The 54,943-nt window shown below is 37.1% G+C and overlaps 3 protein-coding genes across 5 annotated transcripts; all 3 read right to left on the bottom strand.

Moving 5' to 3' along the window:
* Nucleotides 1–961: 961 nt before the first annotated feature.
* Nucleotides 962–3,070, bottom strand: LOC104228640 (uncharacterized). The gene is made up of 3 exons (XM_070173802.1): nt 2,441–3,070; nt 1,807–2,240; nt 962–1,430 (listed from the first exon to the last, which is right to left on the bottom strand). The coding sequence occupies exons 1-3, from the start codon at nt 3,068–3,070 to the stop codon at nt 962–964; spliced, it is 1,533 nt and encodes a 510-aa protein (XP_070029903.1).
* A 1,541-nt stretch (nt 3,071–4,611) lies between these two features.
* On the bottom strand, nt 4,612–16,637 carry LOC104228638 (uncharacterized). Of its 2 annotated transcripts, none has more exons than XM_009781121.2 (5): nt 16,466–16,637; nt 15,873–16,350; nt 13,001–13,196; nt 11,050–11,181; nt 4,612–5,038 (listed from the first exon to the last, which is right to left on the bottom strand). In XM_009781121.2, exons 2-5 carry the CDS (start codon nt 16,193–16,195, stop codon nt 4,916–4,918), a joined length of 774 nt encoding a protein of 257 aa, XP_009779423.1. In that variant the 5' UTR covers nt 16,196–16,350; nt 16,466–16,637; the 3' UTR covers nt 4,612–4,915. The 2 variants fall into 2 exon arrangements, with proteins under 2 accessions (XP_009779423.1, XP_009779424.1); XM_009781122.2 differs by having other exon boundaries at nt 16,439–16,552.
* A 15,465-nt stretch (nt 16,638–32,102) lies between these two features.
* On the bottom strand, nt 32,103–34,854 carry LOC104225873 (cold-regulated protein 27). Of its 2 annotated transcripts, none has more exons than XM_009777754.2 (5): nt 34,584–34,854; nt 33,402–33,590; nt 33,048–33,285; nt 32,863–32,961; nt 32,103–32,748 (listed from the first exon to the last, which is right to left on the bottom strand). In XM_009777754.2, exons 1-5 carry the CDS (start codon nt 34,659–34,661, stop codon nt 32,717–32,719), a joined length of 636 nt encoding a protein of 211 aa, XP_009776056.1. In that variant the 5' UTR covers nt 34,662–34,854; the 3' UTR covers nt 32,103–32,716. The 2 variants fall into 2 exon arrangements, with proteins under 2 accessions (XP_009776056.1, XP_009776055.1); XM_009777753.2 differs by having other exon boundaries at nt 32,846–32,961; nt 34,584–34,845.
* Nucleotides 34,855–54,943: the final 20,089 nt, after the last annotated feature.

Genomic DNA, 54,943 nt, shown 5'->3' with positions numbered 1-54,943 from the left:
CTTTGAACTATAAGTTAAGGACTGCCTCTCCTTAACTTTTGAACTTTGAACACAAAGTTAAGGACTGCATGTCCTGAACTTTTGAACGTGTAATTCAAACTTAAGGACTTCATGTCCTTGACTCTTGAACCTGCATGTCAAACTTACGGACTTTTATCCTTAACTTTAAATCTTTGAACTCAAAAGAAACAAAAAGAAAGTAAGCAGAAAGAAATTTTGAAAATTCAGACATCTGCTCAAATGAGAATAATCTAAATGAATCCAATTTATAGCAAAAAATTAAAAGAGTCGATAAACATAAGTGGATATATCTACTATTCTCTATGCTTTCTTGAAAATGGATGGACTGCCGGAGAATATATACAAGTTGTTCTATTATGACCAAATCTTCTACAACGACCACATTTGAATGTTATTTTTGATGACTCGGTAGCTGGAATATGTCTTTTCTTCTGCCTTCTACCTGGTGGCACTTTGAAATTTGGAGGTTTAACAATTTGTGACTTAACACTCTCTGGTACAATCCAAGAATCAGTATGTCCTACTGGTAATTCATCGAATTGAAACTGAAAACAATCAACATGTTCTTTGGTTCAAGTCTACCAAGAAAGTTATTCCTTCTTCTTCAACTCTAGAACGCCATGAATCAACAGGGAAGACCTTCAATGTTGAAAAATTATAAGTTAGTACATTATGTTAAATTATATTAAAATCATAAGGTAAACATAGAACATAATACTTACATTCAAAGTAATGCTAAATCTATTTTTTTCTTCAATTCCTCCTCTACCCAACAAGAAACATCATAAAAAGTTCCTTCTGCTTCATTTCTTCTTTCATAAAACCAACGTTGTAGCTTCACTTGATTGAAATCCATCATTCTTAATATAGGCATCTCCCTTGCTTCTAATAGGACAGAATTCATTGACTCAACTATGTTTGTTGTGAGCATGTCATATCTTCATCGTAGACTACAAGAACGTGCCCACCTTTCCGGTGGTTCTTCCATCAAGTAGTCATAAGTCTTCTTATCCACTTTTGCTATATCTGACATGTATAGATCAAATTCTTTGCGCCTGTATACTCTTGCAGCACTTTGGAAAAGTTTTATGACCTCACTTTTCACCTTCCTTCGCTTTAGGTTCTGCTCCAAATGATAGATGCAAATCTCATGATGGCTTTCAGGATATACCTTTGCATTGCCATATGCAATAGCTTGATGCCTGTTTGATAAAAAAATTAAATTCTCACGGCTCCCAATTGCATTGCGAAGCTGACTAAAGTACCACTCATAGGAATTATTATTTTCAGATTCTGCTATTCGAAAGGCTAGTGGGAAAATTTGGTTATTTGTATCCTTTGAAACTGAAATCACTAAAACACCACGAAATTTTGACTTCAAAAAAGTTGCATCAACAGCAATCACTAGTCTATAATGTTTCCAACCAGATATTGATGATCAATATGCATAAAACATATAAAGAAACCTGAAAATACAATATAAAACAAGGTTAACAGAAGTTAAGGACAGGTAGTCCTGAACTTCAGATTACAAGGTTAAAAGTTAAGGGCAGTCAGTCTTTAACTTAGAGTTTCAAGTTATAAAGTTAAGGACATGCAGTCCTTAAATTTGAGTACAAAGTTCAAAACTTAATGACAGACAATCTTTAACTTTGAATTACAAGTTCAAAAGATAAGGACAGCCAGTCCTGAACTTCTGGTTACAACTCAAAAGTTAACTGGTTAAAGACAGCATGTCCCAAATTTTATAAAACGTACTAATAAACTTTTTTTTTGACTGTTTACATGTTGTTGTCGTCTATCTTTATGTTAGTATAAGTTCCCGGGTTTTTACTTGTCATCATATACAAGTATGAAGACAATAATTCACAATTCTCTTCGGGAGTTCCTCTTATTAAAACGGAAGCAAGTTGAATAGCACGCCACTCCTTGTGATACCCAATGTCTAGTCCATGCAATTTTTGCATCTCTAAGATGACAAAAGCTGGTGTAACTTCAAACCTTGGGTCTCGAAGATTGTCGATAATGTAACCACTAATCAACTTTGAAGTTGCATGCCTTTGATCAGCTTTCACAGTGTTAACAGAGCAATCATGCTTTTTATCAATCTTTACTATCTTGAAAAGTGTTGAATCTTTAATTCTGAAAGCACGCACAAACCAATCACACCTATCATCATTGCATTTCAACGAATATCTTGTTGAGCTTGATCTAACAACCTTGAATTCAAAATGTCCTTTAATTGCTATATTCAAAAAATAGTTAATTATACTCTTCTTTTTGTCAAATACTGATCCCACTTTTATTTCATCCAACGAAGCATTTTCTCTTAATATCGTAGTTGGGGATTCTTTTTGTTTCAAATTTGATCTTCATCTAGTTAGTTGAGTAGAGGTTTTTCAGCAACTTCTTCGATTACCGGTGCACTCTCTAAGACTTGAATACCCAAAGCTTGTTCGTTGTCAATCTCTATAATGATTTGTTCTTCTACTTGAATAGAATCAAATGTTTGAAGCACCTCTTCAGTTATTGGTTGAGCTTCAACCATATCTATTTTCATTATCTGTTGGCATTTGTTTTGATTGTCATGTTGAGTTTCTCTGTTGACATGTGTTTGAAGCACCTCTTCAGTTATTGCTTGAGCTTCAACCATATCTATTTCCATTATTTGTTGGCATTTGTTTTGATTGTCATGTTGAGTTTCTGTGTTGACATGTTCGTTGCTTGTTGATCCAAAAACTCTCTCCGAAATATCAACAATGAAACGACAGCCCTTGAAGAGTGAATGAGTTTTTAGTAACTCTATACATGTGTGAAGATCTAAATCTTTGGATACAAGAATTCCCTTGCTTGTTCCAAGGTTGATATCAAACCATATCACTGCTTCAAACTTATGTCTATCCAATTCAATAACTTCAAAGATCAGTTTAATGAAATCTTCAAACCGAATTGCCTCAGGTACTAGAACAAGCTTTGTTTGATGATCAAGATATTTATAGTCTTCAGTCCATCTACCATTAAAAGCAACTATAATGCATATTGTTTCCATCCTGCAAGTCAAGAGAATGAGAAACTCAGGACATATTTTATAATGCAATCCTTGTATAATTAAGAACAGGTACTGTAAGTTCAAGACCAAGTTAAGGACCAAGTGTCCTTAACATTTGAACTTGGAATTCAAACTTAAGAACTGCCCGTCCTTAACTTTTGAACCTGTAATTCAAACTTAAGGACTATCTGTCCTTAACTTTTGGACCTACAAGTCAAACTTAAGGACTCCCGTCCTTAATTTTTGAACTTGAAACCCAAAGTTAAGGACTACCCGTCCTTAACTTTTTAACTTATAACTGTAAGTTAAGGACCAACTCTCCTTAAATATTGAACATGTAAGTCAAAGTTCTGGACCAAGTGTCCTGAACTTTTCAACTTGAAACTCAAACTTCAGGAACTAGTGTCCTTAACTTTTTCAAAACAATTTGCAAAACTATGACAGTATGTACTTAATATACAGAATAACAACAACAAAGTTTAGGACATTGTCTCCTTAACTTTTTCAATTCAATTTTCAAAGTTAAGGACAGGTAGTCCTTAATATTATGTGCTCAATTTTTATAGAATTAACCTGTAATTCAAACTTAAGGACTTCTTGTCCTTAACTTTTGAACCTGCAAGTCAAACTTAAAGACTCTTGTCCTTAACTTTTGAACTTGAAACTTGAAGTTAAGGACTACCTGTCCTTAACTTTTTAACTAATAACTGTAAGTTAAGGACCAACTGTCCTTAAATATTGAACATGTAAGTCAAATTTCAGGACACCTGAACTTTTCAACTTGAAACTCAAGGTTCAGGACCAAGTGTTTTTAACTTTTTCAAAACAATTTGCAAAACAATTTGCAAAACTATGACAATATGTGCTTAATATACAGAAGAACAGCAACAAAGTTAAGGACATTGTGTCCTTAACTTTTTCAATTCAATTTGCAAAACCAGGACACTATGTCCTTAATATTATGTGCTCAATTTTTATAGAATTATCACAGGACGCGATGTCCTTAACTTTATCAATCAAGAAATTCAAACAAAAATATCAAATTTCTACTTACTGTATAAAAATCAATAGAAATTGGAAAAAGTATAACTATGACGAAATAAAAATCAACAGAAACACATAAAAGTATAACTTACTGTAAATATATATATCGATTTTTGGATGAGAATGTTGAATTCTATAGTTTGAAATCGGAAGAGAATCTTCTGCAATTTCGACGATCACAGTGAAGTAATTTAGCGTTGCTGCTGCTGATCGTTAATAAAAGCGTAGGTATAAGTTGTAGCAGAAGGGTATTTTCATCCAGTCAGGTATAAGTTTATTAAACCAGTGGCTAAAGACTAAAGACATTTAAAACACTGCCTTTAAAATAAAGACAGGTGTTGTTAGTGACTATTTGTGCACATCGCCCTTTTTTATCAAGACTAGCTAGGCCCAATTATTAAATTTCATAAATAAGAGTACGGTGTATGTTACATTGATCGATAGCATCCCTATACCTTTAATGTAAATTAAAGGAATATTTATCCTTCTACAGAAGCTTCTAAAAACATTAGTCAAAATACCTTATGAACTGATTCAAGTAATAGTTGAGGCAATATGATACAATGAAATGGCATAACCAGAACAGTTACATTTCCGGGCCCAACGTATTCCCGCCAGAAGAAACCAAAAGAAGTAAATTTAGTAATTCTGAGAAAATTGGGAATACCAGGGAGGCTGAATCAGCACTTTCTCAAGTTTTGAATTAACTCAAGAATTAGAATGCAATAGGACCAACTGGCACTTGGAAAATTGAACTGGCCCCTCATGTTTTCATTTCATCAACAAACAATACACCAGTTTTCACACCCTTTGTTGATATGTATTTTCATGAACCGGAACCCCTGGTCCATATATTATACGGCAACGATCATGGAATGAACCTACTAGTCTAGAGACCACCTCCTTAAAAAACATGTTTGCTACCTGTAAAAGAACAATGCCCCCATGGCTTTTAGTTAGTAAGTTAAGATAAGGCACCTTAATCAATCAACTGAAAAATAAAAGCAGGGTTTCTGAAACTCCCAAACAAACTTTAGTACAAATTATAGCAAAAGCAAAATCAACTCCATTAAGTAAATTCAGCAATCTCATTTTTCATTGTTGAGGTGCCTCTAGTTAGCCAAATACCATATCCAGCCTAAACAGTTCAATTTTCAGTACCCACTCAAATAAAAATTCACAAGTACAGTACTTAATAAAGTATATAACTACTTAGGTAGCTGAGGTTACTAACTTGGAAGAGAGAATTGGCTTATACCCTGATTTATCAAACCAAACAAACAAAATATAAATAGGTGGAACATCATCCAGATTACTGTAAACAAGTGCTAAATCCTCTTATAAATTCACTCCCAGAAGAAAAGAATGGGAAGGATGTTGGAGCTGAAGGAGGGATCCATCTGCTTCATACCATCAAGACAACAACTGAAATGGCTTAGCGCCTCAAAAAGATGAAAATGGTGTCGAGCACCAAAATAGTATCAAAAAGATGGATTATATGTAGTGACTTTTATCAGACGTAACCATCAAAAGAGGAAAATGAAACACAATACTTACTAGATAAACTAATGAATTTAAGAAGCTTTGCACTACAAATAAAGTGAAATAACGGTCTAACTGTGCTGCAAGAACGATATCAAGCACCAAAACATTACCAAACGAAGGAACCATCAGCTTTTATTAGTTGATATAACATAACCAACACAGAAGGAAATTAATCCCATATGTCCAACATTAACTTATGATACTGATGCTCACAATTTAAGCCCATTTTCAGCCGCTTACCCCCAGTGACCCAATAGAAAAACAGAATGCAACTTATCAGAGTACAGCCGCAAAAATTCCATCCTTCTCCATATACTTCCTTTTAGTCCTATGATTTGATGCATCAGCTTATATCGTGGCAAAAGTAGACAAACAATGTGGATTTGCAGAAATAGAAGGTAGGTAGTAAATATTGAGCGACATGCTTCTGCTACTGTGGTGGTAATAGATGAGTCACAGGCCGTGAAATATAAATTTAGAAGATACAAGCTGGGATCATCTTCCAAACTTCCCTGATGGATTTTCTGACCTTCCATGAACTCCAGCTAAGCAATGCATCTTTTACACTTTCAGGCATAACCCATTTGAGACCAAAAGCTGAGATGAACATGTTCCATATGTCTGTAACTGTTGCACAGTGTAACAAAAGATGTCTATTGGTTTCAATAGCTTGTTGGCACATATAGCATCAATTGACAATGTGAAAGTTTCTCCCCGTGAGATTGTCCTGGGTGAGGCATGCTTCATATACGGCTATCCAGCTAAAGCAAATCACCTTTGGTGGTAACTTAGTTCTCCAAATTAACTTACATGGCCAATTGACTACCACTTCATTCTGATCACAAAGGGAGAGATAACCGTACGGGGGCTTAATGAAAGCAAAAAGGGGAAACTTTGAAGTCTCTAATTAAGAACGGGAAAGCTGATATTGTATGTATTCAGGAAACAAAAATAGATGAATGGTCAGATGGGCTTTCACAACAGTTACTGGGCACCAGATGGGCTGGTTGGAGTGGATTACCTGCTAGCGATAGCAGGGGTGGAGTGGTGATAATATGGGACAGGAGAAGCTGGAATTGCATAGAACTTCATCAGGGAATCTATACAATTTCTAGCATGTTGGAAAGTGTTCATGAAGATTTCAGATGGTGTTTTACAGGAGTCTATGGCCCACATACAAATCCCGAAAGAAAAGTGCTTTGGGATGAACTCGCAGCTATTCGAGGGCTATGGAATGAGCATTGGGTGATTGGTGGTGACTTTAATGTCTGCAGATATGAACATGGAAGGCTAAATTGCAGCAGAAGGTCTAAGGCAATGAAAAGCTTCTCTGAAACAATTGATGATTTATGTCTTAATGATTTTCCTCTTCAAGGTGCTTCATTCACTTGGTCCAGGGGTGAAAACATATACCAGGCTTCCAGGATTGATAGATTTCTTATAGCAAACGATTGGAGTGACACCTTCAGGAAGGTGATTCAGATGGTACTTCCAAATGTCATCTCAGACCACAAGCCCATTATGCTGGAGAGTGGAGATTGGGAGGTAAACCCTTCTTATTTTAAATTTGAAAACATGTGGTTACAAGCTGAGGGGTTTCTTGATAAAGTTAAGGGGGGGTGGCAAGGCTACACAGTTAATGGCAACCCTAACTTCATTTTGACTCAAAAACTTAAAATGCTCAAGAAAGATATCTCTACTTGGAATAGAGAAGTATTTGGGAATGTAGAAATTCAAAGAACCAATGCCTTGAATGATCTGTTGGCATTGGAACAAGCTGCAGAGAATAGGGCTCTATCTTCAGCTGAACTCTCCAAATTGGTCGCACTTAAAACTGAAATCCAGAATTTAGCATTGGCAGAAGAGATCTCATGGAGGCAGAAGTCCAGATGACTCTGTCTTAAAGAAGGGGACAGAAACACCAAGTACTTCCAGAGGATAGCTAATTCCAACAGAAGGAAAAACAACATTGATAAACTCAAGGTTTGCAATGACTTAATTGAGGAGAAGGATCAGATTAGGGATGAAATTTTGGGATTCTACCAAAATCTTTATTCTGAGAATGAACCTGGGAGGCCTACTGCAATGAACCTGGGAGGCCTACTGCTAACTTTGAGGGATTGGCAAGCATTACAGAAGAGGAAAAAGCTGAGCTAGAAAAAGACTTCACAGAAGATGAGATCCGAGCTACCATCAAAGCATGTGCTCCTGATAAGGCTCCTGGACCAGACGGATTCACAATGGCTTTCTACCAAAGTGCATGGGACATCATCAAGTCAGACCTAATTGACACCTTGAACCACTTCCACCAGAATGGCAAGATGGTGAGATCTTGCAATGCCTCCTTCATTGCTCTAATCCCTAAGAAAAAGGGAGCTGTGGAGCTAAGAGACTTTAGGTCAATAAGTCTAATAGGAAGTGTTTATAAAATAGCTGCAAAACTTCTGGCCGAAAGGTTGAAGAATGTAATATGGAAGCTCATTTCTGGACAGCAAAATGCCTTCATAAAAGGTAGACAGATCACTGATGCAGCTCTAGTTGCCAATGAAATCCTTGACTGGAAGCTCAAATCAGGGGAACCAGGTCTATTGTGCAAATTAGATATAGAGAAAGCTTTTGATCAGCTCAACTGGAACTTTCTCTTTATGATGTTGAGGAAAATGGGATTCGACGACAAATGGATTAAATGGATGAAATTCTACACTAAAACTGTGAAATACTCTGTTCTGGTTAACTCAAGTCCAATTGGCTTCTTCTCTCCCCAAAAGGGACTTAGGCAGGGGGACCCTCTTTCCCCATTTCTCTTCATCATAGCCATGGAAGGTCTGAGTAACATGCTGAACAAAGCCAGGAACTTACAATGGTGCAAAGGATTTGAAGTTGGTATCAGTCCTAGGAACACTGTGTCTGTCTCCCATCTATTATATGGGACGATACCCTCATCTTTGGGACGATACCCTCATCTTTTGTGGGTCTGAAGAATCTCAAGTGTTACATCTAAATCTAACTTTGCTTATATTTGAAGCTCTTTCAGGTTTACACATCAATATGTTGAAGAGTGTCATTTACCCAGTAAATAATGTAACCAATCTAGAGGGCCTGGCTAACATACTATGCTGCAATAATGGTACCTTACCAACCACATACCTTGGGCTACCGCTTGGTGCCAAATTCAAGTCTACTGATATATGGAGTGGAGTTATAGGCAAAATTGAAAGAAGGCTAGCTAATTGGCAAATGCAATACCTTTCTATGGGAGGCAGACTCACACTCATCAACAGTGTCCTGGACAACCTACCCACCTACCTTATGTCCCTATTTCCCATCCCAGGAAAAGTGCTGAAGCAGATTGATAAATACAGGAGGAACTTTCTTTGGGAAGGAAATAGCAAAAGCCACAAATTCCACCTGGTGAAATGGAAAAAAGTAACTCAACCTAAATCTCAAGGTGGTCTAGGTATTAGAGACCTCAGAATCCACAATAAGAGCATGCTTATGAAATGGTTGTGGAAATATTCTCAAGAGGATCAAGTCCTTTTGAAGGAGGTGGTGACTGCAAAGCATGGTACCAAGAATCATTGGTGTACTAATGTATCTACAACACCATTTAGAGTAGGCCCTTGGAAATATATCAGCAAGCTAGGGGAGGAATTTCACAACAACTGTAGGTTCAAGGTAGGCAATGGAGCAAATATCAAGTTCTGGGAAGATAGATGGTTGGGGGACTCCACACTACAAGTTGAATTTCCTGCCCTCTATTCAATATCCACTTGGAAAAACTCAACAATTTCAAATAACAGAGCCGATAACACATGGAACCCTCAATTCAGAAGAAACTTGCAAGACTGGGAGATACAGGATCTACTCAATCTATTGGAGAGGCTTGGGTCATTCCAAACCAACGACCAGGCACAAGACAGTCTCATTTGGGGTGATAGAGTAGATGGCAAATACTCTGTAAAGGCGGGTTATCTCTCCCTTTGTGATCAGAATGAAGTGGTAGTCAATCGGCCATGGAAGTTAATTTGGAGAACTAAGTTACCACCAAAGATGATTTGCTTTAGCTAGATAGCCTTATATGAAGCATGCCTCACCCAGGACAATCTCACTAGGAGAAACTTTCACATTGTCAACAGATGCTATATGTGCCAACAGGCTATTGAAACCAATAGACATCTTTTGTTACATTGTGCAACAGTTACTGACATATGGAACATGTTCATCTCAGCTTTTGGTCTCAAATGGGTTATGCCTAAAAGTGTAAAAGATGCATTGATTAGCTGGAGTTCATGGAAGGTCAGAAAATCCATCAGGGAAGTTTGGAAGATGATCCTAGCTTGTATCTTCTGGTGTATATGGACTGAGAGAAACACAAGATGTTTTGAGGGCATTTCTACTCCAAATTACATACTTAAGGCTAGATGCTTAGCAAGTTTATGTAGCTGGAGTAACCTTTCACCTGTAAATTCCCCGGAAGCCTTTTTGGACTTTGTTAGCTCCTTAACTTTAGATTAGGCCTTTTGTAATAGAGCTAACAATGTTTTTTACTGCACTGTACATTTTGCATCTTCTTGATGCCTTATATAAAATCCATTATCTTATCAAAAAAAAAATATAAATTTAGGAGGCATAAGATTGAAGCCTTAGGTGTGTTTTCCAATTTTCACATGTTTGGTTGGCCTAAATATTTTGGAAAACATTTTCCTCATGAGCTCATTTTCTTCGAATTGGAGGAAAATGACTTCCCTACCAAAACGAGGAAAAACATTTTCCAAAATTCTCAACCTTCCCCACCCTATTCCGCTCCCCCCACCCCTCCAAACATAGCCACCGCCACTCCGGCCCTTAGACCCCAACCTACCATCCTCCCCTGCCCTTACCCATTTCGTCTCATATAGTGTTTTGCGTACATTATATATTTTTCAAAGATATTTTCTGCTACTTAACCAAACACTGGAAAATAAGAAAATCACTTATTTTCCAAGGAAAACATTTTTCAAGGAATACATATACATCTTCCTTCATACCAAACACCCTTAGTGGATTATTTTTACAGAGAGATAGGAGTATGAAAAGTGATTTACTTGATGTTCAAAATGCATTCCGTGTAGTAAAGGGAAATGATATTTTCAACCCCCGAACTCATGTGGTTTGATTCTTTAGTGCATCAAGCAAATGAAGAACAATTAACTGAAGAATTAATTTGGAATAAGGGACAAGGAAGGTCTATATCAATACAATAAGATAATCACCTAGTGTACCTCAGTCAAGCAAACCCCAAAAGTTTTCCAATATGCAGCAGTGTAATTAGTATCTTCTGAATATTGTTACTCACATAGTAAAATGGCTAAGATGTCAAATATTGTAATATATCGAAATGGAACATTTACCTGTCGATACAACGGAGATTGAAACTTAAAATCCACCAAAAAGTGAAGGTTACAAGATCCTGGAATTGGTCCAGGGTTGAACTCCCAGATGTTAATCAAATGATCAAAAAGGCCAGTATCAGTAGCAGTTGTCTGCAACAATAAAAAAAAAATGAAAGAAAGGTGAATTAGATAATCCAGAATGGTCATTAGAGGTAAAACCATCCAGATTACTTGAACAAACGGATAGATACTCGTTGATGATACCTATATCCTAAAGTTTTAGAACCTAATTGATATGTCATGTACATTTAAATTCTTGTTTTAAAATATATAATAGAGGATAGTAACCTTTCATCCGAGAACCCCAAAAAGTAGACCAAGTAACAAATCATTGTGACCCTCCCGCCACCTTAATTTAAATCCCTATCATCAACATGCTACTTACAAGACACCTGTTAATGGCATAAGAAGAATGAGCCATGGTTTTTTGGTGGATGCATGACCAGCCGTGTCCTCTTCTTTCGGTACTTTCCCCCAATATACACTCTGCCACTTGTTGAAAGTGTATAACGCCAAGACACAGATAGGAAAAGTTCCCAATTTTTTGCTCTTTTTTCTTGAAAATCTTGTTCAGATGTTAAAATTAATTATATGTGATATCAAGTCAGACTTCATAGTAATAATGAAGCCCTAAAAAAACCAAGGCCCAAATGCCAAAGAAACAACAAGCAGAGAAAGGGAAAATGACGCGCAGAAAGGAAGAGAAGCCATCTTGCCTCTAACCTACCTTTAAAATATGTAAAACTATGCTTAATCTTTCTGCTCTTATCAGTTCTATGTGTGCTTCTAGCATGCTCTTCTACACTTCTAATTATCTGTTTTGTATGATTCTTCGAGTTTTAATGTCTCATTTTTTATGAAGTAAGATGTTTTATTCAAAAGGCGTCAAGAAGATGCAAAGTTACAAAAGAACAAAAGTAGCATTGCAGCTAGCCCCTTTACACTGTCACTCTAGAACCAGGGAGCTAACAAAATCCATTGATGTCTCATTTTGTTAGCATACACTCTCCTTCATTCGCCATACAAATTGGGATTCTATCACCATACCGCATATTTTCTAAACAGTACATCAACAACAACAATAACTAAACCTCAATTCAAAACTAGCTGAGTCGCCCATATGAATCATCAATATCCCATCAGTTTCATTTGGGTTTTTTCCCCATTCCAGTACCCAATCTTAGTTTTGCAAGGCAAATTAGGGTTCTCTAAATCTCAAGGTATACATATGCTAGGTCTCCCTACACTGATCTACAATCTCTAACCAAAATAAAAGCTCCTGCCAAATACCGGGCCTAATCTAAGTTTACCAACAATAACTAAACCTTGATCCAGCTGCTTGGAATCACACTAGTTAGAATCGCCTATATGGATAGTTTGCTATATCTGAATTGTTTCCAAAAGATTGCAAGTCCTTTTACAAAACTTCCTTACCTCATCTAAGCCATGAATTTGAAAAATAATGCTTTTTTATGAAAATAATGCCTTTTAAAATAGTAGTTGTCCCCAAAAAAGATGTGGAATTCTGAAGTTGTAAATTTACTAGCTTTTACACTCTCCCCAATCAAAGTCCAACTTCTCAAGAATAAATTCAACGCCAGCTTTTTAGTTATGCTTTTCTCCTTCCATTGACACTCGTAGCTTCAATTAGAAGGCATATCTGCAAATGAACTAACTCTTGATTGGTACCCTCCACTCTAGTAATTGCATGATTTCAAGAATGGAGATACCATTGATCTTACTAAGATCCAGGTGATAACAATTCATGATGATACATAGAATAGTTATTGTAAGAAAAACAGTAACTAAAACATTTTAAAAGAAAGAACATCGAACTAGATTGAAAGAAATGCTTAACCACAATAAATTTAAAAATAATAATAAATATAGATTCATGGGTCAATGTTACCTTGATATATTTTGGTTTGGTTAGTTCCACATGAGACACATAACTCTCAATGAGAAATTTGAAGCCAATTTCTAGCTCAGCATCAAAAGATCCATCTGGATGGCGTCTTAAAATCTCCGACCTTTGACACCAGGGGAGGAAATCTTCATACAAGTCAACAGCAGCAACCACAGCATATAACTGCTCTGGAGAGTAACTAATAATAATGAAACAAGTTATCATTGCAAGTCCAATGACTTCTCTGATAGCGGTAGGGGATTGAAAGACAGTTTTGCGTTTCAGGACTTGAAATGAAGATAATTATCTAGAAGGAGTAATCAGCATGGATCTCTAGCAGATGAAAATCAAACCAAATTCGCTACCAAATTTCACAAAAGAAGAAGAGAGAAAACTGAGCACGCAGAGCGAATCATCAACTCTGCTGAAAATTTTACTTGCTGAAATGCCTACGTTTTCTTGTGTTTCATATAGTAAGTAGTAGTGAAAGTATGGAAGTTATCCTTTCCCTCCTGTAGCTCAAGAAAAATTTGAAAGCAAAGAGTGACTCTTCAACAGCCATACTCTTTTAACCATTAAAAAGTTTGAATAGTAAAAACATGCTGAGATCAAGTCCTACTCCCATAAAGTGCATCCTCATTAATTCTTAAGCAGGAGGAGTAAATTGCTGACTTAAGGAATTGGAAATAAATGGTTTTTAATTCGGTCTTCATTATTCTCTAACCAAAGACGTAAGTATGTTATTTTATTATGTTTCCTTTCACTACTTATCCGTCATGTAAATTACAGAAAATGGGGCCTTTCCTTCCCACGTCTGTTACATCTCATTTGTTCTTTTACCTGTTTCCCATTAAATACCACCATTTACTTTCATTTCTTGTGAAATTGTGTGAATATAAAATTCTTATGCTCCCTTACTGTAATTGAGGGTAACAGACTTTTTTTTATAAGCATAATGTATTACCAAAGGGTAAGCGAATAACAATTGTACTTTCTGGACTATTCAGGAAATAATTAATCACATGGGTCTCTTTTAAATAGCCTCCTCTAAGATGATTGCTCGTACAAAAATAGGTTAGGAGGGCAAGGCTTAGAGGTGGTCTGAATTGCTATTGGTACATGCGGGGCCGATCTAGGATGGCAAAAAACTTGGTTCTGCCCTTGAGAAAAATAATAAACAAAGGAGCAAGAAAACCTTTGGCCTATGTTGACAAGGCATGTTTTCTAGACAATTGTAGCTACAACTTAAAATAATGTACTCTCCTGAGATCTCTCTTTATTCTTGAGAAGTCAGATGGTACAGGATTGTGGATCATCAAATGAGGACATTATTGATTGCACCAATAAACCAAAAAGGTGTGCTGGATATAAGAATTATGATAGTGGTTGAACAAACTGTGTCAAAGCTTCAAAGAATGTTTGTAGCCCTAAATATAGTTATCTAGACAGTTTGACGGAAAAGCAGAGCATACAACATACCAACATAAGCAGTCCCCCAACGAGTTCAATGATATGCATCATCATCTAAATGTATCACAAGGATCATACTAGAGTTATACGACATTACTTACCTTTTTCCAATAAGGAGCTATACGACATTACCATACACACGCTACTAGGCATAGCTATAGTACTAATAAACCTCAAAAACCCTAAAGTAACTTCTCGATTTGGTGTCAACACTAATTACAGGTTGTCCTTTTCTATGTTCAGTACAATTTTACAATGTAAAGATCACGCTTGGAACCTGGATGTGCTAATGACAAGAACAAAAATACATGGAATTGTTTTCCTCTCGTTTGGTAGCAGAAGAAAATACGAAGTAAAAAAAATTGGGAAAATGGTAGGATAAATAAGTTATGTCTTGAAGGGAATACTTTCTTTGGAGAAGGGTGAGAAGACAACAACACCAACAATTATGCCTCAATCCCAAGCAAGTTGGGATTGGATACGTGAATCCTCACTGACCATGCCGCTCCACAATGTACTTGGAAAAAAAGTTTATCACAAAGTAATACTTCACTCTCTTCTTCCCTTTTCTTTCACTTTACCCAATTAGTACTCAGAAATTCTAAGAGTTGTATTTACCTTTTTATTCTTCTTTTCTTTCAATTCACCTTACATAATTGGTACTTAATCCCTTGATAATTGTACCGTTTACATTTATTCTTCCCTTTCCTTCTTTACTTTCCATTCACCTCTCATGAAAATTGATACTTAAAGCTTAAGGGATTTACTTTTCTTCTTTACTCTCCTTATTTTTTCATTCACCTTACCTCACCTAATTGGTACTCAAAGTTTAGAAAGTTGTACCTTTACTTTTCTTCTTTTCCTTCCATTAACCTCAATTGGTACAAAACTTAAAGGTTGTATCTTTATTTCTTCCTTCATCCCACTTTTCTTTCCATGCATTGATCTAGCCAATTAGCAGATGAAGTTAAATAATTGTAACTTCAGTTTTCCCTTTGTAGTAGTCCAGACTGAACATACAATCCCTTAGGTTTTGCCCATGTTTATCGATTTATATCTATATGTATCTTACACATATTACTTATTTGCTCACCATCATATTTTTCTCAAAAATGGGAGAGAAGATTAAAAAAGGGGGAAATGAAAAAAAATAAGTCACAAAACACAAACATTACATCAATAATAAAAAAATAAAAAAATAGTTCAAACTTTACATCTTCTAAAATAATTTTCACTTAGCATTGGATGTATGTTCGTTCGTCACAATAAAAATCATCGTATTAACATAGCATATCTAAACACAACGAATGAACTAAGAACTCAAATTTATCATTCCATTCTACTAATACTAAAATAAATCATGATCGATAATCATAAAAGCTGCAAATTGTAATTAAGGACTTACCCCAAGACACGCCTCTCCTCGTGTATTTTGGATAACATACTCCCCTCTTCCCCATCACCGCAGCCTAAAAATCCTCTGCTTTGAATTAAAGGCCCAATCCTATAAACTTCTCCCAACGATGATGACGAAGGCTTAATGAGCTTGGTACCAGTATCATAACAACCCGGAGCAAGTGAAGGAACACCAGCAATGCCACTCAAGCATCGAACTTGAACATTATTCCCTAATCCCCAACCCGAATTATCAACTCCCGTCCTTTTAAATATGTTCCGATACGTAACTAAACGCCTAATTGCCTTCGATGTTGAAACAAACGACGGCATTGAAGAAGCAATTATTAGAATTACAAAAATACTTTAAAAATTCCTTTTTTTGGTGCTTCTGATGGAATTAGAATCGAAGGCGGACACAATCGGATGCCCTCATAGAGAAACAATATTGGAATTGCTGATAATGATAAATGAATTCTTGACCTAATCTGTGAAAATTAACATATAATTTAGCTGAGCAATAAACAATAGGAAAAAAAAAAAGAAAAAAACTTGTAGGTGGAATGGGTAACGAACCCTAATTGAAGCAGAAGAAGAACGTACCAAACTGCGGATAATTCAGAAATTTAGGAGGAGAAACGAAGAAAGGGGAATGATTCAATGTGAATATAGAGATGCAGGCAGAAAACGAAATAGGAAGGTATTTAGTTAATTTATTTATACTTGTCCGTGACGCGATGGAAGCCTTCCCTTCCACCTGTGATTTTTCTCCTCTAGTTTTTTGGGACTCGTGTCCTTCTTTTAGGGGATTTTTCGATTTCTTAGTTTTTTATTTTCCTTCCTTCTTTTTTCCATTAAACAAGGCACTTATTCTTCGATTAGTTAATTTGGATATCCATTCAAAAGCTTGGTCAATTTGGGTTGCCTTAAAGAAAAAAGTATTGTTACACAAAGAATCCGACCGAGTACATTGTTTAATTTTTTTAGTTGGTATATATATATATAGTTCTTCTAAAAAGAATAGTTTTATTAAAAAAATAAACAAACAAATAAAAATATATTTAAAATTCATTTTCCATTGTAGCAATTGCATATACAAGTCCTTTCTAGAAACAGGAGAAGAGCATATTTTTAATGGAAGGATAGAACTGAAATTGTCACGTCTGAAGAAATAAGATTGTTGATTAGTATCGCGGATAAAAATTAGCCAGCACGGTCTAATAGCCCGTTTGGCCAAGCTGCAAAAATCAGCTTATTTTGAGAAGTATTTTTTTTTTTCAAAAGTGTATTTCTCTAAAGTACTTTTGGTGAGAAGCAGTTTGTGTTTGGCTAATTAGTTTGAAAAGCACTTCTAAGTAGCAATTAGTGTTTGGTCAAGCTTTAAAAAACTGATTCTAAGTATATTTTTCTTAAAAGTGCTTTTCAAAAAAGTGCTTTTGGAGAGAAACTACTTTTTTCTGCTTCTCTAAAATTGCTTCTGCTTCTCCTCAAAAGCATTTTTTTCCTTCCCGAAGCTTGGCCAAACACCTCAAATTGAGGCCAAAAGTGCTTTTGGCAAAAAAAAAGCACTTTTGGCCGAAAATAAGCTTGGCCAAACAGGCTATAAATGAGGTTTAAACAAGGGTCCCCTTTTCTCAATAAAAGTTTAAACAAGAGTCGATACTTATTATTTTTTTAATGCCGAAAATAGATTTATATATTAAAAATTTTTACTAAATTTAAAAGTATAATGAGTTTAGTGCTAAGGATTTTAGCTCAAGTTAGTCAATTTTAAGTCTTGAATTCGCCTATGCTTGACAACCCATCCAAAGAATTAATACTAATACTCCCAGCTTTACCACGGCAAGAGCTATAAAAGAATGAAAGAAAAATCAATTTGACCTTTGGTTTCCAAAAATAAAAATGAAGAAAATATACAGACACAATCAATTTTTCCATAATAAACCAAATATCAAACTGTCTTATAATTGAGCACGTCACCTAAATTCAACTTCATGTTTGGTAAATTTCGTTACAGAGTGAATAGATGCCTTTTTCCATTTTAATTCTTTACATTGTGAAGAGCCCCTACGAAATGAAATTCATTTGGACATGATTGCCTATTACTTTTGAGTCTCTGGAAAGTTATAATTGTCCACTCAAGCGAAATATAGCGCAAACGCAGAGAAGGTATACAAGTTTTAAAATAATGTTATCACGTTCCTTAACTTTTAACTTAAATCTTAATCATATCTTAGAAATCTAAACAAACAATTTATCGGTCCCTTTCTGTAATATCATCTAACACTTCTTGCTCTCTATTGACTAGTTGGCAAACTAATTCAAAGTTGTAATGGAAAATTAAAATTGTTTAAGATTTGATATTTGCAAATTTATTTGATTCATATGTAATTAGGATCCATAGTCATATTAATATAGGAATAAGTTTTCATGTTTTTAGTAAAATAAATTTTATACTATTATAAATAGAGGTATTGCTATGTTATTTTAAGTGTAGAAAAGTATGAAAGCCGTGAGAGATTTTTGAATAAATTATTTTCCTTTATGACGTGCATTAGGCGAAGCTCAAACAATCAATAGTTAAAATAATTGAGAAAATGTATATCAACTACGTATAATAAAGATTCAAATGTGGAGTGAGAGAAGCTCTACTTTCTCTCTAGTCCTCTTCATCTTCACCTTCTAAAAACTAATGCTACTAAAATTATGATTAATCTCTCACACTCCACCAATCAAACCTCAGATTTCTCCAAAACCATCAGACATCCTTCAAAATCACAGAGACCATAATAATAAGGATGGTATAGGGATCTTTTCACAGCCTACCCCAATCTCTCCATCTCATCAAAAGCCTACACCTTTCTTCAAGGATATGCTACTAGTGAATTCAGAGGAAATTCACATATCCATGCAGCAAGGGGAACCCTACACTCAACCCATACCATAGGACTCCCCAATGGATGACTTAGAACTGGCTCACCCTCATACGCAAGATATGGATGCAATTAGTGAATAATTACAAATCAGCCTATTAATGGAAGATCTCCAATGCATCTATCATTCTTGGAAACATTCACTCATTCTTAAACTTATGAGTAAACGTATCCTCCATTACTACATAAAAAGAAAAAATATAAGAGATACGAAAACCTACTGAAAATTTCACACTCATGGATCTTGGAGCGGATTACTTTATAGTAAAATTTAACAAGAAAGAAAATATGAGTCGTGCCTTGAATAATGGTCCATGGTTCATCAATGGATTCTTCCTATCGGTCCAAAAATGGGAGCCTCAATTTGTGACAAGTGAATCCAAACAACTATATTCAGCGGTATGAATACGATTACCTCAACTCTCAACAAAGTTTTATGATGGCGTTATATTACAAAAGATTGGAAATAAAATAGTCAAACTACTACGGATTGATGCATGCACATCATCAACACTAAGAAGTCGATATGGAAGGTTATGTGTTGAAGTTCCGATGGATTCACCTTGTTGAAGTTTGGCAAAATGCCAAAGTCCCACATTGGTTGGGAGTTAAGTTTGGGGGGATTTTTCCCCTATAAAAGAAGGCCTAATGTTTAGGATTGAAAAACACCTCTCATTTGCCTTCTCATCTGTTTAAGGCATTTGTATCTTCTCTCTTTAGTATTATTTCACTTGTATTTTTGGAGTGGAATAAAATATTTGGTTGTGTCCGAGGAGTAGGCAAAATTAGCCGAACCTCGTAAATTCTGGTGTTCCCTTTATTATTGCTTTATTGTCTTATTTATTATTTGGTGGTTGTCATAATTTTTGGTATAGTAGTTGTGACTTATTCACACTCTATACATTTGGCTTCCGCAACAATTGGTATCAGAGCCAAGGTACTGTCTAAGTATGCTCTGTGGTTGCAGCATAGTCTGATCTTCCACATCAGAAAAGATTTATCTTGGTAACTGAGTCAAGGTTCTGTCTGAGTATGCTCTGTGGTTGCAGCTTAGTCTGATCTTCCACACCAGAAAGGAAATAATCTTGATTTGTGTCGTCAGCTATTAAATAATATTTGTGTCAAAGATGGGAGACAATAAACAAGAAGAATCTACATCAAGTGTCAACAATACGTCATCATTGGCATCTTCGCTTATGACAAGAATTGTGTCAAATGCGAAATTTGCGGTCGAAATATTTGACGGGTCCGGACATTTTGGGATGTGGCAAGGCGAGGTTCTAGATGTCCTTTTTCAACAAGGGCTAGATCTGGCCATTGAAGAAAAGAAACCAGATGTTATTGGAGAAGAAGATTGGAGAATTATCAACCGTGTTGCTTGCGGTACCATTCGATCCTACCTTGCTAGAGAGCAGAAATATCCATACACAAAGGAAACTTCTGCAAGTAAATTATGGAAAGCACTGGAGGATAAATTTTTGAAGAAAAACAGTCAAAATAAATTGTACATGAAGAAGAGACTGTTTCACTTCACCTATGTTCCTGGTACCACGATGAATGAACATATCACCAGTTTCAATAAGTTGGTTACAGATTTGCAAAATATGGATACAACTTATGATGATGGTGACTTGGCCTTGATGTTGTTGGCGTCACTTCCTGATGAGTACGAGCACCTTGAAACTACTCTACTCCATGGAAATGACGAAGTTTCTCTCAGAGAAGTTTGTTCGGCTTTGTACAGCTATGAACAAAGAAAGCGAGAAAAACAGAAGGGCGGAGAAGGAGAAGCACTATTTGTGAGGGGTCGTCCTCAAAATCAAACGAGGACAAAGAAGGGAAGATCCAAGTCAAGATCCAGACCCAGCAAAGATGAATGTGCCTTTTGTCGAGAAAAAGGGCACTGGAAGAAAGACTGTCCGAAGTTGAAGAATAAGGCCAAACATAACAATGGAAAGGCCATTATGGATTCAAATGTAGCTGATTGTGATGATTCAGACTTCTCATTAGTTACAACAGAGTCATCAACATCATCAGACATATGGTTGATGGACTCGGCTTGTAGCTATCATATGTGTCCCAACAGGGACTGGTTCATGGAATTTCAAGAAGGAGAATATGGAGTCATCCACACAGCGGATAACAGCCCTCTTACCTCATATGGCATTGGTTCAATACGATTAAGGAACCATGATGGAATGATCAGAACATTGATAGATGTTCGATATGTACCGGATTTGAAGAAGAATCTCATCTCTGTGGGAGCCCTAGAATCAAAAGGGTTCAAAATCATTGCAGAAAATGGAGTGATGAGAGTATGCTCCGGTGCACTAGTGGTAATGAAGGCTAATCGGAAGAATAATAATATGTACCGCTATCGTGGCAGTACAGTTATTGGGACAGCGACAGTAACATCCAGTGACGACAAAGAGGCAGAAGCAACCAAGCTATGGCACATGCGCTTGGGACATGCTGGAGGAAAATCCTTGAAAACTCTATCAGATCAAGGATTGTTAAAAGGAGTAAAGGCTTGCAACTTGGAGTTTTGTGAGCATTGTGTCAAAGGGAAACAGACAAGGGTTAAATTTGGTACAGCGATCCATAATACTAAAGGCATTTTGGATTATGTACACTCTGATGTTTGGGGTCCTTCCAAAACACCTTCATTGGGTGGGAAGCACTATTTTGTAACCTTTGTTGATGATTTTTCTCGAAGAGTGTGGGTGTATACAATGAAAAACAAAGATGAAGTGCTGGGAATTTTTCTCAAATGGAAGACGATGGTGGAGAATCAAACAGGCAGGAGGATCAAGTGTATTCGCACAGACAATGGAGGTGAATACAAAAATGATCATTTCAATAAGGTCTGTGAAAATGATGGCATCGTCCGACACTTCACTGTTAGACATACACCACAACAGAATGGAGTGGCAGAACGTATGAACCGGACCTTGCTGGAGAAGGTACGGTGTATGTTGTCCAATGCTGGCTTGGGCAAAGAATTTTGGGCTGAGGCAATTACATATGCATGTCACCTCATTAATCGTCTACCATCTGCTGCTATTGATGGCAAAACACCATTTGAAAAATGGTACGGAAAACCTGCTGTAGATTATAACTCTTTGCACGTGTTTGGCTCAACTGCATATTATCATGTGACGGAGTCAAAATTGGATCCAAGGGCAAAGAAGGCTATTTTTATGGGAATTACTTCTGGAGTCAAAGGATATCGCTTATGGTGCCCTATGACAAAGAAAGTAATATTCAGCAGAGATGTTACCTTTGATGAATTTGCTATGGTAAATAAGGTAACAGAAGATACCAAACAAAATGAAGGTGCTTCTAAGCAGGTGGAGTTTGAGGGAAAATTTATTTTTCCTACACAAGAAGCAGAGGAGGAAACAAATGAAGATTACCCTCTGGAAGGAGAGCCAGTAGAGGAGATTCCAACTCAGGAATCTCAACAACAACTTGAATCAATAGCAACCAGCAGGCCAAAAAGAACAATAACGAAACCTGTTCGTCTCATAGAGACGGTTGCTTGTGCAACCTCAATTGTAGCTGATGATGTTCCTACTACTTATAAAGACGCTGTCCAAAGTTCAGAAGAAGATAAGTGGAGGATTGCCATGAATGATGAAATACAGTCCCTTCATCAGAATCATACATGGAGATTGGCCAATCTCCCGAAGGGAAAGAAAGCAATTGGGTGCAAATGGGTATTTGCAAAGAAGGAAGGATTTCCTAACCAAGTAGATGTTCGCTACAAAGCAAGATTGGTGGCCAAAGGATATGCTCAAAAGGAGGGAATTGATTACAATGAAGTGTTTTCTCCAGTTGTAAAACATTCCTCCATTAGAATTATGTTGGCTTTGGTAGCACAATTGGATTTGGAACTAGTTCAGATGGATGTAAAAACTGCGTTTTTACATGGAAACTTGGAGGAGGAAATCTACATGACTCAGCCAGAAGGATTCAAAGTTGCTGGAAAAGAAAATATGGTGTGCAAACTTGAAAAATCGTTGTACGGATTGAAACAATCTTCTAGACAATGGTACAAGCGATTTGACGAGTTTATGTTGCGGCAAGGGTACAAGAGAAGCAAATACGATCATTGTGTGTATTTGCACAAGCTTAAAGATGGTTCCTTTGTATATCTTCTCCTATATGTTGATGATATGTTGATAGCTTCCAAGAATTCGGAAGAAATTGATAAGTTGAAGATTCAACTGAAGAAGGAGTTCGAGATGAAGGATTTGGGTGAGGCAAAGAAAATTCTTGGCATGGAGATAATTAGAGATAGACGTTCAAAGAAACTCTGTTTATCTCAAAAGGAATATTTGAAGAGAGTACTTCAACGTTTTGGCATAGATGACAAGACTAAGCCAGTTAGTACTCCACTTGCTTCCCATTTTAAGCTAAGTACTACTATGTCGCCAATGGATGAAGCTGAACGAGAGTATATGTCAAAGGTACCATACGCAAATGCTGTTGGTAGCTTGATGTATGCAATGGTTTGCACAAGGCCTGACATTTCACAAGCTGTTGGAGTTATTAGCAGATATATGCACAATCCAGGGAAGGAGCATTGGCAAGCTGTGAAGTGGATTCTACGGTATATTCATAATACTGTAGATGTCGGGTTAGTTTTTGAGCAGGAAGACAATCAGTTTGTAGTTGGATATTGTGACTCAGATTTTGCGGGTGATATGGACAAACGAAGATCAACTACTGGTTATGTGTTTACTTTTGCAAAGGCACCAGTTAGTTGGAAGTCTACTTTGCAGTCAACAGTTGCTTTGTCTACAACAGAGGCAGAGTACATGGCTATTACAGATGCTGTGAAAGAGGCAATTTGGCTTCAAGGATTGCTAAAGGAGCTTGGTGTTGAACAAAAAGGTATCACAATTTTTTGTGATAGTCAAAGTGCTATTCAATTAGCGAAGAACCAAGTTTATCATGCAAGGACGAAGCACATTGATGTTCGGTATCATTTCGTACGAGAAATCATAGAAGAAGGTGGAGTCACGGTGAAGAAAATTCATACTACAGAGAATCCTGCTGATATGCTGACAAAGGTGGTGACTGCGGTCAAGTTTCAACATTGTTTGGATTTGATCAACATTGTTGAACACTGAAGATTGAAGATGAAGACACAACCAAAATTTGTTATTGAGAGAGAATTGAAAATGTGGAATTTTGCCAAGGTGGAGATTTGTTGAAGTTTGGCAAAATGCCAAAGTCCCACATTGGTTGGGAGTTAAGTTTGGGGGGATTTTTCCCCTATAAAAGAAGGCCTAATGTTTAGGATTGAAACACACCTCTCATTTGCCTTCTCATCTGTTTAAGGCATTTGTATCTTCTCTCTTTAGTATTATTTCACTTGTATTTTTGGAGTGGAATAAAATATTTGGTTGTGTCCGAGGAGTAGGCAAAATTAGCCGAACCTCGTAAATTCTGGTGTTCCCTTTATTATTGCTTTATTGTCTTATTTATTATTTGGTGGTTGTCATAATTTTTGGTATAGTAGTTGTGACTTATTCACACTCTATACATTTGGCTTCCGCAACACACCTGTCAAACTTTTCATCTTTATTGGATCCTATAAATAACAAATCCTATACGAAGGAGAAAATTTTTTGTGCAAAAATTGTAGAAGATTAGGTCACGATCTCATCAAGTGTGAATATTCAAAATTGCAAGCTACCAAGTCCAACTCACAAAAAGACGTTCGAGCCTCCAGTGCACGGGACATAGACAAAGGGGATTGGAAGACAGTATCCTTTACCAAAAGGAAGGTGTTCAATACACGTTCAAAATCACCAACCAACCCTGCTACAACAGGTATAAATGTAAAAATATTTGATGCTGGCACAGGTAAGTATTTTAATACCCAAAAACTTAGGTACATTGAAAAAACCTGCTATTATTCCTTACTCTGATAAAAAAAATGCTCCTTCCAAACCTGTTAATCCAACCAAACAGACATAGATATGTCTAACAAATTTGGCCACCTTGTAGACTTACACATAGTTTGTGATGAAACCACTGTTTCAGTAACAAATGGTTTAAATGACAACCAATTCGTGCAAACGGAGATAAACACCTTCAAAAGATAATTCCTTACACGTGAGCCAACTAGAGAAACATTGGAAATTGGAACTCAATCATTGGAACAAAAATTATTAAACCAAAATGTTACTACCAACTCTTCTAATATTAAAAAACTAATTTCTCCTACTAACTTATCCAGCATACTTCTTAACAATACTAGCAACAACCCAAACCATAATGAGTCCAAAAAATACTTGGCCATGCATATACAAACCCACTGCCAAATGGAAGAAAAAATTCAACATGTGGCAAAAGATAAATCTATTAATGATCTCCTTAAAATCCATACGCTACTCCACTCATCTTCCATGCAAATTGATCCTACTAAGGATAATAGTAATCCTATAACCTCATCATCATCACCTACTATCAAAAACCAAAATATAGACTCCATTATCACTAAAAATGCCAAGACTATCATTCACTGCGAGACGGAGATTCGGATTAGTCCATATCCTTCATCAACAATGGAATCAAACAATGGACAATCTTCCACCACTCCCGCCTCACCTACCAAATCAACCACTCTTCTTCACATATCCCTCTCAACCACAGAATTACCAACCAACATCATGGTTAGAAGTGGGGCTTCTGGGCCATGCCATCACCTTTAACATCCAAATCAATGGACAAGAAATGGTGATAATAATCCAAAAAATACGTTATCTGGCCCAACTTATCTCGGAGGGAAAGCATCTAGCCATGAACAATTACACAAACCAAATGTGATCAACAACATACTCAATCCCTTAGCCCCCAATATGAACCACAAACTGATACAAACTATGCAATCTCAGTGGAATATCCCACAAGTTACCAACCAACACTTTCTAATGAACCTACCAATAAACCTCCCCTTCTTTTCACCGGAGGAGAACACGACCCTAAACCCAATATTTATGGTCTGGAACATGCATGCAAATAAGGAAGAAGCATATCCAGTGAACAACAGCCCAATCAACATGCACCCCGATGCCATACACAACGCACAAGAACCAAATCAGAATCTAATAGGGGAAAAGGAAGAACTCCCACAACAAGGTATGGAATCGATTGTGGAGATTTCAAGCCTAAACGAAGTAAAAATACTTCTCTTCCTAGATCTGTGGAGCAAGAAGTACATCTTCAGATGCCCCAGCATGATGTACAAAGGCTCAATGCACATACGACCTCCACAAGATCCAACTGCAAGGAAATAAGCAGTGGTACTAGTGCCATCAAGGAGAAGAAACCACAACTTTGTGGAATTAGAAGTCAACACCAACCAGCATCAACCAACAAAAATGAATAGGCTCACTAGTATAATTTTCTGGAATGTAAGGGGAGCAAGAAATGATGATTTCCGTAGGAATTTCAGGGAACTCATCGATACTTATAGACCATGCATGGTAGCCTTACTAGAAACCAGGATGACAACCCATGCAACATTACTCAATAATTTTAATTTCTCGGAGTTAATAGAGGTACCAATAGAGGGTCAAGCAGGTGATATGGCTATCCTCTATAATCATAACCTCATTATGTGCATCACTTTACTAGAAGAGGACAAGAAATCCATTCAATGCTTCAGGTACGACCTACCAAATCTCAATGGCTATTTAGTTCGATATATGCCAGCACTAAGTCTAACTATAGGGATACAATGTGGGAGAACCGTATTTCCATCTCTAAAAACTACAAGGGGTCTTAGATGATAGGTGGAGATTTTAATGATATTTTTAATAGTAGTAAAAAGATAGGAGGTAGACCTATGAAATTAGCTAGATCATCCAAAATTTGGAACTACGTTAATAAGTGTAACCTTATTGATATAGGTTTTAAGGGATGCAAGTTTACATGGTCTAACCATAGGAGAAGAAAAAAAGGCCTTATTATAGAAAGACTTGATCGAGTTTTTGCCAATGAAAAATGGCTACAAACATTCCCAAAATGCCACAGTCAGCCACCTTCCTAAAACATACTCCGACCATAACCCTATACTAGTTAAACTAATTAACCCTTACAACAATTCTAACTGGCCCTTTAGGTTGAAAAATATTTGATGTACCTATCCTGAATTCCCCAGTATGGTAGCCGCAAACTGGATCAATAAAGATCTCCTAGACGCTACAAATGCTTTCATAAAAAATATTATAGTACGGGGGAAATCAACTTTTGGAAGCATTTTCAAAAATAAAAAAAGGATCCTAGCACGACTAGTAGGTATCCAAAATTCCATTAATTATGGACATAACCATTTCTTACAAAGATCTAGAACAATCCCTAACAAATGAAGACGATTGTATCCTGAAATTTGAAGATTACTAGAAACTTAAATCTCGTATTAACTGGCTTAACGGTGGGATGCAAACACCAATTTTTTCCATATATTAACATCCAATAGGAAAAGACAAAACCATATCAGCATTTTTAAAAATGCTCAAGGTAATTGGATCGACAACCAAAAAGATTTTCCAGCTTATACACATGGCTATTTCAATGTCGTGTCACTACAAACCACTCTTTAACAAATTGGACTAATATTAGACTAAGTACCACTAGCTTTGACAACATAGACCTATAAGCCCTATAGTCACCTGGACCAGATGGTTTGCACCCTTTTTTATCAGAAATATTGGCATATTGTATGTAATTCAGTCCGAACCTTCTGCCACAAAGTATTCTCTGAAAACATAATCCCCGCTGAAATAAATACCACATACTTGTATCTAATCCCAAAATTTCCCAAAGCAAATAATCTAAATAACTTCCGACCAATAGGCCTGTGCAGTACTATTTATAAAATTATCACTAAAATAGTTATAAATAGATTAAAACCTTTCCTAGACAAACTAATTAGTCAACTCCAATCAAGTTTCATTAAAAATAGAAGAGCTAGTGATAATACTATTATTATTCAGGACGTCATTAACCATTTTTAAAAAAATAGTGGAAAGGTTGGAAATATGTTAGTTAAAATCGATTTAGAAAAAGCTTTCAACAAATTGGAATAGTCCTTTATCTACCGAACATTATTATACTTTAAGTTCCCTACCAAGATATCAAAGCTAATAATGGCATTACCACAAGTACTCTAGGAGTCTACCAAATGGGTCAAAAATAAACTACTTCTCCCCTAGTAGAGGTATCAAGCAAGGTGAACCAATGTCACTATATCTTTTTATACTATCTATGAAAATGTTATCTAGGTATATAAACCACCAAGTTGACATCACGTAATGGAATACCATAAGTCCCAAAGGGCCTCCCTTGTCACATTTATTCTTTGTAGATGACCTAGTTCTAATGGGGAAAACAAATAGTAAAACATGCTCCACGATCCGTAAAGGTCTTGACTTTTTTAGTGAAATATCTGGGCAAAATATCAATTACAATAAATCTAGAATTATTTTCTCCAAAAATTGTACTAAAGACTGTATTGCTAACATCTCCATTGGCTTAGGTATCAAAAGTAATACTTCCTTTGGGAAATACTTAGGTTTTCCGATAATTAATGAGAATCATACACATAATGACTACCAACACATCATTGATAACATGAGTGCTAGACTTTCAGGCTGAAAAATAAATTGTATGGACTTAGCAGGGAGAGCCACTCTCATTTCATCCACCCTATCAAGCCTTCCAACCGATTACATGCAATATGCTCTCCTACCCTAAAAATACTCAAAACAATTGATAAAATACAAAGGAATTTCCAATGGGGTTACTAACACTAAAAAGAAATTACATCTTCTTAGTTGGGATATGGTCACTAATAAAAAGGATTATAATTGATTGGGTATAAAAAAAAGATAAAACAAAAAACTTAGCCCTACTAGCTGAACTAGCATGGAGATTAACAAATAATCCACTAAACCTTTGGGCTAACGTTATCATCAACAAATATGGTAACCACTCTAAATTCAACACTTCCTTTATCTTGAAGAGCATTATAATAGGCTGGTCAATCTGCCAACAAGGATTAGCATGGTCTATCCACCAAAGTTCTTCCCTAAACATTTGGGAAACTAAGTGGATTCCCAACTGTAATAATCTTAGGAGTTATGTCAGGGGGCCCCTCAACAAACATGAAGTTGAACTAACAGTTATGAATATTTTTTCTAACAACATGTGGGACTTGGGAAAAATATCCTTAAATATTCATACTGATATACAAGAAAAGATTATATCCATCTTTATTGACCCGAGAGCTAAGAAGGATACCTTAACATGGGATATGAACAATAAAGGCACCTTCACAACAATTTCGTGCTATGACCTCATTGACAAAAAACCCTCTACACAAAATAATTTTAATTGGATCTGGAAACTTAATTGTTCTAACAAAATCAAATACTTCATGTGGCTTTATCACCATAATAGATTACCTTGCAGATATCATCTGGCACGTATAGGAATGAATATTAACAATCTGTGTATAATTTGCCGAAAGGATACTGAAGATATTAACCATATATTTATGAAATGCTTCATGGCAAAAAACTTGTGGCAACAATTAGGTATAGTAATTAATTGCCCAAACAACATTAACTGGCTAAACTACCTTAAAGAATTAGCTCCAATCATATCCAATAACCACATCTCTTGGTCTAACATATTCCCATTCGTCATTTGAAATATCTGGCTAAATAGAAACAACAATAACATAAATAACACATCAAAAGAATTATCTATAACCTTTATATTAAATCAAGTCATCTAATACAAACTATTAACTGGCCGTGAGATTAATCTAGATAGACAGGTCCACGTAAAATTTGGTTGGTTAGCACCACGTAGAGGTTGGTATAGATTAAATATAGACGGGGCCTTCAAAGAGAGGGGTACACATGGATGAGTAGGTGGAGTATTTAGAAACTCTAGTGGGGATTGGGTCCTAGGATTTCAAATGAAATCTTATGCAAATTCACCCATCCAAATCGAATTACAAGCCCTCTATCAAGGACTATATCTTGCTCATGAAATGAAGCTGCAACCGTTAGAAGTGGAAACAGACGCCATACAGGTAATTATTTATATTAACAACGACTGCATAACTTATGACTATCATTAATTCATGCAGGTTGTTAATCTCTAGAATGGATACGGTAGTGATCCAGCATAACTTCCGTCAAGGCAATGAAGTGGCTCACCTTTTGGCAAAGCATGCTTCCATGCTTCCTAGTATCAATAAACTCTGTCGTCTAGTTAATCCTCCAACTTACGTCATGACCAGAATGCTGGCGAACAAAGTGGGAGATGTTCATGTTAAAACTGTTTCTATACATGGTTGTAGGCACCTAGCAAACTTGATAACCAGCATGCTATGCATGGGTTATCCTCCTTTTGTAATGATCCACAGGATCAAAACTATTGTAGTTTGTAATTTCCTATGAAATAAATTCCTAGTTTATCAACCAAAAAAAAAAAAAAGATTCAAACGTGTGAAACGCGGCTAGAAGTAGGCGTGAGGAGCTCTAATTAGAGTTAATTTTAGGAATGTTCATATAATTAAGGAATTAATAAAACTAGAGGGTGTAAAAGAGAAAACATATTAATTATTCTTAGGCCTAAATGTAAATTGCTGAATATTCATCAACTCTGCGCCGAAGTAACAACTAAGCTGCCACGTATTATGATAAGTAAGCACATCGAATCCGAAACTTTTTTTATGCTTATTTGGACAAAAAGCATATACCCAGGCAATTTGCAGTATTATACTGTGAATTATTATAAAAAAAAAATTACTTAATTCGCAGTACAATACTGCGAATTAGTAAAAAAAAAATTTTTTTACCTAAATGGCACAATCTTCCACCTCTTTATTGGGAACGTATTCATTATTGGGAACTGTTCCCAATATGGTATAGTTAGTTATTATACAATTGACTGTCCCAAAGTTCCCAATATTGTATAGTTAGTACATTATACAATTGACTGTTCCGTTAAAAATATTTATATTTGATAGTTAGTATATATATATATATATTATTAATTTGTCGGCTATTTTTTCTTGGTAGGTAGTTATACAGTAAAAAAATCCCAAAAATAGGGGGGTCACCCTTTCACCATATTTTATAAAAATAAAAATGGAAACAATCAAAGTCTAGATTTTGACTAAAAAAATAATAATAGATGTTCTCCAAAACTCATTAGAAATTTACTCACAAAATTATTTTTCCTACTTTCCTCAAACCAAATCTATTTCAAATCTTATCCCATTAACATGAGCATTACTGTGAAAGGATAATACCTTTTAAACTCATATTATAATCTTCCCTCTAAGTCATATATAATAATGGGGAAGATCCTTTTTTTCCTTTTCAAATCTTAAGCTTTCAGGTTTACTACTCTATCATTTCTTCCTTTTAAGGAACTCGCAATACAGAAATGGTGGGGCCAAGTTAATAAAGAAATCGCAGTACAGTACTGCGATTAAGTTAGGTAAATTTTATTTTTTTTAGTAATTCGCAGTATTGTACTGCGAATTAGGTAAAAAGATTTTTTTTTTTAATAATTCGCAGTATTATGTAACTTTTTTTTAACATTAAAAATGTGTTTTTTGTCCAAAAAAGCATCAAAAAAGTTTCGGACTCTAAGCACATCGACACGTAATCAACACATAGTTATATTCAACTTAAACACTTTTGTCTCTGCTAATAAACTTCAGCTTCCAGTTTAAATGGAGTAAAAATGGAGAAATATTTGTTAAATGACTGTAAGAAATGGGAGAAAATGTGGCGGTGATTAGACGTATACTGTTCATTGGTAAGAATTTGTTGTATTGTTGACATGATTATATTGTAGCCTATTGGGTAAGTTTATCTTATGTGGCAGCTTATTGCAATTCTCTGAGCTGCTGAGATGATGAATTTCCAACGATTATAAAAATATAGGAGAAAAAAATTATTTTTGTGTTTAGTTTCACGACTTTACTGTAATAGTATTTTAGCTTGATAACCATTCTTAACATCAACCTGCATTTTTCATGAACCTGACTATTGTAGCTCCATTTTTCAAACTTGTTCAAAATATTCTTTTCTTGAACCGAGGGCCTATCGGCAACCTCTCTAGCTCACACAAGGTAAGAGTAAAGACAACATACATTGTATCCCGACGTGTAAAATCCCACTGGGTATGTTGTTGCTGTTGACTATTGTAGCTAGAAGAACCAGGCAAAGCATGTAAGAGCATCAACAAGATATAGCAAGTTAGCAACAAGGCTTTGACTTAATTTAGAACCAATTAACAGAGTCAAACAAACAATAAGCTCTGCTTTAATATTCTTGCAATGCTATATCAATCAAAGTGGTCAATGAGAAATTGAGAAGTAATAAATGTTTCAAACATTTTTTCCCAAAATCTGTACAAGGATTATAGAGATTCTACGGCTACTATTGCCAACATCTAGATAAAAATAAACAAATAAAGACCACCTGAACACTAGCCTTCAGGCACAAAATAGCAAAATGTTGATCAACCTATTGCAACGCTTTGAAACGCGATGCCTAGCCTGCTAGCCACCTGGTAGCCAGCTTGTTCTTCAGGTAAAAGTTGGAACCTAAATAATTCTAAAGAGGCCAATGGCAGACATTCTTGATGTAACTATTAAAGAAAAGCACATCTCAATTCAATCCCAACCAACAAAATGCTTTCAGAATCACTTTAACAGTATTATTCATTAATACTCCTAAAGTCCGAAAATAGGGAAATGCTCTTCTTTCAAGTTCCATTCGTCATTCTTGGTTAGAGAGGTTAGTGTCATCACAGTCTCTGAAAGTCAAAGACTTACTCCGTTGAATCCAGAAGATCCGCAATATGATCATCAGTCATTGAGAACGCGTGAGATGGAACTACCTGAATGATCCGTTTAAGCTATGATTAGTCGATAAATAATGTTGTATAATGTCACCGAGTAATTTAGAACTTCAAATTAGCTGGTCCAACTCATTACTTGATCGCTGCTCGTACCAGCACGTAATGAAATTTTTGTCCGCTTTGTGCTGTGCTCCCTGCTGCTAGAGTTTCCTTCTTCGATATCTTCATCAACAAAGTTTTGATCCATGACCTCTGAAATGATACAAGAATAATATTAATGACTTGACAAAGAGAGCGGAGAATTAATCACATGTGCTGGGGTTGAAAATCTCAGCTACCTGTAACATAATTTTTACGGGACGAACCAAAGTCAGATGCAGGCGATTGATTCTGTTTCACTAAGGTAGTGTTCCCCTGGAGATTTGAATTTACTCTCATTTGATGTGTGCCTTGAGATTTGTAATGTTTAATCCAGGGGCTTGCTAATACGGTACCAGATTCATTTGTTTTATTTAGCTGTGGCTCGTCTTTCCCGAAGTCAATTTTGGTCCAACAACCATCTTGAAACACCTTATACTGATACAGAAAAAAAGGGCATAAACGAGAGGAATGAAATCAGATACTGAGAGCAGCAGAACAAACTAAGAACGAAAAAGCTGATTAAATAGAATTGACATTCAATGAAATCGAACCTGGCCTAAAGGATTGGCATGCTTTTGCCTTGAGGATTTAGACTTTGACAAGTCATTTTGGGAATGCCAACCAACTAAGTCTAGTGAACCATATAATTGGTCGACAAAGGATGCTTCCATTGACTTGAGATACGAACTATGCTTCTCATCGGTCCATTCTATGCTCTTTGGTCGAGGATGCTGAGATTCCTGAAATGAGAAACCGAATACTTAATGAATCATATTTTCCAGCCCAACTTTGCTTGTTAATTTTGTACATTGCCTTCTACAACCAAGGAGGGGGCGTGTACGTCCTTATTTTGAACTCTCAAGAATGATCACATAATGTAATCATGCAATTAGCACTAAAGGCACATATAACATGATAATGAGGGCTGAGATAAATTGGAAAAGCATATGCTTAACATTATTTCTACTCATTCCCATATTCTAAGTGCACAATTAGCATATAATAATATCATTGTCAATTGATAAAAGACAAGGCAATCACACAAGAAAGGCAGGTAGGAGGTAGATTCAGTTTACTTCATGTTTTTTTTATCGGTCTTTCTACATTTCGTAACAATTTAACTTAAAATATCGCCTTTTTACTCTTAGTGAAATCATTTCTAGCAACACAATTTTCTATGATTTGTTTTGGACCATAAGTTTCAAACAAATTTCTTTATTTTTTAAACTTCGTGCCTAGTCCGGAATGGAGGGAGTACTACTTAATATTCATTTTCCTCAATTTAACATGCTTGTATTAAGCGCACAAAATTAACTTTTTACAATCTAGTTATTGTCTCCATTTAACAATTCGATTTGAACTTGATGCAAAATCATGCTTTTATCTGGCCTTACTACAGATATATCAATTGATTAAGCTAACTGATATATCTTTATGGGCACTGTCCATCCAAGGAGGAAAAAAAGAGAATAAAAAGATAAAACATATATTATCCCTAATAAGGGATATAATGCGAAAATAACTAAAATTCATTTTACTGTCCCTGTCTCTAGAAAATGATCTAATTACTAACTAAATAAACCCTTGAATCAAAAAATAGTAAATATCAACTCACCAGATTAACACAATATATACATACAGTTGATAAAAAGACAGAAAACCTACTCATAATAATCACATAAATAAAAACCCAAATTAAAGTTCTTTGAGCTTAGATCAAACAGAAGATATACCTCCATAGCCAAAATATCTTCATGTTCATCAATCTTTCTTGAAATCTTATGACTCATATCTTTTCTTGAAGTTTCCATTATCTGTTATTTGAGGACCCAAAAAAAAAAAGAACCTATACCTTAATCTTTTACAAGAGAATTTATTACAGAAAAAAAAATTGCAGTTATTAGTATTTATATTGTGATATTGTGAATGAAATGAGGGGAAAAAAGGGAGGAACTTTTGCTACAAAAAAGAGAGGCTCAGTTGTCACCGCTTTTTACATGTGTCAAACTGAACACGTCAACTTAAAGTATTTCAGAGACGGTCCATGAGATATTTTTTTAAAGTACTAAAATATCAACAGGGTATACATCAACCAGAAAATATCTTTTGTCTTTATTCAATTCCTGGAGTTATTCTCAACTGCCCATACCATAGTAGGGAACCTGTTCTCACTTAAACGACGTAGTTTTACTCCTATCTTTTGACCATGTGATTCCTTCTTTCTTATTTGGTAGGGCGCGTGATACATACGGAGACACCTAAAGTTGGTACTATCTTTCACTTAGACACTTAAACTAGACCTCTTTCCAATTAGACATGTTTCCTAGGCAATTCTCATACCAATAAGACACGTTTTTTGCTGGCTTATTAATTAATCAAGCGCGTGTTCTGCAATCTCCGTCTACGTGGCAAAAGTAGCCATTATAAATCGTGTCACATCATTTTATTTGTCCACCTCAGCTATATAGTGTTATTTCCACTAAAATACAAATAACTAGCCCTAAACAAACGATCTAAACATATTACCAACCCACCCCTCCCCTCCGTCATCTTCCCCAACGACCCCCACCCCCTTCCTTTCCATCTCATCTGCAAAACAAAGTACTCCCATAACCATGGCTTGGCTTAATTCTAGGCCACATTGCCAGAAAAAGCACAAAAGTTGGCTCCCCTTTCCAGTGTAGTACTACCATTACCATTTTTCTAGTCTTCCCTAGTTTCCGAGGTAAGTAGCAAGAAGGAAAAATGGGAATCTGGGATTTCATTAATTCCGGCAAAGAAACGGTGAAAGGATACACACCGGATCCGGTGAAGAAGGTGTATAATACTACCTATTATTACAGTGATGCTGCCGTTAGAAAGATCGACGACGTCATTAGAGTTAACGACATACAGGAGCTGGATCAGTACATACCCGATGATGAAGGTCGGGCTAAGATCGTTAGTTTCAGCACAAAATTCATCAAAAATGCTTCCGTTTTTGCCGTCAAAGAAGCAACCAACATCTTCGAAACTTGAACTGATTGTTCGACGAAGAAGACGAACTTAGGTCTTTTGATTTTGCGGTTGTTTGTTTGAATTGATCACTGGGGTTTGGTATTGATGTTGTTTAGAGTTTTCATTTCAAGTTTTAAATCATTTGGTGAAGATTTGAGTGAAATTGGTTCATTTTGGGTTTGCTGAAGCACAATGATATTCTTGGCTTTCACTGGAAAAGTTCAAGCTATTTCCATTCATTTTGCTTCTTCTTCTTCTTCATTTTAGTCTCAGTTCTCTGCTTCTTCTTCATTTCAGTTCTGGCAGCTGGGTTAGGTTTCTTCTTCTTCACTTTATCCTTTTTGTTTTCTTCCAATCACAAATACTCACCTTTTCGTTTTCGGCTGAATTTGAATCTGGTATGGGATTCGAAAGAAGAAGAGGAAAATGAGTCGGAGAAGATGACGGAAAGTGGAGGAGGCAATGGTGGAAATGGTGGTGGACATAAAGAAGAAGAAGGAAATAAAAAAACAAAAAAAAATCTGTTTTTTGGGCTTTTCACGCGCTCATATTGGGTGAAACTCACTTTATGTGCCAACTCAGCAAGAAGTGTTTAATTGGAACAAAGTTCATGTAACGTACGTGCTCAATAGGAACTCTCTTAAGTTCAGGTGTCTAAATGAAAGATCGTGCCAACTTTAAGTGTCTCCGTATGTATTACGCCTATTTGGTAGTATTTAAAAGTCTATGCACCATATGTATATCAACTACATCTCTTTATCCCTGAATGCATTTACTGCTTGAAGAGTCTCTTTCCCTCGTCTCATAGCCCTTCATTCATTGTTCGTACAAAAAATAAAAAATGTCAGATTTACAATTGTTAATTGAAAAATAATTATAGTTTCAGATATAATCAAAATTTAGTTACTTTTTTTATATAAAAATAAAATCTGAACAAAAACATCCTTTAAAATCTGAAAATGTTATGCTGGAATTCGAACTTTGTACATATGAGCTTCCAGTATAATGTGTCAAAATTTTATGTTGTGTTGGAGTTCTAACATAATATGCGAGAAGTTTATATCAAATTATAGAACCTCACCTCAAACAAAGGCCCTCGGAAGAGCCTGAAGTAGAGAAACCTACAAATAAATAAAAGAATACCTGTCAAAAGGGATCGTCAGCGGAGATCGCAATACGAAGTTTTTCAGACATAATCCTCGGCATTAGAGAATTCCAGGGATTTTACTTTTTCTGAAGTGTAGGGCAAACGGGAATCACCAGACAGCTCTTTCGCTCTATAGGGATCGGGGGGGCATAGCACAATTCTTCTTGGAGGAGTGTTGTTTGCCCCCGAAAACAGAGGACTCCTCGGCTCTTTTCAACTCCCTCACTAAGGGCTTCTATTCGAATTTGTGGAAGAGGATTTGATTCTGCAAGCGGTTCAGTACAAACGAAGAAATTTCGAACAAAAGGGTTAGAGCTTAGTCCTATTCCCTACTTTCATTTCTTTTTTGTTATGTTAGCAGAATACTTAATCCTTAGAATTAGAAAGAGAGAAAAAGTACATGACAAAAATATAGAGCTAACCTCAGCAATGGAGGAAGGAAGAGCAAGACTACTAAAAGTACTCGACAGACAAGAGTGCCGACTAAATAGAAAATATTGCAACAACTCCATAATCCAGCATATTAGGTTGAAACTTTCCGTGTGCTAGAGTTCCAACATAATATGCTGGAAGTTTATACGCAAAAGCTATATAATCTCACATATTATACTGGAATTTTTCGTGTTTTAGTAAAATAGTGGCTATTTTTCAATGAGTTGACAAACACTGGCTATTTTTTAATTACCAGTCCAGAAACTGACTAGCCCGTGCTAGTTTCACTTTTTCCTCCACATTGCTTGTACTCTTGGTGCATAATTAAGAACAATGTACAGTTAAATTAACTAAATGGTAATTACAAATATAAAAAGTCACAGTTTTAGCTGCAACTTTATTTTGTGGTGGTACAAGATTTAAATATCACCAAGATTTATTGCAAAAAATCTCTCTATCTTCAAAAGTTTGCATGCACATTTTCCTCCTCAAATATGTGGGATTAAACTGAGTATGTTGTTGTTATTGCTAGCGTCCACCCTTCCACGGGCCTACCCCTACCACCAATATTTAAGAAACTTACAAGTACCTTTCTTTTTTTGGTAATTAAACATTTTCCATTAATCACCAATGTAACTTTACAAAACCACAATTGGTTATACAAAACCACAATTGGCTTTTATCTCAGCCCCCTGTCTCATCTAAAATGCCTATCTACACCTGTACATACATTGATAATCCTTAAGTCCTATGTGCTAGTCTACTTCTATCTCAAAATTTAAGCTTTTGTAGGAGTGTTCTAGTTTGAGTAGAAGCCCTCACATTACAGACATATGCAATAGTTCTAGCTAACTCTTCTACTTCCCTGCTACGTTTCTCAAAGATTCTGAGATTACTCTCATTCCAAATCATGTGTATTGTCTTAGCATATACCATTTTGAAGACAGTTGCATTCCTTGATTTCCCTTTTGCAAAAAGGAAAGGAGGCACAAGATCTCCCTACCTCAACCCTTTAGCTGATGGGAATGGCTCTGAAGGTTCCTTATTTATAATTATAGAGTAGCTCACTGTTTTCACACAAGCTAGCACCCACTGTTGAAACCTACTAGGAAATCCCAGTTCTACCATCACATGCTCTAAAAAAATCCATTCCACAGAGTCATATGCTTTTGTTAGGTCAATTTTGATCATACATCTTGGAGAGAAGTTCTTCCTTGTATATGCCTTAACAAGCTCATGGGATAGAATTATGTTGTCTGTTATTTTCCTCCCAGGAATGAATCCTACTTGAGCTTCACTTATAACACTAGCAATTACTCTTTGCAATCTATTTAATAGTATTTTAGATATGATCTTATATAGGACAGTGCATCAAGCAATAGGTTTGAATTCCTTTGCTGTTGTTGGGTTACTCACTTTACGGACAAGGGTGATTGCTGTGCAATTTATAGCTGATAGGTTTTTAATGTCTTTGTCTTATGTTTTGATGATCTAACAAACTTACTGATAAGGATCAGATAGGGAACCTGACACACTTGGGCTACACTATAAGTTAACGGAGTCCAGCTAAATGTGAACTACTATAGCTTCAGGAGATAGAAAACCAAACAAGGACCTGATACCCTTGTGGTTCCCTCATAGCAGTACGAAGTCAATTGGACAAAGCTGGAAGCGACGTGACTGCCTGCACTATTTCTCCTGTACTGCACTATTTCCAGTGGCCACTTATTCCTTGACCAACTAAAATGCTTACATTATTTCAAGTGATGTCATCAAGGTGTATCAATAATGAGTTTATATCAAAACATCACTTGAACACTTCAGTTTCTCATTCAAGCCTTTTGCAAAACTGAGAAATTAATTCTCACGAGCTTGAAGAACAATTAAACGCTACTACGGACTAGTTCCTAAAATTAGTATTTTGTTGTCCTTAGTTGAGTTGTAACTTTGATTGTTCTTATTGTATCTCCTAAATTGCTTAGCCAGAAGCATTGATTAGGAACCCTCTTGTAAAATTCTTAAACTCTTTGAGTTTATGTTGTGACTAGGTTTAGTCATAAGTCAAAGTCTTTATAACTAGAGAGTGACAAAGTCGCTTGTGGTAAGAATATCACAAGTTAGTTGAGTTGAATTCTTTGTAATTGAGTCATTACAAAGTGGCTTGTAATAGGTGTTTACAAGTTAGTGAAGTTGAAAACCTACAGGTGTAGGTCGTGGTTTTTGTCCCTTTGAGTTGGGATTTTTCCACGTAAAAATCCCGTGTCTTATTAACTTACTATTTTATTAGCATTCTCAGTACAACCTCATAGAGGACCAGGTACTCTACTGTTTGGTGGACTCATACAAACTAACAATTGGTATCAGAGCAGGTTCCTCCTATCAGGCTAACACCTAGGAAGGATCCTTATGGCTGCTCCACCAAATTTTGAAGAAGGTCAATCTACATACCGACCACCCAGGTTCAATGGACAATACTATGGATGGTGGAAAATAAGAATGCATGGTTTTATTATGGCTGAGGATTCTGAGTAATGGGATGTCATATGTGACGGTCCCTATGTTCCAACAAAGGTACTGGAAGAACTTCCATTTTCAATGCCAAAAACTAGTAAAGAATACACTGACGCAGACAGGAAAGCTGTGGAGAAGAATTTCCGTGCCAAGAAGATTCTGGTATGTGGAATAGGATCTGAAGAATACAATAGAATCTCCACTTATGACACTGCTAAGGAGATATGGGAAGCTTTGCAAACAGCTCATGAGGGAACCACCCAAATAAAACAATCTAAGATCGATTTGCTCACTACTGAGTATGAACTCTTCAGGATGAAAGACGATGAATCTATTCAAGATATGCACACAAGATTCACTTTCATCATAAATGATTACACTCACTTGGTGAAACCATTCCTAGGAATAAGCTAGTGAGGAAAATCCTCAGTATTCTGCCTAGCCCATGGGAAAGCAAGGTGAATGCTATTACTGAATCAAAGGACTTGCAAGAGCTGACCATAGAAGAGCTGGTTGGAAATTTAAAGACCTCGAGATGAAAAGGAAGATAGACAGTGAAAGAAAAGAACCTGGTACTCAAAGATGATATCAATGACTCAATTGAGGAAAACAATGACATGTCTTACTTAACCAAAAGATTTCAGAAGATGGTCAGAAGAAATGGAGAAATGTTAAAAAGGGGCAGCTCTAGCAAACCAAAAAAACTATGATCTCTGTCATAAGTGTGGAAAGCTTGGACACTTTATCAAAGACTGTCCTCTCTTGAAGTAAGAATTTTCCAAGTACAACCCTGAGAAAGCAGCTAAGAGGAACCCGATTCCTCTCAAGGACTTCAAAAGAAAGAGATCTGCTGACCATATGGTGAAACAGGCTCTTGCAGCATAGGGGGATTCCTCTGGTGAGTCTGAAGATGAAACTGATGCTGGCAACAGTTCCATGATGGGAGTTGAAAGTGAGTAAAATGAATACGACTCAACTTTTGTTTTGATGGCCCAATCAGATGATGATGAAGATGATGACGACAAAGAGGGAATAGTGAAAGGAAGCGGTCAACAATGGTTCATGGATAGTGGGTGTTCAAAGCACATGACTGGGAACACCATGGACTTTCTTTCACTAAAAGCCCTGCAAGGAGGGAGTGTATCCTTTGGCAATGGGAAAAAGGGGCACATTCTTGGAGTTGGAAAAGCTGGGAAGTCACTCACTCATTCTATTGAAAATGTGTACTATGTCAATGGACTTAAGTACAGTCTCTTGAGGGTCTCTCAGATCTGTGATAAAGGAAACAAGGTGGAATTCTTGTCCAAGGTATATACAGTTACTGATCTGGTAACTAGTGAAGTGGTACTTGTGGACAAGAGATACAAGAACATCTATGTTTCTAATTTTGAGTCCTTACAAAGTGGTGATCTAAGTTATCTGAAAGTTGTTGATGATGATGCTGAACTGTGGCACAGAAGATTGGGGCACACAAGCTTTTCTCTTCTAAACAAACTAATTCAGAAGGACCTGGTCCATGGTCTGCCCATGTCAAAGTTCAAGGTGCAAACAGTTTGTGATGCATGTGCTAGAGAAAAACATGTGAAGTCCTCTTTTAAGTCTAAAAGGGATGTGAGCATCTCAAAGACACTCGAGCTTTTGTATATGGACCTATGTGGTCCTATGAGAGTACAAAACAGGGGAGGAAAAAGATACATTTGTGATAGTGGATGACTACTTCAGATTCACATGGACTCTGTTTCTTAGAACTAAAGATCAAACCTTTGAGGTGTTTGTGGCCTTTGTGAAGAAAATCGGGTGAAGATGGAGTCTAGAGTCGCATGCATTAGATCAGATCATGGAACAGAATTTGACAATGCCAAATTTGATGAGTTCTGCAATGAAAATGGCATCACTCACAACTTCTCAGCTCCCAGAACTCCCCAGCAAAATGGAGTAGTGGAAGGAAGAACAAAACTCTTGAAGAGATGGCAAGAACAATGCTAATCGATAGTGGAATTGCAAAAAATTTCTGGGTTGAAGTGGTCACTGCCTGCTACTTGGTGAACAGGTGCATGATCAGATCACCCCTGAACAAAACCCCATATGAGTTGCTGAATGGAAGGAAACCCAAGCTGACTCACCTAAGAACATTTGAATGCAAATGTTATGTTCTCAATAATGGAAACGATCAGCTTGGTAAATTTGATGCCAAAAGGTATGAAGGAATATTTCTGGGCTACTCTTCTCAAAGCAAAGCGTACAAGATGTACAATAAGTGGACTCAATCTGTTGAGGAAAATGTTCATGTTATTTTTGATGAGTCTTATCCATCCTTTGAGAAGAGTGTTGAAGAAGATCAAGATGGAGAACCCTTGCTAGTCCCTGGTGAAGTCATTGACATGACAAATGAAAAAGGCAGATATGATAAGCCAAGTAAAAGAGCTGAGTGAAGACAATACTGCCTCATCTTCAATGGAACCAGGTACTTCAATTACAACTACTGAAGCTGAATAAAGAGTGGTTGACGCAGTTCAGGGTACTCCACTAGCACCCGAGAGAAGAACACAGGAAAGCTAGTCAAATGTACCCACATTCTCTACAAATGAACCTCAGACGTCTAACTGGAGACACAAAAGCTCTCATCCCCTTGACAACATAATTACCCCTTTAGATTCCGGAGTACAAACCAGGTCAAAAGCCAGAAATTCACTTGCCTTCTCAGCCTTTCTCTCCCAAATAAAACCTAAGAATATCAAGGAAGCCTTGAAAGATGCAGATTGGATGACATCCATGCAAGATGAGTTACATTAGTTTGAAAGGAACAATGTCTGGCACCTGGTACCTAGACTCTCAGATTGAACCATTATAGGAATCAGGTGGGTATTCAGGAACAAGCTTGATGAACATGAAAATACCACAAGGAACAAGGCCAGACTAGTGGTTCAAGGCTACAATCAAGAGGAAGGGATTGATTATAATGAAATGTTTGCTCTGGTCGCTTGCATGGAAGCTATTAGAATTCTAATAACTTTTGCATCTCATATGGAGTTCACCTTGTTCCAAATGTATGTCAAAAGTGCTTTTCTGAATGGACTTCTTAAGGAAGAAGTCTATGTGAAGTAACCTCCAGGGTTTGAATGTCATGAACACCCTGATTATGTGTTTAAACTGGACAAAGCATTGTATGGGTTGAAACAGGCTCCTCGAGCTTGGTATGAAAGGCTGTCAAAGTTCCTCTTGGAAAATGGTTTTAAAAGAGGAAAAATTTACAACACCTTGTTCCTAAAGAAACGAGAAAGGAACCTGCTCATTGTTCAGGTCTATGTTGATGATATTATTTTTGGGGCAACAGTTGAGTCTCTATGTGAAGAATTTGCAAAATTCATGGGAAGTGAGTTTGAAATGAGCATGATGGGGGAACTGAACTTCTTCTTGGGTGTTCATGTAAAACAGTCCTCAAAGGGTACATTCATTTGTCAGCAAAAATACATCAGGTAGCTCTTGAAGAGGTTTGACATAGAAGCATCAAAGGTGATAGATACTCTCATTGCGACGGCCACTTGACTGGACATGGATGAAACTGGATCTCCTATGAATCAAACCATGTATAGAGGCATCATTGGATCTCTTCTCTATCTTACTGCCAGTAGACCTAATATTGTCTTCAGTATGGGACTATGTGCAAGGTTTCAACAAATCCCAAGGAATCTCATTTGAAGGCTGCCAAACGAATTCTGAGATACCTTAAAGGAACACAGGACCTGGTTCTTTATTATCCCTTAGGCGACAGTTTTAATCTCATTGGATATGCTAATGCAGACTATGTAGGTTATCTTGTGGACAAGAGAAGCACTTCTGGAATGGCTCACTTTCTAGGATCATGTCTCATCTCTTGAGGAACAAGGAAGCAAAATTCAGTGGCTCTTTCAACAACTGGAGCAGAATATGTAGTTGTAGCATCATGTTGTGCTCAACTTCTATGGATTAAGCAGTAATTGGAAAATTTTGGGGTACTTACTGAGAGTGTGCCCCTTCTATATGACAACACCAGTGCACTCAACATGGCAAAGAATCTAGTTCAACACAAAAGGACCAAGCATATTGATGTGAGGCATCACTTTCTGAGGGATAATGTGGAGAAATGGTTGATCTGTATGAAATTTTGTAGCATAGAAGACCAAATTGAGGATATCTTCACCAAAGCATTAAGTAGGGAACATTTTGAAAGAAACAGAGTGAAGCTGGGGATGCTAAAGCCCAATTAAGGACCTAATTCCTCATCATTTAGCTATGAAAATTACCTTCAGGTAAAATTAGCTAAAAGTGTTTTCTGGCCAAGTCTAACTCACTTCAATATTGTTGCAGGTAAACACGCATGATGAGTATAGAAGTTGTAAATGCAGTACATGGATGATAAAAGAGGATTGATACTTTCAAATAACAAGTCAAGAACCTGGTTCTTGTACCAAAGGTGAGTAGTTCTGTACATTCTTTAATACACGTCTTAAAAAGGTACAAAACACAACTGCCATGTCATCCACCTTTTCAGATCCAGCGGTCATGTCTCTTCACGTCAAATCATTCTATGTCCCTCTGAAACGTTTCACTTCTCCGCGCACAACCACCATTTCATAACCAATCCCTATCTCTCTTCATAATTATCCATCCTTAATAAAACCCTCTTCTTTTCTCCATAAACCATAAGTCTTCCATTAGAACTTCCTAGAGTACCTTCACTCCATCTTTTCAATGGTTGATACAAACTCCGACATCCCTGCCTCAGTCATCCATGGTATTGAAAAACCTATGGAGTCTTCCATCCCTTATGAGTCTTTTATAACCACTCCTACTCTCCCCGCTGAAATCACTTCTCACCTAGATTCCCCGTCTCTCTCCATCTCAGAAACCCCTAAAATTGTTGATCCATCCTCTTTATCTTCTGAGGTTCCCGCTAATCAAAGAACAAGTGGAGAACAAGGTCAAAGCCATGAGGTCGTAGAGGGTTCTGCCATTGTTACTATAGATTCCATAGTGGCAGTGGTGCCGATTGAGGAAGAAAATGTAACTGATGTAACTATCTTTGTGGTATCTACTGACGGTGTCCTTCATAAGATAATTTCTCAGAAAAATGAGGTACAGGGTATGGGGAAGAATGAGCCATAGTGACTGTTGAGAACGCTGCACTAGCAGAAACTACTGGGCCCTCACATGAGGCACCTGATCCCTCTCCGGAGGACCCAGGTCAGGGTTCTCATTCCCAGGACAGTTTTGCTCCTACATTTGTTGTTGCGCCTCTAGATATTCAAGCTCATGAGATGAGGTCCAGTGATGAGGAGGATTTAGACAACTTGTCTCTTGATGCGTTCATAATTAAGCGAAGGGTGGTGTCCACTCCTGAGTCTTCCACCAAGAGACCTACTACCAGGTTGCAAGCTAAGGTGGCTTACGACTCTACCCTTCAAAAGAGCAGAAAAAGTAGTAAGAAGCAAAGGAGGAGGTTGGTGAAAGAGAATGTGCCCGTATGTGATGAAGTAGTCCCTGTGGTAGAAGTGGAAGAGGAAACACCAGAGGAACCTAGTTCATTGGTGAGATGGTCCCAGAAGAAGAAGAAGAAGCCTGCTTCAGTAGAGAGAGTTTCAACCCCCAGTTCCAAGGTGAAGGATGTTGTGAGTGAGTCCTTGATGTCCGATGAGGATGTGTTAATCAAGTCTAAGGGAAAAGAGAAATCAAGTGGTGGGAAGTTCGGCAAACGCAAGTCTGAAACTGTTCAGGAACCTGGTTTTGTGAAGAGACTGAGGAGTGAAGGCAGTTCCATTTCAGAATGCCTAAGGCACCAAAAGGTTATGCTGGGTCGTATGTTTGACCCAGCAATCTCTGAGATGGCTGGTATGCGACAAGTTCTTGAAATGGTTGAGTTTCAACGATGGGGGAATCTATTCCAAATAGATTAACCTAAGGTGTATGAGGATGAAGTTCAAAGCTTCTTTGCTAGCCTCTTTCCCGTTAAGACCAACATTTGTGCTTTGGTGAATGGAGTAGATATCGTGTTCGACGTAAAGTTGCTTGGGGAAATTCTTAAAGTCCCTACAGTTGGTATGTCTAGTGTAAAGGATGTGTGTCAATGTAATTTCCGAAATGCCGTGGTGAAGGACAATGCGAACCAAAAGAGGTACCAGATCCACAAGAAGGCATTACTCCCTCTTTATCAACTGCTTTTCGCATTGGTAAACAAAGTTCTTTTGCCTCGTGCTGAGATGAGGTCCATGACTTCTAAGTCTAACCTATTTTTGATGGATTAACTGGATAGCTTTACTCCTATAAGCCTGCTTGCTATTATGATTAAACATATGCAAAAAGTATCAACCTTAAAGGATGGTAATCATAGCCTTCCTTACGGGTTTCTACTTATGCGAGTGTTTAAGTTCTTCGAGGTGCCGTTGGGGCAAAGAAAGGTAGGAACTAAGAAGCAGACTTTCTCATAGACAATATTGGAAGAATGCAAGTTCATAGAAAAGAATGGGGGGTAGGAAGCACATCAACCGTCACACAACTCATTAATGCTCAAAATAGTGCAACTAAGGAGATTCGCTGGTTGAAGGCTAGGAATGCAATCCTAGAAGGTCAGCAAACCCAAGGGGTTCCGGTGTCAAATGATGAAGTAACTCGTTTGACAAAAGAGAATGCTTTTCTCAGGGCGCAAGTAGAGAACCTGAAAGCAAAACTGCTCAATGAGCAAAAGTCGGCCAATGCCCGAATAGACCTAGTTCTCAAACACTTGCTGCAGCCTCCAAGCCCTCTACACCTAGTGCCCCCTATTAGAAACTAAGCGTCCACCAGACTATATAGAGAACCGGGTTCTCTATGAGTTTTCACTAAAAACACTAATGAACCAAACTGTATAGCGATCTGGTCCTATATCAGTTCTCATAGTGCTAACTACTGAACTAGTATGTAAATGAGACACATGATAAGTTCCCTATGTATAGAGAACCAGATTCTCTATAAGTTCCCATTGTAAGCAACAGACTGTAAAACCAACCAGTATAGGGAATCATGTTCTCTAATTGTTCTCACAGTAGCTCGGTAGTAAGTAAAGAACACAGAGGGTTTTTACGTGAAAAAATCCCAACTCAAGGGGACAAAACCACGACCTACACTTGTAGGCTTTCAATTTCACTAACTTGTAAACCCCTATTACAAGCCACTTTGTAATGACTCTATTACAAAGGATTCAACTCAACTAACTTGTGGTACTCTCACTACAAGCTACTTTGTGACTCTCTAGTTACAAAGACTTTGATTAACTTGTGATACTCTCACCACAAGCCACTTTGTAATAACTCTATTACAAAGACTTCAATCACTCTAACTTGTAATAATACTATTGCAAGCCACTTTATAGCTGTCTAGTTACAAAGACTTTAACTTATGACTAAACCTAGTCACAACATAAACTCGAGAGTTTACGGATTTTGGGTTTCCTAAAAACAACTTCTAAAAAGCAAGATAGGAGTTACAATGAAGAACAAATAACAAAGACTTAACAAACCTAAGGACTTAAGATATCTTCAATCTTGGATCTGATCCTTGAGGTTGAAGCAGCTTTGTTCTTGAGAGAGGTTGTTCTTGCACTTGAGAGAATATTTTCGTTTCTTATTTTGCAAGTCTTGGAGAGGGATGCCTTGTGTCTTGCACCAGGTTTATATTACAAAAGACATCACCTTAGTGATGTCAAATCTTGGTTAGTACATGACTCTTCTCAATAGGAAGTGACTGCTGCACTATCTGCTACACTGTTGCAGGCAGTCACTTTCTGCAGTTGCTTTCCAGCTGTACTGTTGACTTATACTTCTGTCAGGGGAATACCAAGGTGTCAAGTCCCTAATCTGGTTTCTGTGAATCTAAAGCATACTACCCAAATTATCTTGAGTCGATTAACTTGAATGATTGTACCAGGCATGCTTTAGGTCCTTTATTTGGTTCTCTCATGAAGTAAGTTGTTTTACCTTCCTTGATGGTATTTATATGTGTGTGACATCACTTACAATGATGTAAGCAAGGTAGGTAAAAAGCCTTCCATAGAAAGTTGACTGCTGCACTGTTCCTGTGCAGTAGCGTGTGCAGACAGTAACTTTCCTGCTGGAGAGTTGACTTCATGCAGTCTCCTCGGGAACTAGTAGGGACCTATTTCCTCAGTTGTTCCTTCCTCTCTGAAAAGTTAAGTAATATCCCACGATGGATCCCAACCTGGAACTTTGTGATATCAAGGTCTTGTAGATATGTAACAGGTTCCATATCTAGTTCTGGATGGTAAGTTTGTTAGATCATCAAAACATAAAGTAAAGTACTTATGCCCAAGTTACTTGTAACCTATCGATTTCCCCCCTTTCGATGACAACAAACTTAGAATTGATATTCCCTCTGAGAACCATATCTCCACATTGTTCCCCCTACGAATTAGCCATATTCCCAATGAGAACCGAACCTAAGGAGCTGATCATAACTGGTTCCTTAAGACTGTTTGGAAAATCATCAAAACTCAAAGTACCATAACTTATCAATTTCCTCCTTTTTGATGAATGACAAACCCAGAATGATTCCCCATAAGAATCAGGTTCCTTATCTGCACTGATCACATCTGGTCCGTATCCAGTACGTTAAGAATGTTTGTCATCATCAAAACATGACATAGTGTAACTTAGAGAAATTTTCCCCTTTTTGATGATGACAAACCCAAAATTAATATTCCTCTTGGGAACCAGATTCCTCATATGTTTCCCTGCGAATCATAGCTAGAATTAACATATTATCAGCACGTTCCCCCTGCGAAGCAGAGCCATCTTTCATGCACAACACAACATATCAATTCGATTTTGTTCCTCCCCCATGTTGACACACCTATATGTTGACACACCTATATAACTTCTCCCTTTTGGAATCATCGAAAAGAATAACAGAAGAATCACAACCAAAAAGAAGTTCAGCAACATTAACTCAGGCCACTTGGGCAACACAGCATAAATAATAACAAGAACAACATATAGGTGTAGTACCAAATTAGTGGAGTAATTATAATAACGGCACAGTAGTTTCAACAATACATAATATGACAATTTAAACAACTGAAGTACCAAATGTGTACGGTTTTTGAAAATTTTGAGCAAAGACTCCTAGAAGTGCAATGTCACTCTTACTTGTTTTTATCTTGAAACTGCCATATGTGTATACATGTAACAATATAGATTTGAGTTAGATATCGCCGAAAAACACTTTTTAGCATTATACCTTTCCTTCTTAACATAGCTAATCATCGAGGGACCAGGTCCTCAGTTGAGTTTGATCAACCCAACTCCAGACGATTTCTTTCAAAATGTTCCCTGCTCCATGCCTTGGTGAAGATATCTGCTACCTGATCCTTCATCTTCCTGAACTTCTCACAAATCGGAACCTTTTCAACATTATCCCTCAAAAGTGATGTGCACGTCAATGCACTTTGTCCTCTTGTGTTGTACCGGGTTCAAGCTATAAATGCACCAAAGTCTTCAAGATGATGCTTGATCTGTAATAATTGAGCACAACACGAAGCATCAACCGCATATTCAACTTCAGCAATAAAAAGAGTCACACTGTTTGTTTCTTTATACCCCATGAGATCAAGCATGACCCAGAAAATGTGTTGTTCCAGATGTGTTGTTTCAATCCACCAGATATTCAACATAATTAGCATCAACATATCCAACCAAGTCAAAGTTATCAACTGAGGGATAGTAGAGTACCAGGTCCTGCATCCCTTTGAGATATCTTAGGGTTCTCTTGGTAGCTTTCAGATGAGATTCCTTTGGATTGGATTGAAACCCGACACACAAACCCACACTAAAAACCATATATGGTCTGCTACAGAAGTGACCCTATGATACCTCTATACATGGTATAATTTACAGGGGAACCAGGTTCATCCAGTCTAGACAAGTAGCTGTGGCGATGGGAGTGTCAATGATTTTTGATGTCTCCATGTCAAATCTCTTTAGCAGCTTCTTGCTTCACTTGTAAATCTAAGAAGAAATTCAGTTCCCCCATCGTACTCATTTCTAACTCACTTCCCATGAGTTATGCACATTCTTCACATTGGGAGTCAACTGTTGCTCCAAAGATGATTCCATCAACATAGATCTTTCACACCAAGCACGGGGAGCCTAGCTCCTATAACATTTCTGTCAGCAGGTCGTGGAACCGGGTTCCACATACTGTTCCTCTCAAGTTGACGGAGTTTTTCTTGCATAGCTGTAATCCAGTCAACATCTTTCAGTGCTTCCTTGATATTCTTAGGCTCTATTTGAGAGAGAAAGGCTGAGAAGGCAAATGAGTTTCTTGTCTTTGATCTGGTTTTAATTTCTTAGCAGCTGGAGTTCCATGTACAGCATCCACAACTTTGTTTTCTGCTTCAGATAATATGATTGAGGGACTAGGTTCCTCTATGTCGGCTGGAGTCTCATCTTCGATTATGAGGAACAAGGCCTATGTAAATCTGGAGTAATCATCCATACTGATGAGAATATGTACCTATTTGCTCCTCTACTTGGCATCCCCATAGGTCCACATAGATCCATATGGAGGAGATCAAGTGTCCTTGAGATACTAACTTCCTCTTTGGGCTTGAAAGAGGATCTGATTGGCATTCCTTTTACACATGCATCTCACACCCTGTGATCCTTGAAGCTTGATTTGAGCAAACCATGAACCAGGTACTTCTTGTCTAATTTGTTCGGCAGCGTTAAACTTGCATGACCCAGACTTCTGTGCCATAGCTCAACATTATCATTAACAACCCTCAGACAGCCAAGATCCCCTTGTCACAAACTTGGGAAATACCCAGCAAAATCTCATAGAGGACCAAGTACTCTACTGTTCAATGGATTCATATTGTTCCCGATCCTTCCAACTCCCAGAATGTATCCCTTCTTGCTATTTTCAAAGGATACGCTCCTTCCTTGCAGGGCCTTTAGTGAAAGGAAATCATTTGTTCTTCAGTTATGAGCTTCGAGCAGTCGCTATCCATGTGCCACTATTGACTGCTCCCTTTCACTGTTCCCTGTACACTTAAGTCAATGATTAGAGTTAGGAACCCAAGCCAGCTTGGGTCCCTTGTAATGATAGAATGGGCGGATCAAACTTTTTTTTGCCCATGCAGGCAGCACATATTTTCTTTTCAGGGAACCAGGTTCCTCATTAGTACGCTTTTTTTTAACAAAAACTTTGTTTTTCTGCAAAGACTATTTTTTAACTTTACAAGAGTCCTTGTAATGACTAGTTTGACCATAGTGAGTGCACAACTTATCAGCCACAGTTACATACTTCCTATGGGTATTATAGGAGGTTTTAGCCTTTTGGAACCCGATGTCTTTCCTATTTCCACCATTACTTCTGTACATAGACATTATTACATTAGGGGACCAGGTCCATTTAAGTGACTTATCAAGATCATTTTTAATCCTTTTTAAATCCTCCTGAAGTTGTCTATTCTTTTCAAGCTCAACAACAAGACTTGTTTTAACTTCCTTAAGCTCACTCTCAAGCTCAAGTTGAGCCTCTCTAGCCACTTCCTCTCTCTTAGTGTTGTCCATCCATTTTTTGTTTGCTTTTTCAACAAGTTGTGTTCTCTAGTTACTTCTTCCACTTGTTGCCTTAAATCTTCAATGGAAACTTCCTTATCATCCCTTTCTTGCTCAGTAGGTGCAATTTTCTCTACTAGAGTATTCTTTTCTTTGCTAAGGTTCTCTATTGTTTCTTTCAAGTCAACAACCACTGCCATCAATTCATCTCTAGATTGTTCAGCATCTACTAGCTCTATGATTAGGGCATCATTATTATTAACAAAACTATAATATGTATTAATTAGAACATTTGCAACTGACATCAATTTCTTCGAAGAGTAGGACTTCAGATTTCTCTATACATCCCTGAAATTTTCCTCATCATTGTCATCCTCTTCATCCTCATCGGAATAAGACATCAATGCAAACAACGAATCATATTTCTTTGCTTCATTTTGTACTGCCATCATGGAGCTGCTTCTTGCATCTGGTTCCTCTTCTGATTCATTGGAGGAGTCTCCCCATGCAGCAAGAGCTTGCTTCACAACATTGTCAACTGCATTTTTCGGCTGAATCATTTCTTAGGAACCAGGTCCCTTTTTGCTACTTTGTTAGCGTTGTTTTTGCAATGCTCTTGTTTCAGAAATGGGCAGTCTTTAATGAAATGCCCTAGTTTTCTGCACATGTGACAACAATCATTTCCTTTGAAATTCCTGTTCGAACTTCCTTTCTTTGGGATCCCACTATTTTTGCGAACCGTCTTCTGAAATCTTTGTGGTCTATTGGTTGATTAACTTTCCTCAAGGTTTGGTGGAGCATCCATGTAGATCCTTTCTAGGTGTTAACCTTTTAGAAAGAACCTGCTTTGATACCAATTGTTCGAAACTAAGCATCCACCAGACTGTTTAGAGAATTGGGTTCTTTATGAGTTTCCACTGAAAACACTAATAAACTAAACTGTATAGCGATCTGGTCCTATATCAGTTCCCATAGTGCTAACTACTGAACCAGTATGTAAATGAGACACAAGATAAGTTCACTGTATAGAGAACTAGATTCTCTATAATCTCCCACTGTAAGTAATAGACTGTAAAATCAACCAGTATAGGAAATCAGGTTCTCTAATCCTTCTCGCAATAGCTCGACAGTAAGTAAAGAACACAGAGGAGTTTTACATGGAAAAATCCGAACTCAAGGGGACAAAAACCATGACCTACACTTGTAGGCTTTCAACTTCACTAACTTGTAAACCCTTATTACAAGCCACTTTGTAATGACTCTATTACAAAGGATTCAACTCAACTAACTTGTGGTACTCTCACCACAAGCCACTTTGTAATAACTCTATTACAAAGACTTCAATCACTCTAACTTGTAATAAACTATTACAAGCTACTTTATAACTCTCTAGTTACAAAGACTTTAACTTATGACTAAACCTAGTCACAACATAAACTCGAGAGAACAGTTTTTAAAAAGCAAGATAGGAGTTACAATGAAGAACAAATAACAAAGACTCAACAAACCTAAGGACTTCAGATATCTTCAATCTTGGATCCGGTCCTTGAGGTTGAAGCAGTTTTGTTCTTGAGAGAGGTTGTTCTTGCACTTGAGAGAATATTTTCGTTTCTGATTTTGCAAGTCTTGGAGAGGGATGCCTTGTGTCTTGCACCAGGTTTATGTTACAAAATACATCACCTTAGTGATGTCAAATCTTGATTAGTACATGCCTTTTCTCAATGGGAAGTGACTGTTGCACTGTCTGCGGCACTGTTGCAGGCAGTCACTTTCTGCAATTGCTTTCCAGCTGTACTGTTGACTTATACTTCTGTCAGGGGAACACCAAGGTATCAGGTCCCTAATTTGGTTCTTGTAAATCTAAAGCACACTGTCCAGATTATCTTGAGTCGATTAACTTGAATGATTGTACCAGGCATGCTTCAGGTCCTTTATTTGGTTCTCTCATGAAGTAAGTTGTTTTACCTTCCTTGATGGTATTTATATGTGTGTGACATCACTTACAATGATGTAAGAAAGGTAGGTAAAAAGTCTTCCATAGAAAATTGACTACTGCACTGTTCCTGTACAGTAGCGTGTGCAGGCAGTAACTTTCCTCAGCTGTTCCTTCCTCTATGAAGAGTTGAGTTATATCCCACGCTAGATCCCAACTTGGAAATTTGTGATCTCAAGGTCTTGTAGATGTGTAACAGGTTCTGTATCTGGTTTTGGATGGTAAGTTTGTTAGATCATAAAAACATAAAGTAAAGTACTTATACCGAAGGTACTTGTAACCTATCAATTTCCCCTTTTTTTATGACGACAAACTTAGAATTGATATTCCCCATAAGAACCAGATCTCCACATTGTTCCCCTACGAATCAACCATATTCCCCATGAGAACCGAACCTAAGGAGCTGATCATAACTGGTTCCTCAAGACTGTTTGGCAAATCATCAAAACTCAAAGTACCATAACTTATCACCCCCTAAATACCCCTTTAGTGACCAGTTTCTAGAATGTTCTTCTAAGCTTTTTTTGGCAGATGTTTTTTTTATGTGTTTGGGATGAAATAGTACTGCTCCCGTCTTAACAGTCCAATATTGCCTTTGCTTTTTAAGCAAAGGCATATAAAATCTTTATCTATATAAAATCTATCCTCTTTTATTATCTCATTGCTTGAATTTTAAATTTTATTCTCTATCATGTTGTATGCACATATGTGGCATGAGTTAGCTCGGCTAGACTTCTTTATGTTGTTTGCCTGCTTGTGTCTTTTTAATGATGCCAAAAGGGGGAGTAAATAAATAAGTTTCAAAGAAGGCATAAAGTCAGGGGGAACTTTTGAGCTCCTGTTACTTTATCTGGTTCTTAAATAAATAAGTTTCAAAGAAGGCATAAAGTCAGGGGGAACTTGTGAGCTCCTGTTACTTTATCTGGTTCTCCTTCTCTAAATACACACTATCAATATGTAAGTTTGTCATCATCAAAAAGGGGAAAATTGATAAGTTTTCAATGTCTTTGTCTTATATTTTGATGATCTAACAAGCTTACTGACAAGGACCAGACAGGGAACCTGACACACTTGGGCTACACTGCAAGTTAATGGAGTCCAGCTAAATGTGAACTACTATAGCTTCAGGAGATAGAAAACCAAACAAGGACCTGATACCCTTGTGGTTCCCTAATAGCAGTATGAAGTCAATTGGACACAGCTGGAAGCGACGTGACTGCCTGTACTATTTCTGCCTGCACTACACTGTTTCCAATGGCCACTTATTCCTTGACCAACTAAAGTGCTTACATCATTTCAAGTGATGTCATCAAGGTATATCAACAATGAGTTTATATCAAAACATCACTTGAACACTTTAATTTCTCATTCAAGCCTTTTGCAAAACTGAGAAATTAATTCTCACGAGCTTGAAGAACAATT

Source organism: Nicotiana sylvestris, chromosome 4 (assembly GCF_000393655.2).
Source record: "Nicotiana sylvestris chromosome 4, ASM39365v2, whole genome shotgun sequence".
NCBI classification, from domain to species: Eukaryota; Viridiplantae; Streptophyta; class Magnoliopsida; order Solanales; family Solanaceae; genus Nicotiana; species Nicotiana sylvestris.
The sequence above is the reverse complement of the archived record's forward strand: the minus strand, read 5'-3'. Positions and strand labels throughout refer to the sequence as shown.

Coding starts and splice junctions, on each gene's coding strand:
- LOC104228640 (XM_070173802.1), bottom strand. CDS start 3,070: ATGGAAACAATATGCATTATAGTTGCTTTTAATGGTAGATGGACTGAA. Junction 2,241..2,440: donor AAGTCTTAGAGAGTGCACCG/GTAATCGAAGAA, acceptor TTTGAATTCAAG/GTTGTTAGATCAAGCTCAAC. Junction 1,431..1,806: donor AAGATAGACGACAACAACAT/GTAAACAGTCAA, acceptor GAAACATTATAG/ACTAGTGATTGCTGTTGATG.
- LOC104228638 (XM_009781121.2), bottom strand. CDS start 16,195: ATGCCGTCGTTTGTTTCAACATCGAAGGCAATTAGGCGTTTAGTTACG. Junction 13,197..15,872: donor GAGGAGAGGCGTGTCTTGGG/GTAAGTCCTTAA, acceptor CATTATTATTAG/TTACTCTCCAGAGCAGTTAT. Junction 5,039..11,049: donor AATCTCCGTTGTATCGACAG/GTAAATGTTCCA, acceptor GTTCTTTTACAG/GTAGCAAACATGTTTTTTAA.
- LOC104225873 (XM_009777753.2), bottom strand. CDS start 34,661: ATGGAAACTTCAAGAAAAGATATGAGTCATAAGATTTCAAGAAAGATT. Junction 32,962..33,047: donor CCGTAAAAATTATGTTACAG/GTAGCTGAGATT, acceptor GTATCATTTCAG/AGGTCATGGATCAAAACTTT. Junction 32,749..32,845: donor CTGGTACGAGCAGCGATCAA/GTAATGAGTTGG, acceptor CGGATCATTCAG/GTAGTTCCATCTCACGCGTT.